At 40.1% G+C, this 71,442-nt stretch overlaps 4 protein-coding genes across 9 annotated transcripts in view; 1 reads left to right on the forward strand and 3 right to left on the reverse strand.

Moving 5' to 3' along the window:
• Window positions 1-8,452: 8,452 nt before the first annotated feature.
• LOC307035999 (uncharacterized protein) lies at window positions 8,453-13,690 on the reverse strand. Its single transcript, XM_079675926.1, has 2 exons — window positions 11,857-13,690; window positions 8,453-11,310 (listed from the first exon to the last, which is right to left on the reverse strand). The coding sequence occupies exons 1-2, from the start codon at window positions 12,028-12,030 to the stop codon at window positions 11,134-11,136; spliced, it is 351 nt and encodes a 116-aa protein (XP_079532052.1). The 5' UTR covers window positions 12,031-13,690; the 3' UTR covers window positions 8,453-11,133.
• A 2,426-nt stretch (window positions 13,691-16,116) lies between these two features.
• On the forward strand, window positions 16,117-47,853 carry LOC307031809 (uncharacterized protein). 3 transcript variants are annotated; one of them, XM_079669234.1, is made up of 4 exons: window positions 16,117-16,188; window positions 45,340-45,459; window positions 45,811-45,988; window positions 47,232-47,853. In XM_079669234.1, the coding sequence occupies exons 2-4, from the start codon at window positions 45,367-45,369 to the stop codon at window positions 47,453-47,455; spliced, it is 495 nt and encodes a 164-aa protein (XP_079525360.1). In that variant the 5' UTR covers window positions 16,117-16,188; window positions 45,340-45,366; the 3' UTR covers window positions 47,456-47,853. The 3 variants fall into 3 exon arrangements, with proteins under 3 accessions (XP_079525360.1, XP_079525359.1, XP_079525361.1); XM_079669233.1 differs by lacking the exon at window positions 16,117-16,188 and adding an exon at window positions 41,750-41,884 and having other exon boundaries at window positions 45,076-45,459; XM_079669235.1 differs by lacking the exon at window positions 16,117-16,188 and adding an exon at window positions 41,797-41,884.
• On the reverse strand, window positions 35,637-41,347 carry LOC307031796 (uncharacterized protein). 3 transcript variants are annotated; one of them, XM_079669205.1, is made up of 13 exons: window positions 41,296-41,347; window positions 41,121-41,181; window positions 39,336-39,541; window positions 38,664-39,251; window positions 38,334-38,502; window positions 37,758-38,241; window positions 37,568-37,686; window positions 37,374-37,484; window positions 37,235-37,300; window positions 37,061-37,149; window positions 36,731-36,836; window positions 36,543-36,648; window positions 35,637-36,449 (listed from the first exon to the last, which is right to left on the reverse strand). In XM_079669205.1, the coding sequence occupies exons 4-13, from the start codon at window positions 38,837-38,839 to the stop codon at window positions 36,298-36,300; spliced, it is 1,578 nt and encodes a 525-aa protein (XP_079525331.1). In that variant the 5' UTR covers window positions 38,840-39,251; window positions 39,336-39,541; window positions 41,121-41,181; window positions 41,296-41,347; the 3' UTR covers window positions 35,637-36,297. The 3 variants fall into 3 exon arrangements, with proteins under 3 accessions (XP_079525331.1, XP_079525332.1, XP_079525330.1); XM_079669206.1 differs by lacking the exons at window positions 41,121-41,181; window positions 41,296-41,347 and adding an exon at window positions 40,539-40,679 and having other exon boundaries at window positions 38,151-38,241; XM_079669204.1 differs by lacking the exons at window positions 41,121-41,181; window positions 41,296-41,347 and adding an exon at window positions 39,630-40,530.
• Window positions 47,854-51,014: 3,161 nt separating the features above from the next.
• The window catches only part of LOC307035283 (uncharacterized protein), a 21,580-nt gene continuing 1,152 nt past the window's right edge, over window positions 51,015-71,442 (reverse strand). Inside the window, exons 1-20 of one of the 2 annotated variants that reach the window (XM_079674405.1) lie at window positions 68,678-71,442; window positions 62,357-62,436; window positions 62,073-62,166; window positions 61,582-61,684; window positions 60,895-61,284; window positions 60,568-60,666; window positions 59,797-60,333; window positions 59,539-59,632; window positions 59,334-59,443; window positions 58,935-59,061; window positions 58,668-58,782; window positions 58,492-58,554; window positions 58,139-58,193; window positions 57,834-57,925; window positions 57,585-57,674; window positions 57,172-57,289; window positions 54,899-54,991; window positions 54,625-54,795; window positions 54,200-54,376; window positions 51,015-51,524 (exon numbers count right to left, since the gene is read on the reverse strand). The exon at window positions 68,678-71,442 is cut by the window's right edge and continues 1,152 nt beyond it. In XM_079674405.1, the coding sequence (XP_079530531.1) occupies window positions 51,313-51,524; window positions 54,200-54,376; window positions 54,625-54,795; window positions 54,899-54,991; window positions 57,172-57,289; window positions 57,585-57,674; window positions 57,834-57,925; window positions 58,139-58,193; window positions 58,492-58,554; window positions 58,668-58,782; window positions 58,935-59,002 (1,254 nt within the window). In that variant the 5' untranslated portion in view covers window positions 59,003-59,061; window positions 59,334-59,443; window positions 59,539-59,632; ... (5 more) ...; window positions 62,357-62,436; window positions 68,678-71,442 and the 3' untranslated portion in view covers window positions 51,015-51,312. Of the gene's footprint in view, window positions 51,536-54,199; window positions 54,377-54,624; window positions 54,796-54,898; window positions 54,992-57,171; window positions 57,290-57,584; window positions 57,675-57,833; window positions 57,926-58,138; window positions 58,194-58,491; window positions 58,555-58,667; window positions 58,783-58,934; window positions 59,062-59,333; window positions 59,444-59,538; window positions 59,633-59,796; window positions 60,334-60,567; window positions 60,667-60,894; window positions 61,285-61,581; window positions 61,685-62,072; window positions 62,167-62,356; window positions 63,243-68,677 lie in introns of those variants that run through there. The other variant, XM_079674406.1, reaches the window with a different exon arrangement.

Raw genomic sequence — 71,442 nt, forward strand, 5'->3', positions numbered from 1 at the left:
AACCAAGAGATCGTCAGCTTTGATTTTCACTGTATTAACCATTTCCTGACCACTTACCTCCGCTCCCGGCATCGCTTCATACAACAGATCTGAGCTGTCCAACTATGACAACACTCCTTGAACATGCGCGCGCTATGTGAGAATCTGCCTTGGTAACATGAAAAACATGCTACGGAGTTTCATTGATTTGGGTATTCTCTCAATAAGCAAGTGGAATGGATTTGATAGTGAAGCACTGACACAGCGCTCTACAAAGTGTGGCGAGTGGATAGACCGATTCACGGACTTTCCACATGGTAAAAGTGGGGGGGTCTAAACTAATCATTTCAAAAAGTGGGGGGGACTTGTCCCACCCTCATATAATGGCTGCGACGCCCATGGCGTCAGCGTCGCATGAATGAGTCTCTTGTAAAAAAGTGCAGTGGGCTTTTTGTCCCATACAAAATAAAAATACTGCTTTCCTCTTCACAATAGGCGGGTTCACACCGCAGTACTTTTCCCACTTTAGTTCCGATATAGTTCCGAAATGTTGCGTTCACACCAAAATAATCCGGAACTAAAATTAGTTCATGAGAACCATTTTTACCCCCTTTTCCGTCCCTGCTAGAGAGCAGGTGTCACTACCCGATCTGTGCCCCTGCCCGATCTGAACTGCGCATTGGCGAGATGGTCCGCCATATTGGAGAACTCCGGACGGCAACCCAAGTAGGACAGTTGACACAGTGGCTTTTGGCAAAGCTCAAAAATAAAACTCGAGAGAGATGAGTTATTATTATTACAACGTGACTTCACTAGCCATATGCCATCGATTTTTGCATACATTCACAGTAAATATTTATTCAGTATGATAGCTGTCTAACAGAAGTTAAATTCATAAGTTAAACTCATCTCTCTCAAGTTTTATTTTTCAGCTTTGCCAAAAGCCACTATGTCAAGTGTCCTACTTGGGTTGCCGTCCGGTGTTGTCCAATATGGCAGACCATCTCGCACATGCGAAGTACAGATCGGGCAGGGCGACGGATCGGGTAGTGACAGTGACCATCCATGGTAGTGACAGCAGGTACTTTCGTGGGAGAAAAAGGTTCCTATTTCTGATTGGCTGGGCGGATTGCAAACCACGCCCCGTAAAACTCCAAAGATGTTTTGTGAAGCCGCCATTTTATTATCCTCGCATTAACATTATTAGCATTAGCCCAGCGCAGAAACGCTGAGAGACTAACTTATGGCAACACAAAACAAAATACGGGAGTGGTGGAGATGAGGAGGTGTCGGCGTTCTGGCGATTTATTCGGAAGTCTTCAGTAGAAGCTGCTGAAGCACCGTCGTGTCTTTTCGGCCGTGTCCACACCTTCCGTGATCATGTGTAACGACATGCATCACATAGAATGATATTCATACAACAGATTCCTGTTGAGGTTTGCTTTAACAATCGAAAACACGACTGGGGAGATTGCACATCTCTGCAAAAGCACACAATTTGTAGGTAACTGTTTACCATGTAGTAGCCTAATGATGACAAGCCAAGCCCAACTCTGGATACAATTCCTCCAACAATACATTTTAAAACATGATCCCAATTACAACCATTTCAGCTTTATTCGACATGTTGAATCGGCAGCAGAGGCTGTCGGCAAAATAAATCACTTTGATTTACTGTTCAGCTTAGCGAAACACTATTTGCCTGAATGGGAGTGGAGCAGTACAGTACTTAAGTAAATGTACTTTGTTACTATTCACAATCTGCTTGAAGTATTTTAATGTTGTAGCTGTTCAAGATGGTTATTTTTAAAATGTTTAAAAATATACTGTTAGTAGGCTAGTTAAACCAATAATAATGCTAGGGCTGCAACTGACAGATGTAGGCACATTTACATTTTTTCTTAACTCTGTGTGATTAAAAGAATAAACTGAAATAGCAGGATAGGCACATACATTTGCTATATCTTGCCTCCCGTACTAGTGGATTGCCGGAGCTGTATTATATTAACATGCTTATTGTATGCTGGTCCTTGGACACCTCCGATTGTTTCTACACGGACCACTATTGCGGTAAGCATGTTGTAACTTCCGGTTGTTGTTGTTGTCATCTCCAGGTATCCCGTGTGCCTGTTCTGTTGCTGATAGCTTATTATCTTAACTTAATCGATAGTTTTAAAACTCTTGATCACGGCAACTGCCTGACGTTGTAATCGCACGTTACTACAGCTTAAGCACTCACAACTCTCCTTCTCTTAGCGACTGTAACTCCACAGTTGCCTACACTCTTTTCGGGTTTGCTAACGGTAGCTACTTTAGCTTGATCGCTAGCCATGGCTCTTTCCCCACCCTCGGGTGCTATTTCCTGCTCTAACTGTCTCATGTTTGGTTACTTTCCTACCTCCTTTACTGGTACCGATACATGTGTTAAATGTAGTATAGTTGTGAGGTTGGAGGCGGGAATCATAGCCATAGAAGCCCGGCTCCGCATCTTAGAAAGTAACTCAGCTACAGTAAAGCCCATGTTAGCCGGTGCGGACCGGCAAAAGGTAGCTCCTCTTAGCCGTCCCCCGGCAACTCCCGAGCAGCCGGGAGACTGGGTGACTGTTCAGAAGGGGCATAACGTGAAACCCGCAGGTCCCCACCAACCCGTTCACGTATCTAACAGATATTCCCCACTCAGCGAGACACCCGCTGAGAAGCCAACTCTGGTTATTGGTAGCTCTATTATGAGACATGTGAATTTAGAGACCGAAGCCTCCACAGTCACATGCATTCCGGGGGCCAGAGCGGAAGACGTTGAGGCGCATCTTAAACTGCTGGCTAAAAATAAACGTAAATACAGTAGGATTGTTATTCACGTCGGTGGTAATGATGTTCGTTTACGCCAATCAGAATGCACCAAACTTAATGTGGCGTCGGTGTGTAGTTATGCTAAAACAATGTCGGACACCGTCATCTTCTCTGGTCCCCTCCCCAACCTGATCAATGATGACATGTATAGCCGCATGTCATCATTTCAGCGCTGGTTGTCTTGGTGGTGCCCAGCAAACAATGTGGGCTTCGTAAATAATTGGACAGCCTTTTGGGGAAAAGCTGGCCTGATTAAGAGAGACGGCATTCATCCTACTTTGGAAGGTGCAAATCTCATTTCGGCAAACTGGAGTTGAGACCACGAGGCAGAGTCGCAGTCTTACACGCTTCTCTGCGCTCTCTCCTAGGCAGTCATCCATAGGAATCCCGAACCCAATAAAATACCCAATATTAACGGTGTGTGTGTCTGCCCAAGGACAATTTAAGGTAAAACCTAATAGAGGTGTCATACATAATAACCTAATAAAAGTAAATGTAGCAACTACTACAGTGCAACAAAACAGGAAGATTAAATGTGGACTCTTAAACATAAGATATCTAGCATCTAAAGCAATATTGGTAAATGATTTAATATCAGATTATAATATTGATATATGCTGTCTAACTGAAACTTGGTTGAGACATGAAGAATATGTCAGCATAAATGAGGCCACTCCACCCAGCCATATCAATACTCATATTGCCCGAGGCACGGGCCGAGGAGGTGGAGTTGCAGATATCTTTGAATCAAGTTTCCTTATCAATACTAAACAAAAATTAAATTATACCTCCTTTGAAAGCCTCGTTTTTAGTCTTACGCATCCGACCTGGAAAACTTTGCAGCCAATCTTATTTGTTACAGTGTACCGTGCACCAGGTCCTTATTCAGAATTCTTATCAGAATTCTCTGAGTTTTTATCAGCTTTGGTACTTAAAACAGATAAAGTAATTATGTTGACGATGATAAAAATAGCCTTACTGTTGCATTTAACTCTATATTAGATTCTATTGGTTTCCGTCAGAGTGTAAATAAACCAACCCACTGCTATAATCACACTCTCGACCTTGTGGTATTGAAATTGAGCAACTATTAGTCGAACCGCATAATCCTGCTTTATCCGACCATTTCTTAGTAACTTTTGAAGTACTGCTACTAGACTACAAAGCATTAGTCAAAAGCTCCTGCAGCAGAAACCTATCTGTTAGTGCTATAGCCACATTTAAGGAAGATATTCCACCAATACTTAACTCAATAGCATGTCTGCATGTAAGGGAGGAAACTTATACAAAATGTACACCACCCCAAATTGATCATGTTGTTGATAGTGCTACAGATGCGCTGTGAATAAAATTTGACTCTGTTGCTCCTTTGAAAAAGAACAAAAAAAACCAACATAGATTAGCTCCATGGCATAATGCCGAAACCCGCAAAATAAAGCAAAAGTCGAGACAACTTGAAAGGATATGGCGTTCCACTAAACTTGAAGAATCTCGTTTAATTTGGCATATTACTCTCAATGAATATAAGAAAGCACTGCGTAAAGCGAGAGCAGCCTACTACTCTTCATTAATAGATGAGAATAAGAATAATGCAAGATTTATTTTCAGCACTGTAGCCAGGCTGACAGAGAGCCACAGCTCGATTGTTCCTTCTATTCCCATAGCACTCAGTAGTAATGATTTTATGTGCTTTTTTAACGATACAATTGTTACTCTTAGAAACAAAATTAATGACCTCTTGCCTTTGACCAGTATAGTATTATCAACCGCTCCCGGAAACGTAAGTTCTAATATTACACTAGATAGTAAACTAGAATGCTTTTCAGCCATAAACTTTGAACAATTAAATTCAATGATTCTCTCTTCTAAACCACCAATGTGTATCTTAGACCTGATTCCAACTAAGCTGTTAAAATAAGTTTTTCCATTAATTAGCACTTCTTTATTAAATATTATGAATATGTCTTTATTATCAGGCTAAGTTCCACAATCATTCAAAGTAGCAGTGATAAAACCGCTTCTTAAAAAGCACAACCTCGATCCAGAGGTTTTAGCCAACTACAGATGTAGCACTTAATTTCAGACAGTTTGAAACGCGAGGGCCGTGATTAGTACGAGATCTGCCCTCGCTCAAGGGAAAACCTCCAGCTTGACTTGAGACCGCCCTCGTGATAAATAAATGTAATTTTAATGAAGCCAGCTGCAATGGATCATTGATCCACCAGGGGGTGCAATGGGGTTCCACACTGGTGCTCATGTGAAATAAAGTCAGATACTGTACAGTACGCTGGATGTACAGCGGAATTTAATGTTGTTTAGTCTAAAAAAACGAAAGGGAGGAAATGCAGCCCGGCTCTCGATTTTTAATCCTAATTTAATCATCATCTTCACCACGATCATTTATGTTTATGTTTGCCGAATTGACATGAAATCACTGACAAATATGAATATACTGTATTCAACTTCATTAAAACGTTATTAACGTGCCTAAACTCAGTAATTATACGATCATGTTCTGATAATGATGACGCAATAGCCCCACCTCTCCCCACCTCTGCTGCTCACCCCCGCGTCAAAGTAAACTGCACACTGAATTCAGATTATTTATCTTTCTCTCGATATGGACATAAACGCGGAGAGACAGCAAGCACATTTCGTGGCATCTGCGGGCAGTGGCAAGTACTTCCGGCATCTGCCACGGAGGCTGCTACTCCGTGGTATCTGTGGCAAGTATATGCCACAGATGTGGTATCTGTGGCAAGTATATGCCACAGATGCCACAACTTGCCGTGGCAAGTATATGCCACAACCATGCCACAACTTGCCGTGGCAAGTATATGCCACAACTTATATATGCCACAACTTGCCGTGGCAAGTATATGCCACAACTTGCCGTGGCAAGTAAATGCCACAAGTTAAGAGTTAAGAGAAGGTTTACGGTAGCTGCCACTCGCCTTCCGTGGCAAATGCTGATATTTAAACCCGTATTTATCGCGTAAAATGTCGCTGTTTTGGCATGACTTTATCGGACTGATCTGTACACAAGACTGATGATCTGTTACTGATGGTCCGATCATATTTTTCAAAAAGATTAAACATGATATGTTCTATAGATTTTACTTGGAGAACGTGGTTTGTTAAAATAAATAAACGTGCTATTTTTATGATAATACTCAAGATATATTATTAGTAAGTTGACATAAAGATCTAACATTGTTGTCCAGAGGTGGGAAATAGGCTAACTTGTATACTCAAGTACTGTACTTGTGATTTAGAAATAGCCTACTTCTACTTTAGTTGAGTATGTAAATGGTATGTTACGTAGTAGGCTACTTACCCCACTACAATTCAGAGGTAAATTGTGTAATTGTAGCCTACTCCCCTAAATGTATTTAATACGCTACCTTTAGTTACTTACTACAGATTCTGATTAATGATGATACATATAATCAAGTCTTAAATCAGACTTTATAGTTACTCCTGGAGTAAATTCACAAGATACCCTACTACAGTATACAAAGTCATTCAAACTAGCTGCACCTTTACCAGCTTTGAGAATACTTTCATGATCAATCATTATAATGAAAACATGTAATATGCACTTTAAGTATATTGTTATGCTAATCATTTTGCGCTTTTACTTGAGTAACATTTTAATGCATGACCTTTACTTGTAACAGAGTATTCCAACATTTAGGTTGGCTACTTCTACTTTTACTTCACACTAGAACCGCCAGGGGTCGCTGTATAGCCTACATAAAACCACCAACGTGTCAAATGAACGAATGCATTGATTTTCAAGGTACAATGTTATTTTATTTATCATACTAGAATACAATGAGTGTTGCCACTAATCGCCGTGGCCTGTGCCTTGGCATTTGTGGCATCTCCCACAGAGGCCACTACTCTGTGGCATCTGTGGCATCTGTGGCAAGTATATGCCACAGATGCCACAACTTGCCGTGGCAAGTATATGCCACAACTTGCCGTGGCAAGTAAATGCCACAGATGCCAGAACTTGCCGTGGCAAGCATATGCCACAACTTGCCGTGGCAAGTATATGCCACAACTTGCCGTGGCATTTGCGCATGCTGAACGGGAGTTGCCACAAGATGCCAGAGTTAAGAGAAGTTTTACAGTAGCTGCCACTCGCCTTCCGTGGCAAATGCTGATATTTAAACTCGTATTTATCGTGTAAAATGTCGCTGTTTAGGCATGACTTTATCGGACTGATCTGTACACAGGACTGATGTGCGATCTCTATTTTTCAAAAAGATAATAAATTATCATTTATATTCAATTTTACTTGGAATAGCCTACGTGGTTTGCTAAAATAAACAAACGTGCTATATCTATGATAGTAGGCTAAACATAGGCCTATTGTAATAAAAAAAGAAATATTGGCAAGTGAGCGTTGCAACGCAAGCCCTTGGCAATTGTCGCTTCTTGAGGGGAGTTTCCACTGCTTGCTACGATAACCAGGTGTATTCTTACTAGTAAAGACAAATAATTAAAAAATAAATATCTGTATTGACACAGCAACGTGTACAATGGTGTTATTAGACTTGGCTACAGACTTAGGGCAGCACCATGAGAATGATAAATACTTAAATAAACATGAAGAATGTTCTCTTAAGCATGATACTCAAAGCAATCCTCATTTAACCGTATAAAGTTGATTTAATATGTTGAGGAAAGAGGGTTACAATGTAATATAATTACACCCTTGTTAAAACTTTTTTTGTGCATCAGTAAAAAGGTTATATGTCATGCATGCAAATATCAAATCATTGTGTTGCTAATTAACATAAACAGATTTTGATATGATACGTTGTATTTACTTTATTTTTCTAAAATGTTGAAATCTTTGCGTTACAGCAGTGATAAGGGATAGGAAACATAAAATAATAATAATAAAAAGAAACAGGAAATAATTTTCACATTATTAGTAGATATTTATCTACAGAGTATCTAAAGAATAAGCAATATAGCCTACTGAATATGTAAGAATACACTATAATAAACCATCTTACTAAAACCAATAGAAACATATATTTGTCTTTCTTAACCCTTTCATGCATGAATTATGAAAGCCTCACTCAGGATTTTTTTACCAGTTGTTTTTATTGCTCTTGGGGCATGAAAAAAAAGATTTTAACTTTAGTTAATTTTTATCTAGTTTTTTCAAATTTAGAACATTTAAAAATACATTTAAAAAAAGAATTTTAAGGATGATGTTTTATAATACTATATCTTGAGTATTATCATAAAAATAGCACGTTTATTTATTTTAACAAACCACGTTCTCCAAGTAAAATCTATAGAACATATAATGTTTAATCTTTTTGAAAAATTGAGATCGGACCATCAGTAACAGATCATCAGTCTTGTGTACAGATCAGTCTGATAAAGTCATGCCAAAACAGCGACATTTTACGCGATAAATACGGGTTTAAATATCAGCATTTGCCACGGAAGGCGAGTGGCAGCTACCGTAAACCTTCTCTTAACTCTTAACTTGTGGCATTTACTTGCCACAGCAAGTTGTGGCATATACTTGCCACGGCAAGTTGTGGCATATATAAGTTGTGGCATATACTTGCCACGGCAAGTTGTGGCATGGTTGTGGCATATACTTGCCACGGCAAGTTGTGGCATATATAAGTTGTGGCATATACTTGCCACGGCAAGTTGTGGCATGGTTGTGGCATATACTTGCCACGGCAAGTTGTGGCATCTGTGGCATATACTTGCCACAGATACCACATCTGTGGCATATACTTGCCACAGATACCACGGAAGTACTTGCCACTGCCTGCAGATGCCACGAAATGAGCCAGGCCCTACTGCAAACGCGAGTGAAGTCTAATCTGACAGGACGGAGACACGCAGCTCTGCTCACCTACAGCTCCTCCCGCTGTGATGCAGCGGGGAACGGAGTAAAACACACTCTTCAGTCAGATCATCGCCCTTAGCTATTTTAATAACCTCTCGAACTACCTAAACTAGTTATAAATATGTTTATTTTTACTGTCGGCCAGGTCACTCATTACTGGATCAGCTGCTGCATGAGACAGACACTGACGCTGTCCGAAGAGAGGGAGGAAAAAGAGAGGCTCCGTGTATTTTATTATTATTTTCAGTCGTTATTCATTTGTTTTAAAGCTCAATAAATAACAAAGAAGACCTTTGACCGGCACTTTTTATAATTTTGTCCGGAAGATTTCAACTTTAATACACGTTGACCTCTGCCCCATGGATGTATAATAAGAACTGGATACAGCGTGGGAGGCGGGGCCTCATTCATTCCTATGAGAGTTGCTTGGCACATGATGATAAAATGGCCCAACTTTTGAGAGAGCGAAACGTCACAGATTACCCAGCATGCCTGAGAAGTACCCATATGTGCGCTCATAGTGCATGCGCAACTTTAACCAAAATGCAAAGAATTATTGCAATTATTATATATATACAGTGAAATAAGCTTCTTAGTGCAATAAGTAGCTACAGGGACGTTAATCTAACGTCGGTAATATTAACTTTATTTAATACAACATTTACGGTACAAGATTTAATCATACAGCTCATGTAGTATAATATTTTACAAATGAGGAATTACAGCAAACGTGCAATATATCCATTATTACAGCTCCGTGGGATGGCAGTGAGACGATATGGGTCCGTTGTTATTGTGCATCCATGGGTAAAGATAAACGCATGTAGTGCTGAACCTGCTGAACACGTAACATGAACGTGCCGGGCGGCGCGGTCCCGTGGGTTAGATGCGCGTTCATAATGCAGAGGGATATAACTCTCAGAATAACGTTATTAGCACATTTTTACAACTTGAGGAACGAATGTTTTTTATTAGGGCTATACAAGTGTTCATACTGGGTGGGTTATTTAGTTTAAAAACAATTATCCAACGATTTACAGAACATTCTTTCCCCATGGGAAAAATGGGAAAAAGTGTTTCCGGGCCCAGCAACCTAAAGGAAGTGTAGTACCGCCGTTTGGCCACGACAAATATTCTACTCAGCGTCCGGCGCACTTCCTGGGGGCTTGATCGGCCCCGACCGCGGAGAATAAACAGAAGGGTAACCATGACAACCATGCTTCTTTGCTAATTTTATGCTACTGGTCCGTGGTCAGGCCTGGGAACCGACGGGAGACACTGGACTCAAGTGTCTGCTCCCATTGAGGGGATGGGGCATTTCCCCTTTGCTCCCGCTCCAGTTTGTGATTCTGACCATGTTCTCATAGGTTTCAAATGGCAACATGGCCATGAACATATCCCGCTATTAGAATGCAATTTTTTAAAAACATAGGGTGCTACATAACACACTTTCAGGAAAAGTCACGGACTGGGAGACTTTAATATTTTATTGAAAAAAGTTACATTGCACACACACCACATCACACAAATTGACCCGATTGGCGGTTCTAGTGTTAAATAAACTCACTAATTAATTAAACCAGTTCAATACGCATTATTCTTATCATTCTTTATGAGCGCAGAAAGTCTTAAAATCAGACGGCAGACAGTTACAGGTGTGTGTGTGTGTGTGTGCGTGTGTGCCTTATGTGCCCATCCCCCCATGTGAATCACACGTAGCTCTGATCACCTATGATAAATGGGCCACACCTAATCGCTGGCTATTCAGCCACAGAGCTCCCTCTATGCAAATCAAACTGTAGACGGTGTGGAAGCAATGAGGCCTGTGAAGACACCATTGCAGTAGTCGAGTCTACTGAAGATACAAGTTTAAAATCAGACCTGTTTTTTAAATTAAATTAAATATTTTTATTTTTCAAGTATAAACATACATTATACAACAGATATACATGCATACAAATTATAACATCACATTTATGTTATTCATTTTACAAATAGGACCGAGGGTGCAGCACAAACAGTACGAAACAAATAGAGCTTTCTGAACATCAGCAGGAGAGGACTCTTTCAAGACGCTATTAAATACTGAAATGAACATTAAATGTCCTCTTAAAATGAAAGTTTCTTCATGACACTTCCAACATAAATGGAATCCTCACTAACCTAAAACATTTTTTTTTTTTAAAACATGTCACTGTAGAGACACAAAATACTTGAACATACAAATGAACAACACCAAATTGAGCTCACTTTCTACACTCTTTGATGATCTACCTCCTACCTAGTTTGTTTTTTAGTCCATGTATTTTTGGCAGAGGCTTGGTCTAGCTGTATCTTCATAACAACCCTCTAGATAAACTCAAATGAATATTTCATTTCCAGAGTATTCAGAAGATTGAAGCAATATATTAGTCCAAGAAGCATCGCAAAGCCACATCTTTCAGGTTGTGGAGCACAATTGTCTCCTCGACCACAACTGCCACATTGAAGATCTGCTGAGGAAAGGCATCCCATTCACCTTCGTAGCCTATGAGTAGACCAACTTGCATCACCTTCATGGCTTCCTCGAGAGTGTCTCCATGAGCCTTAAAAAAGGAGAAATAAAAGTGAGCTCAGTGTACTACAAGTACTTTTTCTCTACAAAGCTAATTAAGAGGCTTCTGCTATAAACATAGAAGCTAAAATCTACAGTTCACAGTGTAAAAGTGCAATGTGATGGAACATCATTTCAACTGCCTCTCTTTTCACAGTTTGAGCTTTATATTTATTTATATTATTTAATAGTTACGTTTTCTTGCGGTTTTTGTTTATATTAAATGTATCATTCTTTATTGCAATTATTTTAGTTAAATTAAGGTAATTGTAAACATTACTTTTGAAGGAAACTTTGGGCACAGGGTGATTCATGTTAAAATGTACAATTACATAAAGTAATTCAAGACAGTTATGATCTTACATCACACATCCTGATGACATTTTCCTGATTTTCATCAGACATGTAGTGTGATAGTCCCAAGACAGCAGTCCTCCTCCTCTCATTTGTGTCCTGCTGGACAACAAATGCAGTGGGATATAAACATTTGTAGCAAACAAATGGTGGCTAAATTATGGTCATCAGCATCTCCACTTACATCTTTCTCAAGGCAGTCCAAAAGGCCTTCTAGTGCCGGCTTCTTTCCAGTCCTGGATGCACCTTTGTAGACCTCCAGCAATGCCAGGCCATCAAGTCCATCCAGAAACGATGAAAGCAGGTCCGTAGTGACAATTCTCTGGAACTCTGCCTGAATCTGAGGAGACACAGACATATAGAAAATATTCTACCAACAGTCTGCAACTGTGCATGTTGCCTTCTCACTGTAACTGGAAAACCTCCACAACTTACAAGTCCACTTCATCCAGTTGCAGCAAAACGGAAATCTTTGAAAATCTGTCTGTAATAGAGAACACACATGTAGGTACATTATGAAGCAGGCCTTAATAAAGTAATAAGAACTGAGAACATGACAAAGAATAAGATGCACACAATTACAACAGTCACGTTGCCCATAAATTACAATATTATCCCTGAATTCATATGATAAAGACTTAAACAGTACTTCATTTAAATAAATAAACAACTTGAAATGTTCATCTTTGATTGATGAGGCATATTCAATCTAATAAATTCATGGGATGCATGTAATAATAACAGGGAAAGATTAGTGTGCATCCACATAGAGCATTTTTGTGTCTACGTGCATGCCAAATATATCAATGAAAAAACTATTTGTTTTAACCAAACTTAAAAGAAATTGTACAATGGTTGTAATTGTTAATTATTTGCTTGCAGTTCTTTTCCATAAACTATTCAGTAGATTATTATTGTTTTTTTAGTAATAACTTGACTACCTCTGAAAGCAGAAGTTTAGGAAAAATTATTGTTCATGTATAAATATTATTTATTTTATTATAAGATAAATATCTAACAATTACAACCATTGCACATCTTATTTATTATTGTGGGTGAACAGTAACCTTTCCCTGTGTTATAATTACATACATCCCATTAATTTATTAGATTAAATAACAATAATTTCATCAATCAAAGATCAACATTTTTAAGTGCCTTGAGCACCGACTGTTCCCGCTGCTAGAAACGGCTGATATTAAGACACTTCAGTGCGCAAGTCACAGAACGAAATGCATTGTGGGACATGTAGTTTATGGGCACCATAGTTCAATAAAATAAACTAAATATATTCCTTTCTTTTCTATAAAATATTTTCTAAAAAGCAGAAATACAAATGTGTCTCCATTTCAAGAGTGGAACATAGCATTTGTACACAATATAAATGCCATTTCTGAACACAGTTAGAATTTTACTCGTTCAATGGCGCGAGGCACCCCCTCTGTATCTGGGCAGGTTTAGCGTGAGCTGAACCAGAAAAACGTTGCAAGGATAGAATCACTTTAACACTTGCTCGGCCTTAACAAAAAACAATCTTCAAGTCTCCTATACTTATCCACAAATGACATCCATTTCAAAGCCATGGCGGGGGCTAACAAGCTACAATTCTTAGCCGAACGGAGAGCCGGGACACGGCTAATTACTGGCAGGAACACACACAACCTCACCGAAACACGTTAATTTAGCTTAAATATTTAGCCGAACAGAGCCGGTGTTGCAGTATAAGTTGAGTCATGACAACTGGCGACATTCTATTATTTTCGTCATAGGAATCCGGGGCGGGTACATTGAGGACCCATTGTTGACTTACCAGGAAAGAAACATTGTTTGTCGTTTACGTTCATCTTTTGCTATATCTGCCTTCCTAAGATCACTTTGCTGCACATTCAATACTCGTATGTGAGGTTGTGGGTGAGAGGCCGATATCGTGACGCTTACAGGGAGGTATCGAACATTACAAAGTAGGTGACTGTGTGGATGCCTGTTCAAAACATTGCAAACTTCAATAAATCATTTAAATTATATATTTGTGTCCGACTTTCATTTGTTCATCGTTCTTAATGTGATGTATAGTAGCTTTGATAGCTGTCCATACCTTCAGACAGCCTAAAAGTAAAACACAAGTTGTTTATTCAGAGCCCGAACGCTCATCGAGATGACTGGATCAGTCATGACAACTTGTGATCAGCTCCGATTAAATTGTGATATCAATTCTGTAGCTAACCTCCAGGGAGCACGTTTATTTTATGAAATACCTGTATCCCTCTCATCACAACAAGACTCTACACTGTGAAGGAAAAACAATTACATACATGAAAATAACCTTGATGTATGGGAATTAAATCTGAACAATAAACTGGACTGGACCGATAATTCTGCTGCTCTGTACAAGAAGGGACAGAGCGGACTCTTTCTGCTGAGGAGACTGAGGTCTTTCGGGGTGCAGGGGACACTCCTTCAGACCTTTTATGACTCTGTGGTGGTCTCACCCATCTTCTATGGTGTGGCCTGCTGGGGCAGCAGCATCTCGGCTGCTGACAGGAAGAGACTGAACAGACTGGTAAGAAAGGCCAGCTCTGTCCTGGGGAGTCCTCTGGAACCTGTGGAGGAGGTGGGAGACAGGAGTCCTCTGGACACTGTGGAGGTGGGGGGAGACAGGAGAATGGCAGCCAAGCTGTCCTCCCTGCTGGACAATATGTCCCACCGCCTCCAGGACACCCTGTCCTCACTGTGCAGCACCTTCAGCGACAGGCTGCTGCACCCCTGCTGTCTCACGGAGAGATACCGCAGGTCCTTCCTTCCTGCAGCGATCAGACTGTACAACCAGCACTGCCCCTAGTAGACCCCCCCCCCTCCCCTACACACACCACAACACAGACTATATCACCCCTTGCTGCTAAATACCAATCAACTATGTGCAATATGTACAATATATATATGCCGTTAATAACTGTGTAATTTATAACTGGCTGCTAATCCTTAGAATCGTTATAAGGTGTATTTTGTAAATTGTGTAACTTCCTGCTGTTAAATACCATCTAACTATGTGCAATATGTGCTATATGTGCAATATATACATTATTATATACATATGCCATTAATAACTGTGTAATATATACCTGGCTGCTAAATCCTAAGAACTGTCACAGGATTTGTATTTTGAAAAGTATTTTTCTTTTTTTACTTTTCTTTTTTTATTATATTTTTCATTATATCATAACTTAGTACTTTTTTTAACATATGTAACATTAAGCTGTCTGTGGCTCTTTCCTGCTGTAACGATGCAAATTTCCCCTGTGTGGGACTAATAAAGGTATTCTGATTCTGATTGTGGTAAGTGCACTACCTTGCGGCCTGTAGCAGAATCCTTGATGGAGCATATGTGTGGGCTGGACCTGTATTTTACAGGAGAGGAGTGAGCCAAGGGGGGAGTTGTTCATTCTTATTCTGTTTTCTGTGACTATCTTCCTCACCCTCTTAGACTTTCAGTTGTGCGTGCTACTAAAGAGACATGCTACCATGGAAACCAAACAATGGTGTAGCTGCAGGGCCGTCCCTGGCCAACTTGGGGCCCAAAGTGACACTCCAAAACCGATAGGAGTGAACATTTATTTTATGGAAACAAAGTACTTTGCAAATATAATTCCTGTTTATTATTATTATCAACACAGTTAATTTTTTATACAGTGAGGTAAATGGTAAATGTGCATGTATGTCGTTCAGTATGCGTTTACAGGTGAATACGCCTGCATTTCCTGCCAAATACTAGACTCAAAAAGATTAAAATATAATTAATGCAAATAAACTACTTCTAATAATAATAATAATCATAACCAATTCAATAATATAATAAATACTATATTATTTTATTATAATATAGTTGTAATATAGTCAAGACAAAACATGCTTATGACATGCTCAAAAACTGATACTTCTTAAATCTGTATTCAAATGTAGTTCCCTCTGTCAGCAATGTATCAACAACTACACACACATTTCTATCAGTATTTCTCTGTGTTGTGGTTGACATGATGATGACTGTTAGGAGTTAAGGGGAGAGGCTGAGCATCACCATGACATGTGCAAATTGACATAAAAATGAATAAAAGGGGGAAAAATATGGAAGCAAACAAGAGACAGAAGTATTTGAATTTTATTAGACACCGAATTTATAGCATTGAAAATAATTACTTTGAAAATCATGTATCTGAATGTTTTTGCTCCGAATTTACCTATGTGAAATAAAAATGTAAAAATTCAAGTGAAAAAAATTTGAATGTTCAAATTCAGATCCCAAAAATTCAAGGGAAAAATGTTGACGTCAAAAGATTCGGTGTATAAAATTCGATGTCCAAAATTGTGATGCAGCATCATCCGGGCTACTCGGACAGGATAAGCAATCGAGCCCTAATGCAATCAAACCAACTTCTGGCCTATCAGAGCACGGCTTTGTCAGTCATGTGATCACAACAACCCGGGAGAAAAATGACGGAGAACAGTGGGGCTCGCCGCTCGGGTAAGTAGTCAGTTTGTGCTCTTTATTTTACAAGCAGTGAGGGCTCGACAGCATTTGTATCTTACATTAGCTAGCTAAATGAGTGAAGTAGCCTTGTGCCTTGCTGTTAGCAAGCTCCGTAGGTATCATTAATTGAAGTGAATCACAACGTTACCGTGTTCTTTTGTCTGTGTGTGTGTGTGTGTGGGGGGGGGGGGGGGGGGTGACGGTTTGCAAAGCAACTTCAGTTAGATAAGTCAAGTAGACCATGCTACACTATATGAAATACTCTCTTACAAAAGCCCTGCATTTAAACATGTTAATGTTACTTTAGTAAAAGTATGCTAGTATAATTAGGAAAGTGTTGTTAAAGTATTTAAAAGTAGACACAAGTTATACTATTATATTATATCATTTGTTTTATTGTTATTACCGATGCACGAGTTGACTTAACTGTTGTAGTTGGAGCTCATTTTGAACAATGAGCTAACTAATGATTACTTTCATAATGGTTTAATGTGCTGATTATTTTTCTACATTAATAGATGCAGGTCTGGTTTGTTCACTCTCAAAATAGTAGGACATGCTGTCATAATTACCCAGAGTCCGAAGTGACACCTTTACAATGTTACAGCTGTTAGATAAATGTAGTGATGTAAAAACTAAAATATTCAAATAGTGTAGTGGAAAAGAGATAATGTTTTTAAAAAAATGTTACTAAAACAAAATATCTTGTTTTGGACTGACAGTAATGATTCAAGAAATAGTAGATAAATAAATACACACACACACTGTGTGCACTGTGTGCAGCGACATTTTACACGATAAATACGAGTTTAAATATCAGTATTTGCCACGGAAGGCGAGTGGCAGCTACCGTAAAACTTCTCTTAACTCTGGCATCTTGTGGCAACTCCCGTTCAGCATGCGCAAATGCCACGGCAAGTTGTGGCATATGCTTGCCACGGCAAGTTGTGGCATCTGTGGCATTTACTTGCCACGGCAAGTTATGGCATATACTTGCCACGGCAAGTTGTGGCATCTGTGGCATATACTTGCCACAGATGCCACAGAGTAGTGGCCTCTGTGGGAGATGCCACAAATGCTAAGGCACATGCCACGGCGAGTAGTGGCAACACTCATTTTGTTCTAGTATGATAAATAAAATAACATTGCACCTTGAAAATCAATGCATTCGTTCATTTGACACGTTGGTGGTTTTAGGTAGGCTATACAGCGACCCCTGGCGGTTCTAGTGTGAAGTAAAAGTAGAAGTAACAAACCTAAATGTTGGAATACTCTGTTACAAGCAAAAGTCATGCATTAAAATGTTACTCAAGTAAAAGCGCAAAATGATTAGCATAACAATGTACTTAAAGTGCATATTACATGTTTTCATTATAATGATTGATCATGAAAGTGTTCTCAAAGCTGGTAAAGGTGCAGCTAGTTTTAATGACTTTGTATACTGTAGTAGGGTATCTTGTGAATTTACTCCAGGAGTAACTATAAAGTCTGATTTAAGACTTGATTATATGTATCATCATTAATCAGAATCTGTAGTAAGTAACTAAAGGTAGCGTATTAAATAAATTTAGGGGAGTAGGCTACAATTACACAATTTACCTCTGAATTGTAGTGGGGTAAGTAGCCTACTACGTAACATACCATTTACATACTCAACTAAAGTACAAGTAGGCTATTTCTAAATCACAAGTACAGTACTTGAGTATACAAGTTAGCCTATTTCCCACCTCTGGACAACAATGTTAGATCTTTATGTCAACTTACTAATAATATATCTTGAGTATTATCATAAAAATAGCACGTTTATTTATTTTAACAAACCACGTTCAAGTAAAATCTATAGAACATATAATGTTTAATCTTTTTGAAAAATATGATCGGACCATCAGTAACAGATCATCAGTCTTGTGTACAGATCAGTCCGATAAAGTCATGCCAAAACAACGACATTTTACGCGATAAATACGGGTTTAAATATCAGCATTTGCCACGGAAGGCGAGTGGCAGCTACCGTAAACCTTCTCTTAACTCTTAACTTGTGGCATTGACTTGCCACAGCAAGTTGTGGCATATACTTGCCACGGCAAGTTGTGGCATATATAAGTTGTGGCATATACTTGCCACGGCAAGTTGTGGCATCAGTGGCATATACTTGCCACGGCAAGTTGTGGCATCTGTGGCATATACTTGCCACAGATACCACGGAGTTGCGGCCTCCGTGGCAGATGCCGGAAGTACTTGCCACTGCCCGCAGATGCCACGAAATGCGCTTGCTGTCTCTGAAGAATCCCTCGTCCGGTGCTCTTATATATCCTCTGCTGGCTCCTCCCCGCCAGCCGACTCGCCTCGTCTCTAATGTCCGTTGTTGCATTTAAACAGAGGATTGGTTCTTTTCACATTCAACATATGCTTAACACGCCTTTTCTCCTCATATTGTCTTTCATCACTTTTCATGTTACACATTCTAAACGCTGTAATCAATACTCTAAAAAATACAGAAAACACTTCTCGGCTCGTTTGGTTTCCGGTCATTCCGGATGTTGTCACATGCTACTCTCGTCTGTAAACAATAATGTATTCAAATAAACTGTACCTTCATTTAATATTCAGCATGGTAGTATCTTGACATCTATAGTTGTAGTGTTAAATCAGTAGGTTTCGGTTTTCACCACACCATGTCATTTCTCTACTCAATTCACCTCTTTAGGAAATCGTATATTAGCCACATGCTAAATGCTAACCGGAGATGAAGGATTTTCAGAATAAAAGCTTAACTGGTTGTGCACAAGAATTTCTGTTTTTTCAGTATAAAAGAGCATTTCAGTATTAGATACACACCTTTTAGGTGTGTAAGGAGGGACTGTTAGAAATTAAAATCAATGTTTTGATGGTATAATGTAGTTTAAACATACTGTCAAGTTAAATGCTAAAAGGTGTGTATCTAATACTGAAATCAATGAGTTCTTCATCTGAACTTTGCATAGCACATAACTCATGTTACAAACATACAATCAAAATGGAATGGTTCAATAGCCCTAACTTTACAAAAATACTTTGACTTGGTTCAAACATAAACGTTTTTTCTTGTGCATAACTTCTAGTGTTTACATTCAATATCATTCTTCAAAATAGCAGCAATGGCTTGGTATCAGAACATTTCTTCCTCCCTCCTTTCACAGAAACCGTTCTCATACCACGCTCAGTGTTAGGGCACTTGTTTTTACAAAGTGAAAAGAAACAAACCATTTTAGAATAGCAATGATTTATACAACATGAAATCTACCATATTAGAATAGTATAAAATAATAAAGTCAAATAAAATGGACTATCTTAGAATAGTGTAACATTAATTGGAATAATAAAAATATACTATCTTTGAATAGAATGAAATAAATTGAAATGGATTCACTCCATTTAAGCATTTTAATTTTGCTCACTTCTTCACATGATTTCATCATTTAAAGAATCACATCGGCTGGACATTCATTGATCAATCTCATCTCCGAACATCCATATCATTTAAACTAACTCATCATTGTCATCAACATCTGTATACGGGGGTTGGTCGTCTTGTTCTGCTAGCATTTGTAACTGTCTCCTCATGAGAAATGTACCCTCCCTCCTTTCATACCATTTAAGGTATAAAAGTAATATGTTCTCTAGAAGGGGCCGTTGTACGTTCTACTCTGGGGTACGGCATTCTAGACAGTCATTTCTGGGAGAAGATTTTGGTCAGTTACAACAGTTGTAGAATTTCATCACTTAAAAGTTCCTACTAAGTACCTTTGGGTGGTCTGTTCTAATGCAGTGATAAAGTCCCTGAAATGGTGTGAGAACCGTTGGAATATCAATAACGCATTATACTAATTTATTTTCAATTATGGTCTTCTTAAATAGCTATGCTAACCCCTTTTACAGTGTGTGGAACCTTGGGTGCCCGAGCATGTGATAATTACTTCCTTCTTTAACAAGGATTTTAAAAACAGAAGTCATTTCATTTAATGGTTTGTAGTTCAATTCCAAAATTTACACTTATGGCAGGTATGTTTCTCCTTTAAATAACATCTCTAAATGTCAGGTCATCTGGTGAATGGATGATTAGGAGCTGGTGGCGCTTGTCTTTTTAAAAAAAACTCATACTCTGGTGCCGTGCGCTCCCTCTGAAGCTGCAAGTAAGATTTAAAACATCTGCAGGGTGGGTCGAGCGACCCCTTCTCCCTGAACGATATTTGTTGTCAAATATGCACCATCACAATGAGTGATCCAATGAGCATGTCCCAATTATATTAGTTTTTTTAAATAAAATGTGCAATCTCTCTTTGCCCAGTGTCTTTTTAAAACTCTACATCTTGGACGAAAAACAAAATGTTATTTCCACCTTAATCTTCCCTCTTGAGGTAATAACCATGCTACAATGGAGAAATCAATACTCTAGATTGGAATACTATCTTTGGCTTGGTACTAGCTCTACCTTTAACATTTTCCATACAAATAAAGATTTGTCTGCTTTTATAGAGTGGTTACTAAAACCATCCCTTTAAACTGTAGGTCTATACTGTAACAAGTTAAATCTTCCCCAAATTCACACATGAATAAAAAACTCTTAAAGAATAATTTGTTCATATGATGAAAAGATTGAATAATATGTTCTACCCTCAGTGTGTTTTTAGGGTTATTTAATAGTTTCCTCTTTTTTTCTTTATAAATTCACCAATTGATTAATTCATGGCTAATAAATATTTTTCTTTACGTATTTCTCGTTTGTGAATAAGTGTGTTTATGTGTAAACTCACTCACTCCCGTTTTCCTTCTCTCCCCCTCTGGTTGTCAAGCCACGAACCCCTCACGTTCTGCCGGACCATGCCAACTCCTCCGTCCTTTCCTCTCCTCCGTCCACCTTCTCCGCAGTCCATCCGCTCTTGGATCCTTCCGCTGTAACTCTTTTCAGTGTCCCATCTGCTTTGCATTTCATCTCCTCCTTTACAGTCTCTACTGGTTGCATGGAGGGCCTATTCCGCTCTCATGTCCCACACTCTGCTCTTGTGCCCAAATCTTGTGGCTCAGCTTGGAACTTCATGTCCTGTGGGGGACCGATGAGAGTGTGCCTTTTTATGTCACCTGTAGTTCTGGATTCCTCAGGTGGAGATGGTTCAGCTCTGCTTCTCTGTCTGTTCGATGGAGGAGGAGGAGTCTTCCGTGGTGAGGTCTTTTGTCTGCTTGGACGATGGGGTCGTAGCGGTCTGACAGGCGGATAGATAGAGAGAGAGAGAGATCTCGGGAGACATTACGTATAGTTAAATTCTAACACACCGAGGTAAAATAAATCCAACCTTTTCCACTCTATTTTCCTAATCTTACTATCCATCTTAGTTGTTAAATGTCATCTAAAACACAATTCATGTCTACTAATAATTTTACCATATCCCTAAACATTGCTTTCACCCAATGTAACATGTTTACTCCAATTAACTCTTTCAGGAAACCATTTTCTTCTATACATTTAAATACCTACATGTTTCAAGCACCACATATTTCACACACTATAAAAGAACGTCTCCATATTTTCTCCATCACTTTAAATCTCACTGTTATTTAGAACCGTAGTAACTTTTGTGACTGGACATATCTGCAATGTCACCACTATCTGCTGGGGAATCTTGTTCATAGAGTTTGTACGTACAAAGCTGTACTTGTGGGTTAGTAGCCTGTGTTTAACAATCATTTTCAATAATTGTGCTCAGATAGGTCACCGGTCGGTTGTTCATAGCTTAACAGGGGGTGTTTCTGGTACAGACTAAAACATGGATCCAGTGTATTTAGAGATTCCCCTAATCCGTAAATCCCCATCACTTACATATCCCGATCACTTAAACCCATCTCATCATTTGATACAAGAACTGCATATAGGGGGGGTGAATCATCTTGATTATAACCGCCTCACCTTTGGGAACGAGTATTTCTAACTCCTCCTCTTGTTGCTCAGATGATCTTTTGGCTCTGGGGATAAGTGAAAGTCTCTGAAACACAGCTGGAGTCTTGTTAGTGATGTGGGCATTCTATGAGTGAACTAATGGTTCCATGTTTTACTTGATATTGTACTCCCCTTCCAACCAGAAAGGTGCCAAGTGTAATGAGCACAATCAACAATGCTATTCTGCCTCTTATCCCTAGGGGACCCCACAATTGGTTTGGCTTTGTTCTTGTCATCATCTCTATTTTATCCCTGGTTGTGTCAGTTACATAATTTAAATAATGAGTACAAAAATAACATATACAAAAAATTGGACTCTTTTTCAGATGTAAAACAAAAAATAGGTTTTCACATTAATGTACAATCTATAAAAATCTATAGACAATTTGTCTTTTGAGCTGTTTCTATCTTTATCTTATTTCTATTTATTGTTTTGTTCCAGCTCTGCCAAATCAGTCCTAACTCCCAATAATGTTCTGGAAGTTGCCAGTGAAGGGTGACAATGTGTGAGGTGGTGTCAATTTGCTCCTTTTTCTTTACCTTTAAACCGGAGCGCGTGTGAAGTTCGTTACAACTTTTCATGCTTCCGTTCACCGGGGATCAGCCCACTGTCTTTTGTGAACTTTCACCCTCACCCAATCACCTGGCCGAACAGGAGTCTCTTCTGGTGTCTCGTCTGGTATCTCTGTAGTTTTCCTAGCCTGCTGTGTAGACAAAACTTGCATAATATTACTCAGAGTTCTGACATATTCATCCACTTCTATTTGTCTAATATCTAAAACTGGACCACTCCCTCCTTGGAGAAGGCCCAAGCTTCGGCATACCTCTTGTTGTTATGAGACCTATTGTTAACTACATGTTATTATTTATTAACTACAACGTCACCGAATCAACATATCTGTATAATCATGACACTCCCTCCTTTGAGCATAAAACGCTCAATTAATATTGCAATGATTACCCTATTATGAACAGGACATGTAAAACCCATAACGTTGCATTAAATAAATATAACTTCTCCGTGTACCCACAAGGCGTACAAAAATATCGTATGATGTATGGTTTTCTGATGGTATAAATGCATATTCACTAAAAAATCTGCCATTAGCACTTCTAATAGTTTACTTGTTTCAATACTGGCTTTTTTTATGGTATTATGCATCATTGTTGCTGCGAAAAACAATACCCCTGGTGTCGCTAATGCGTCTCAATAATTCTAGGATTAGAGGATTGGTTGACACTGCTGAACTAACATATGATAAAATAATCTTTCTCCAAACTGGAGGGAAAATATGAACTATTCTCACAGAGGGTGACCTGCATGAAGGGCTGGTGCCCCTCACTCAAATTGAGATATTGCCTTACGCACTACACTATAAATCAGTAAAGTTACTCAAGAATAAATAAATAAAGACTGATTCTTGAAACTATTGTAAAAACCCTAGAACTTCTTCATCCAAGCTCTCAATCAGTGTCATGTTATTTAATCTGCAGCTCATGCCTTAAAACAGATACTTCAGACCGATTATAAAACTGTGTTTATGAGAAAAATGTAATCTGACTCCATAAATCACATTGATTAAAAACTATACTTCCACAAACAGGAAATGAAGTTCCCCTGTAAACACAGCCCCGGTCTTCTGACGGGGCCTATCTATGTACTGGCTGGAAAATGTTGGGCCAGTCTCTGTCGCTCCGTCACAGTTCTCCCACTAACAGTCACTCTCTAGTTCAGCTGGGTTCTTGTTGACTTCTTCACTGGTTTGAGACAAGCGACCCTATTGGAACACCTCCCTTTGTAGCCAGACTTCACCACAGCAGAATCGAGTTTCTGTTTTCAGGTCTGGAGAGCTCCACGTCAGGTGTATCGCCGCCCCTTGCATATTTTGGGTGGAAGCCCATCGTCTTGACCTCACTAGCTGTGTCGACACAATAGTTTTCTGTGTGGGGGAACAACATCCATCGTAATGTCTTTTCCTTCTCATAATTACAAAAATAGTCTGCTAAATGCTCTACTCTGCTACTTCTAATCTGTGGATGCTCTATGTGTAAATGCAATATTCTACTCACTATCTTTTAAATAACATTCAACCTCTCCCTCCTTTGGTAACATATGTGGCTCTATGTAGCTGGATTTCAAAATACCCTTGTGCTGAAGATGCATCACCTGATGGTCTGGTCCTCTAAGCTTCCTCATTGTTGTGGTTGATACCGGGCTGTCAGTGGCATTTGGTTCATGTTTGGAAATCCTGTACGTCTTTGACATCTCTGGGACCCCCTGCCTCCGTCGGCATCATGGAAACTGCATGGTGGGCCGTTGTTTGGTGCATGTGGTGGGTATTTCATTTGTTGTTGTGGACAATCTCTAGCCCAATAGAGAACCGCTGTAACGCGTCGTAAAACCCGGAAGTAAGTTAGCATTTTTAGCACTTCCGGTTCCTTCCTCAATAAGCAATATATTTTTTCCATAGGGTTTTGGAAAATAGCTCGAAATAAGGTCTGTGGTTGACACAAATTTAAGAGATAAATCACGTTTTGTTCTACGACATTAAATACATCAGCAGTGACCCCACTGGGGATTTTTGAAGAGTTTACGTGTCTGAAAAACGATGGTTGTTACCGAGTGGCTGAATAGGACTTCAGAAATTGTCGAGGCCGTTGTACGTCATTACGCCGAACACGTAAAAACTCCCGCTAAGTTTGTTTTCCCCTGTGTTCTGCTTGAAAGCAAGTACCTGCCTATCTTTAGTATCTGTATATCTATATCTGACCATTAGAATCTGTATTTTTGAAATTGTCGTTTTTAACACCGTAGTTTTACAAATTATAGAATAATTAATTACCAGTGTTTTCCAATTTTACTCGGCAGTTTGTTTCGTTAGCTAAAGCTAGCGCTACTAGTTAGCTACGCAATGGTGTGTTGCTTTGCTCCGGATTGCAGCCACAGCTCTTCGTATGAAACGTGCTTGTTCTATCGTTTCCCTGCCAATGTTTTCCAAAGGAGAGTCTGGATTCGTGCCATGAGGTAAGCTGACGTTACATTTTTGTCCATGTCACGGTGAAATGTAAATGATGGGTAGTGACTGTTTCGCCGTTTTAGAGATGGCGCTGCTGAAAAGACCGCAACATAAGTAAAGATAATGAATACATCCTATTAAAACCTGTGTGGCTTATATGATAAGTCTAATTAGTACAAGCAGCATAACGTTTCACCATGTAACTAAAGATTGTAGTCAGGGAAATCAGTTTGACATATTGAACTAATAACAAATCACCTCTGGCTGGCAGAGAACTCTCTGCTCCATAGCTTCTCTTGGACGTAAAATCACATGTACATTTTACATTTATATTCAATTTAATATTCCATCCCTCACATACTTTTGTATATATAATAACTTATATTTTGTTTTTCTTGTTATGCTGCTGCAACACAAACATTTCCCAAATTGGGATCAATACAGTAATATCTTATCTTAATTAATTAAGAAATATAACTATTATAATTAGTGTAGCAGCTGACACCTATTTTCAATATGGATTAATCTACCATTTATTTCTTTAGTTCAATTTTCATCTATAAAAATGTCAAAATAGTGAAAATGTTCACGAGACTTATCAAAGTGCAAGGTTATATCTTTAGATGTTTTGTTTTAGCCTATGTACTGTATGTCTTAATGCTCTTACAGTATATGTGACGGTGTGACTTCCATGAAACTAATATTTTATATCTTCCCAACAGACGAGCTGACAGGAAACCTAACACTCTAACAACCACAACATTGCAAAGGAGAGTAAATATAAATTAAAAATAATTCACATTTTTTTTATTTCTTCTTCCTTGCAGTGAGGTAAAGCTGACCTTGCACTTGGTGCCAGTAAGGATGTTCCTCACGCAGGCTGAATGTTTCTCCTTCCTTACTGACACAGAAGCCCTTGATTTGCAATGCTTCACTAATTGTCATTTCCCTTCCTCCGTAGGGACACTTTACCTCAAGCACAGCGGAAGAGCCTACCAGACCATCTGGAGATGCCCCCAACAATCCTGATAGGGAGAGCCACAAATCTGACTCATGGACCTGCATCTGGGTTGCTGTGGTGAATGCCCTGACGCCCTCACATTCATTCATAGTCCCCCACTGTACAGACAAAACACCATCAAGGGCCTGTTGTTGCCTAGCACCCTGGCAATAAAGGAAGCAGTCACACGCTTTGACCTCAGGACAGCTCCAAAGTTGCTGGCAGTCAACCTTCCTTTCCTGAACAAATGCCAGTTTGGGTTGGTTTGCTGACCAGTGGTAGCCACCTGAATTGCCCTCTGTTGCTCTTCAGACATTGCCATGCTTGTCACAATTGCCTCAGGTCCCTGATGCCCAACAGATTTGATAATTTCAGGAACAGTAAGTATATCCAAGCTGTAGTGTTCCTCTTCTGGCTCGGGGGAGAAAAGCCAAGAAATTCCTGAAAACTTGCCCCCGAGTCTGTCCCTCAGCCAGTCACGATCTTCGGAGGTGGGCTCTCTTGTCAGCGGGTTAAATTAGTTATTGGTTTCAACAGTCACATTAAAACAGTTACTAAATCAGCTTACTATCACCTAAAGAACATCTCTCGGATTAAAAGATTAATGTCACAGCAGGATTTGGAAAAACGTGTCCATGCTTTTATCTTCAGTAGACTGGACTACTGCAATGGTGTCTTCACAGGTCTCACTAAAAAATCTATTCGAAAGCTGCAGCTGATTCAGAACACCGCTGCTCGAGTCCTTACCAACACTAAGAAAGTGGATCACATCACTCCAGTTCTGAAGTCTTTACACTGGTTCCTCTCTAACACTAAGAAAGTGGATCACATCACTCCAGTTCTGAAGTGTTTACACTGGCTTCCTGTGTGTCAAAGAAAGATTTCAAAAATGCTGCTGCTGTTTATAAAGCACTGAATGGTTTAGGACCAAAATGCATTTCTGACCTCCTGCTAAATGATGAACCATCCAGATCTCTCAGGTCTTCAGGGACGGGTCAGCTTTCTGTCTCCAGAGTCAGAACTAAACATGGAGAAGCAGCGTTCATTTATTATGCTCCAAATATCTGGAACAAACTCCCAGAAACCTGCAGGTCCGCTGCAACTCTTACTACTTTTAAATCCAGGCTGAAGACTTTTCTTTTTGTCGCTGCTTTTAATTGAACTATTCATATCTTAGACTGCACTGTAACTTTTATCCATGTATTTTTTCTTTTAATGTTTATTTTATTAGCTTTTCTTTTTAATGACTGATTTTAAATGCCATTTTCTTAATGTCTTTCATTTTTTGTAAAGCACTTTGAATTGCCTTGTGTTGAAAAGTGCTATATAAATAAACTTGCCTTGCCTTGCCTAATAAAGATTTCATGTGACACATACAATTGATTTGTTGATGGGAATTAATGTGAATAAATTAACTAGGTTAACGGTACTCTTGCTATCACTACTCACCGACACTATAAACCTTGTCCCTCATGCTAGCCCTGACAACACCGGTAAGCACACCTTCATCTAGGCTGCACTGTTACGTGTCCTGACTTGTAGTGGTTCTCTCCTCTGTCTACACTCTTCTTGTCATCTTTGTAAAACGATATCAGACTGGTAATTGACACAGCCATGACTTCTAGTTAAATTCAGTGTGGCTAAAATGAAAAGCTTTGTTAAAATATGCAAGCACACGAAAGTCAAATTCAGCTTTATTGTAAAAAATTCTACATGTGTTATACATCCAGAAATATCGTTTCCCACAGTGTGACATGTATACATAAAACAAAAAGGGCCTAGATAACCGGGGTATACAGTTTAAAATGTTAATATACTTAAAGTGTTCAAAGTGCAGTTTCAGTGCAAGTCAGTTGAAACGATCTTAAGTTGGCGTGACGTTGAAGTCGTGCGACCCTGCTGCTGTACTGGCTTGTAGTTCGTCTATAGCATAACGTTAGCATTTCACTTTTGGCGACTAGATTTATGATTCAAAAATTATAAAAGTAGGGTTGACATGTGGAGATTATCCGGCTGAACAAAACGTGATCCCTTTCTTAAATGTGTGTCAACCACAGACCTTATTTCGAGCTATTTTCCAAAAATCCTATGGAGAATTTGCATTGGTTTTTCACGAAGGAACCGGAAGAAGTTTACTTCCGGGTTTTACGACGCGTCACTGCGGTTCTCTATGGCCCAGCTGATTGCATATGTAGCATCCCTCAAACCAGAGAACTTTTCCTCTGCCTCTGCCTCCTCGGAAACCTCCTGGTTGTTGGTCCTCCATTTGATTCTCTGGCACTATCTGAGATTCAACTGTTTGAGATGTCTGCCCTGCATTCTCTGGTTCTTCCTGAGCTTGAATTGTTGGAGGAATCTGCCCTGCCTTCTCTGATGTAGCTGCCATTTGCCTTGCCGCTTTCTTGTTCTTATTAGCTTCGGTATCTTTCTCAGCTATTTGTATCTTCAAGAGTCTTAGTTGTAATGTTTTAATTTCTTCGTCTTTTTCCCTCTGGGTTGCTTGGTATTTCATATCGTGGTAAATGAGATGTTGTCTCCATTCTTCAATGGGTATAGCGTCTAATGCCACCACATCTCCCAGGCTTGCCTGCACTGATTGGGGAAGGGCGTTAATGACCGCGTTATTCCACAGCATTACAACAGACGGTGAAACGTCATGTCGTTCTCCAGTGCAGTCCTCCCACACTCCTTCACATCTCTTCAGGAAGGCATACATGTCTTCCCCCGGTTCTTTTCTCAGGCTGTTGTGGGCATGTAAACTCTGTGTTGTTGGGTAGATTTGAGGAATGGCAGCCCAATAACTCGACCTGACTTTGTTGAAGGAAATGTAATCTGGAGAGTTGGTGCATTTGGCCTTGGAATCCACTGCTCTTGCCTCTAGTCTTCCTTCTATCCGTCCAAGCAGTGCCCTCATGTTTCCCAAGCACAGGTGGTCTTGGACTATGTATTTCTCCAGATCATTCACCCACTTCTGACCTCCTTGTGTGAGTGGAGGTAGTTTTGCCACTAATGCTTCCATGTCTCTGTGAGTCCATGATTGGCATTTCAATCCTCCTTCTCCAGCCGCTATCTGTCATGTAGGGAGGAGGCGCATCTGTCAGGCTTGGAAGGAGCTTTGAAGGTTGGATTACTGGAGCTTCTTCTGTGTTTTCTTTCTTATCTTCCTTTGCTGTGAGCTCTGCTCCTTGAACCACATACATGCTGTTCGTTGATTCTTGGCTGACATATTTTAGATGGAGTACCAGACTTGTAACTCTCGATTTCTTTTTTCAGCTCTGTTCATAGCGCTTTTAGCAGGTCCATACCAAGGGGGTTGTCCGGCTTTGATCCATGCGTGTTGCTGCTGCAAGTATTCTCCATTCTCATAGTCAACTACAGCTTTTCTATGGGCTTTCGTTGGTCCAGGCTGATCATCTGCTTGAAACAGTCCTCTCGTTTGCAAAATTAAAATATGACATGTTAAAATAAAAATTGTACCATGTATGTTTTTGACTTTGAAATATGAATATGGTTCAAATCCAAATCTCCTGTGTACAGTGCATACCGAAATGTATGAAATTATGCTAATGTCACTACTTTTGTTAGCTTCAATAAATTGGTGTTTGAAAAAATATTATGTAAAGTTTCTTCTCTTATAATTAGAATTTACTTGCAATTCTATCTTGGCGGTCAAGCATGTGTTTATTTATAACACTTAAAATTATACTTCACAATGTTATGGTGTTTCTTCTATTTGTGTAATAATTCTGTACTACCACCAGAGTGCGCTATTTTAATTTCCAGCTTAATCCACTAGGGAATAGCTGTTGCAAAACTGACTTGTTTTTAACAAGGAGAAACTTATTTTCTTTAAAAATATCTTTAAAATAGGAAGAACATTACACTATGGTTAAACAACACAGCACATAACCGCCAAAACACATTTGCAAACAAGAATATTCACAAAACCGCCAATACACACTTGCAAACAAGAATATCCCAAAACCAGCCAATACACTTTTACCAGCAGAAGTATTTCCAATAGTTCTAACTCTAACAAGAAGTATGATGTTCTTTACAAGATGGAATGCCTAGCCTCAGTGTGTTAAAGCAAACAGAGTACTTCAATTAGCATTTCATGAAATGGCGACTGCCGTGTGGTTCACTGTGAACATGAGGTCAAGACAAGATGACAACTGGTTTTCCAACCTTTGACCTGAAGAACAAAGGGATTTGAAAAAAAACACCTCGTGTGGTTCTCACAGCGGAGTTGAAATAATGGCGGGGTGATATTTTCTCTAGTAAATTCAACACACAACACTGTAGTTTAAAATAACATTTCTATTTAGTTTACAATGATAAATGGGCCTCATACCCTTACGTCATGGCCCTCTACCAATGTACGTAAATGTTTTGACTTTAAGAGCCAGTATGGTCATCTCTTCTGTTTAAACACGCTATTATGGGACAAAATGGGTTGTATCCAAACACTATCAGAAGAATATCGTCTATCTAACGCACGAATGTCGCTTTTTCTCGTCGTAATCCACCACGCAATGTCTTTTTGAAAAACAGAAAAAAGTAACCACTGAAAGCTTCAAACTCCTCAGGCCTTTTCCTTGAAAAAGGACTTTTTTAAAACAGCCTCACACTGTTGTGAACACAAAACACTCACTCCAATAACCTTAGCTTCCAACTTTGGCTGTGTCTTTGCCTCAAGCAGTCCCGACTGCTTAATGGCCTAAAACCATTCACGTTAACTTAAAACGCAACAAAAGTCACCTATTGAAGTGATTGGCCTCTAGCCGCGAGTAATAACAGACAAACGAATAGCATGCAGGGTTAAATAGAACAAAATAAATTGAACTCACCCTGCATGTAACAAAGCAACGCCACGTGGTAGGATACCAATGTTTATCAATTTAGGCTTGTTTTAACTTAAATTGCACAGCTATTTTCAAGATCCGCTGGCCGCCGTCAAACACACAGAACTAACATTGTCCTACATAAACTATTGAAGAACTCGATATAACAGGTTTCTCCTTACCTAGTTGATTTGAGCTTTCTGTGTGTTGAACGGATGCCAGCGGGTCCAGCGAGCAGCCTGCTGTAGTCTCTCCCGGTTGTGCGAGGATCACGTCGGCCGGGTCGCCAATTGTTAAATATGTTCGTTATTCCAGGAGAGAAGCTTTAAAATGAGACTAAATGGAGTCTCTGAGAAGATTCAAATGGGATATTTTAATTAAAAAAGGCGCGGTAGTGTTACAGACAGAATATTGTTCAGGCAGAAACAGCTGTGATCTGGCTCTCATGAGCAAGAGAAGAGAAAGAATCCCTCGTCCGGTGCTGTTATATATCCTCTGCTGGCTCCTCCCCGCCAGCCGACTCGCCTCGTCTCTAATGTCCGTTGTTGCATTTAAACAGAGGATTGGTACTTTTCACATTCAACATATGCTTAACACGCCTTTTCTCCTCATATTCTCTGTCATCACTTTTCATGTAACACATTCTAAACGCTGTAATCAATACTCTAAAAAATACAGAAAATACTTCACGGCTGGTTTGGTTTCCGGTCATTTCGGATGTTGTCACATGCTACTCTCGTCTGTAAACAATTATGTATTCAAATAAACTGTACCTTCATTTAATATTCAGCATGGTAGTATCTCGACATCTATAGTAGTGTTAAATCAGTAGGTTTCGGTTTTCACCACACCACGTCATTTCGCTACTCAATTCACCTCTTTAGGAAATCGTATATTAGCCACATGCTAAATGCTAACCGGAGATGAAGGATTTTCAGAATAAAAGTGGTTGTGCACAAGAATTTCTGTTTTTTCAGTATAAAAGAGCATTTAACTTGACAGTATGTTTAAACTACATTATACCATCAAAACATTGATTTTAATTTCTAACAAACACAACAAATGGTGCTCTTACCTGTGATGCCTCGTCCAAACATTAAAACCAGCCTGTATCATTCAAACTATAAGTAACAGTTCTAGCTCAGGGTTCCTGCAGGTTTCGCCAACTCAAATTTAAGACTTTTTAAGACCTTTTTAAGACCACTTTGAATCGAATTTAAGACCTATTTCACGGCAAGAAAGTATGAAGGAAAATTGCTATGAAAGAAGAAATACGTCCCATAATTACTTACAAAGTAAATGTATTCATGTTCAACATAAGAACAATGACTGAACATAACAGCATAACAGTACAGAACTGTGTTAGCCAAAAAGTGTGTATGTGTGTGTGTCTCTGTGTGCTTGTGTGTGTTAGGGCTGTGCAATTAATCGTATTTTAATCGCAACTACGATTTTGGCCTGCCACAATTACAAAAACAACATAATCGAAAAAAACAATTATTTAGCTTTGCTAGGTTGTGACAGTGACAACATATTTAATCTAATTAATTTGAGTCTAATTTATATTTATTTATCATATTTATATATATTTAGTAGCTTGTGGAAGTGCGCTCCAAAATATTTGTTGATCTTGTTTATTGGTATTTATTATTTTTATATTATTTACTTAAATATATCATTTATTTAATTAATTTTTGTATTGCTTTTTCAGTTGAATTATACGTTCAGGGTAATCAACAGTTAAAAAAGTTCAATAAATGGATGTTTTCAAAGTCAATGAATAATCGTATTTAATAATCGTGAAATCAATTATTGACCAAAAATAATCGTAATTATGATTTTTGCCATAATCGAGCAGCCCTAGTGTGTGTGTGTGTGTGTGTGTGTGTGTGTGTGTGTGTGTGTGTGTGTGTGTGTGTGTGTGTGTGTGTGTGTGTGTGTGTGTGTGTGTGTGTGTGTGTGTGTGTGTGTGTGTGTGTGTGTGTGTGTGTGTGTGTGTGTGTGTGTGTGTGTGTGTGTGTGTGTGTGTGGCTGCAACCCAGTCTCATGGCATTTCGTGTTCACCAACACGATTTTTTATCTATTGTGAAGAGTTTATCGTCGGCCACTAGAGGGCAGTGTCACTGCTGTCGCTGCCCGGTTATGCCGTGCTCTGACCCGGTAGTGCCGAGCGGCCATTTTAGTTCAAACATTGTTCATTCACTTCGCCTCGAGTTGAGACGTTCGTCCACTCATTCATGTAAGACTGTTTCCACTATTATATTATAGTATATATATATTGTACTATTATACTACTATACTCTGTTTCGTGGTATATATTTGTGTTGATTAAATTGCATGGATGTAATACTTTGTCAGCTTATCTTGCTGCATTACTCTGTTTCAGGGTGTCGTCATCCTTGTCAATAAATTACCGAAACTGACATTGAGGAGTGTGTTTCTTCATATTGATTCGTGTTCACCAACACGATTTTCCCCTTTTTTTCATGTTGCACAGCACGATTTTAAAAGCAATGTATTTCTTTTGGTAGTCTCACGGCATTACGTGTTATAGGAAGACCGGTGTTACAGTACAAGTTGAGTCATGACAACTGGCGACATTCTATTATTTTCGTCATAGGAATCCGGGGCGTGTACATTGAGGACCCATTGTTGACTTACCAGGAAAGAAACATCGTTTGTCGTTTACGTTCATCTTTTGCTATATCTGCCTCCATAGGATCACTTTGATGCACATTCAGTACTCGTATGTGAGGTTGTGGGGCAGAGGTCGATATCGTGACGCTTACAGGGAGGTATCGAACATTACAAAGTAGGTGACTGTGTAGATGCCTGTTCAAAATATTGCAAACTTGAATAAATCATTTAAATTATATTATTTGTTTCCGACTTTCATTTGTTCATCGTTCTTAATGTGATGTATATTAGCTTTGATAGCTGTCCATACCTTCAGACAGCCTAAAAGTAAAACACAAGTTGTTTATTCACAAACGCTCATCGACATGACTGGATCACTCATGACAAGTTGTGATCAGCTCCGATTAAATTGTGATATCAATTCTGTAGCTATTCTCCAGGGAGCACGTTTTTTTGATGAAATACCTGTATCCCTCTCATCACAACAAGACTCTACACTGTGCAGGAAAAACAATTACATACATGAAAATAACCTTGATGCATGGGAATGAAACACACAAACTATCTTCCGTGGCTATGCTGATATGTCACAGTAACAGTCAACCACATAAAAGTAAGTCCAGCGGGGCAAACGTTGAATACATATAATACAGTAGTTCTATTATGCCTTTAAGCCTATACGTTTAACCCATAAGAACCCGGACCCATTTCTACTTTTGGGGAAATTAAGGGGAACGTCATTTAGACTAAATAGACACATTTCTGACAAGTAACCCCCCTAGTGTCAAATATCTGAAATGTGACATATATGTCACATTGGGCTTTAATCGTAAAGTAACTCTTATTTATAACTTCATTAATGAGGATGATGTTTTGGTTTACATTTGTTTGAACATACTTTCAATTGAATAATAAGGAATATGTTAACTAAATATAATTGAATCAGCTAAATTAACTGAGCAGATCATAATCATATTTGTAATTGTACATATATGTCACTCTGGGTTTACTGTGAATGTTTAGGGTTAATGTCCCGATGTGACACCAGTGTCACAGCAATATTTATGGCATTTGTTTCATATCAATTTCATCAAGAAATGTTTCTACAACATATGTATATGTAATCAGAATCAGAAAAGAGCCAAAGACAGCTTAATGTTTAACAAATGACATGTCATGTAAGCATTTTTATTCTTAAATGGCTTGAATGTTAGCTTTAGCAACAAAAAACATTTCCAAATGTAGCTAGTTCTGTCACATGTGTTAGCCTGGCACATGGACATCTTGGACATGTTGTTATGGGAACACAAAAGCAAATGACAAGGACCATGACCCACCAGACTGTTCAGTGTGTGTCACTTAGGGACTTCATGAGACAAAAAAGGCTAAAGTTGTATAAGGAACTTTCCAGAGCATTTAAAGTTCATGTGACACCTGTGTCTAAGCAATTATGTCTGTCTTCTGTGTTGCACCATGAGGACCCACTGATATAAAATGCTTAACCGTCTAAGTTGCAACCATGCAATTTTTGGAGGGCTAAGTGCCAGCTTGACATCTTTTTGGCTTCATTTATAGAAGGAAAGACAACAGTGATAGTTATGTTTCAGAATAACATTTATTGGAAATTGTTAGAACAATCTCCCTGGTCACCGGCTTGAGCTTGAGCCTCAGGATCCATGTATCTGTGATCCTCTCCAGAATGGAAGGAGTCATCACATACAGAGCATCAACTAGTTCCTGAACAGTGTCCTTCACATGCTGATATCCAAGAGAGGGAGTTCCACAGTCACAAGATGGAGGAATAGAAAGCAGTATTCAATGTTTACTTCAGATTAGCTCCACGTCAGAAATGAGCATGCTTGTCATATGTCTCTCTCCATAGAGGCTGAATCATCATGTTAATCACATAGCTATCATATGCCTCAAACAGTCCTGATGCTCTTCTAGGTAATCACACATCCTGTGTCATGTTCACAGCTACAGTTGATACCTTTGTTATCATGTTACCCTCATGTTGGAAGAGGACATTCAGGATTTTGCCAACAGAAATAATAAACTGTGTGTGTGTGTGTGTGTGTGTGTGTGTGTGTGTGTGTGTGTGTGTGTGTGTGTGTGTGTGTGTGTGTGTGTGTGTGTGTGTGTGTGTGTGTGTGTGTGTGTGTGTGTGTGTGTGTGTGTGTGTGTGTGTGTGTGTGTGTGTGTGTGTGTGTGTGTGTGTGTGTGTGTGTGTGTGTGTGTGTGTGTGTGTGTGTGTGTGTGTGTGTGTGTGTGTGTGTGTGTCTAAGAAGTGCAGCCTTTACAAAAGAAATCTGCATTGAGAGAGGGCTCCCCAACACAGTACGTGTGGTACCACATAGTGCACCCAGTGCACTCGATCTTAAAAATAAACAGAAAAACGACTTGTTAGAATATTGACAAACATTTTAACATCCCTCATCCAGAGTAAGCAGTAATCAAGTTGTTTACATTTCATTAAGCAAGCAATGTATAGTTTTAGATCTTAGCTGTTTTCCTTTCTGTTTAGAGTCCATGCTCTGAAGTTTCTTCAACTGCTCCAGTGTCCTCCCATAGTGCAAAGGCATGCAAGTTTGGTGAATTAAAGTAAACATTTATAATATCTGTTATAGAGAGTGTTCACCCAGTGCTGTAGAGGTAACCAATCCAGGGTGTATCCCAGTCCTCCAGCCAAATGTTGGTCAGGAAATAAATACAACTTCTTACCCATTGGTCAACCTTAGGCCCTATGCTATGTTCCCCACAGGCCCGACACAGCTCGGATAGGTCATCTGTAAAAAAATTATTAAGAAATACAGGCATTAAGGTATTGAAATGCCAAATAAGACACAATATTTATGTTTCCCCTGTCTAGTCCTGTATACCTGAGTTGTTCACCAGAGCCATTGCCATCTTTAACCTCATTGAGGCCACTCCTTCCTGGTCCACTGGGTACTGGACCTGTTGTTTTTGCAGTATTTGCTCTGCAAGCTTAAAAGGTCTGTCATAAGTATCTTCATAATTTTTGTTAATTACAGATGGTTATATATACACACACATTACTAAATGTTACCTTCAGAACCAACACACCGCAGGACGTAGAATCCATCTGTTTGGGATGATCGATTGTTGTGCAGGCCCATCTCCCAACTGAAGGTCTGTGTTTCCGGACCAGCGATCTACATAGGAAACAGATAGATTGGGTTTTGTATATAAGCCCAATTCAGATCCTTTTTTAAGTCAAGAAGAGCTGCATGTGTTCACACAGGACAATCTAATGGTATTCAAGTAAAACAGTAGTAATCAGGAACATGATTTATGTGGCTTTGTGTTGCTCCCTCTTAATATAATCAAAAATCCTGAATATGTCTAGTAAACACATTAGAGCTTATATTTTATTCACCTTGTTACATCTTTGCATCTGATTAATTGCTCTTCCGTGGCCCCCAATGGGTTCAAGAACAGGGACCTGTTCTCATTCAGATACATGATCTATGGAAGTGCAAAGAAATTATTAAAGTGTTGAGTGTTGAATAAATAAAAATGTCTTGACCCATTAACATTTTAGATTACTTACAATGAGGGTCCAGTGTGCCCCGTCACAGACAGCTCCGGCCGACACCTCATGTTTTGACAAATCCAACTGAAAAATATTTGTACATACATCAGTACATACATATGTTCATATATACACTTATTTCTAGTACTCTACTCACCTTTCTTAAGCCTCCCTTGTGGGTTCCCTGCCAGAGGGAAGTCATTAGGTAGGAGTCCACAATGAAGACCCCAGCTTTGGCCCCAACCCATGCCAGATAGGCATTCACAATCTATGAATACACCAGTATCTTTTGAACCCATTTTCAGAATGATCAGTTTGCCTACTTACATTTTTCATATACAGTAGGCTTACCTCTCCCTCCAACTCCTCTCCCGGGGCCAAGACCAACAGATTTTGACTGTATATTTTGTATGGGCCATACTTGGCCCACAGTGTCTCTTGTGTCCTCCCTGCCCATATGTCTCGGATTACTATAAAAAAAGGCATGTTAGTTATTAATGAAATGCATACTTTAAGGTGTACTTTTTTTCAGTTTACTTACAAGTCTCTACATCAGAGGATGCTCCTCGTGCCTGGCACTCTGTTGTGGAGGTGGAGGTGGGTGTGGGTGTGGAGGGCAGTGGAGCAGCCAGAGGAGAAGGATCCAACACTTTTTGTAATTTAGCAGGGATCCTCTCCTCTGGCTGGACATAGTATTTCAAATGATCAATGTTCACTCTCATTGTCTTTTTTCCTTTTTTTGTAGCAAGGTCCGCTACCTTCCCCTCAATTTTTAGGATCCTGAATGGTCCCAACATGTCTGCCTCTAGCTTTCCTCCTTTCCTCTGTTCCGACCTTTTGTTGCGTTTTAAAACGAAATCCCCCACTTGAAAATTGTCCACTTGCCCACCTTCTTTCCTCTTGCGGATCTTATCTTGGCTTTTTTCTATGTTACCTTTCACCCTCGCGAAAACTGCCTCCTGTTTTTTGAGTCCCTCGAAGACTTCCTCCATTTGCAACAAGTTGCTCACTTTCTCTTCCGTTATCTGCCACAGAAAAGCGTCAGAATGTTGAGAAAACATTGATGTTTGAAATAGTATGAATAATTAAAAAGGATGAGGACATTATCAGATCTTACCTCATACTCCTTGGGCACCTCTGACGGGTACCTCGCTTCCCTCCCAAACATCAGAAAATAAGGACTGAACTTGGTGGTCAGCTGGGTTTTCGTTCTCAGACCAAACATCGTCCCTTGGAGGAGTTGGTCCCACCGTTTGGGCTCACCCTCCACCAGTTTGTTCAGGGACCTAAATTCAGGTCAAGTACAAACACAAGAAGGTAGAACAGAAATTGGTTTCTAATATATGATAAAGCAGCTGATTTATTTACTTTTGTTGTATTTTTAGCTATCAATTCTGATTAGTTCATATAGGAACAGTAATGTTTGTTATTCTATGAACAAATATACCTTTGTATTGTGCCATTTAGTTTTTCCACCAAACCATTTGTTTGTGGGTGGTACGGCGAGCACAGGCTTCTTTTGATGACCAGCTTCTCACAAAGGTTATAGTTGACCTTGAAGTGAACATTGGGACAAACAGGAAATAAATAAGTTAGCACAGCAGTTACATAATGGGGAGTCATAATTCTTCACAGTAGTACCTTATTGCAAAATTCCCTGCCTTGATCTGTTAGCAGTCTTTTAGGTGCACCAAATTTGTAAAAGAAATCAAGAATACACTTGGTCACCTCATCTGCTGTTTTATTTTTAAGTGGGTATGCCTCTGCCCATTTGGTGAAATAATCAACCATTACACAAATGTACTGATTGCCACCATCGGTTACTGTGAGTTTACCCACTAGGTCCATGCCGACAAGTTCCAGAGGCTCTGTTACCTGAGATGAAAAAAATACACATGAGCATTGCAGTACATTACTGTTGGCATGTTTGAAAGCTGAAACTGTCTGCAAATGTGTCCTGTACTTCAATAGGAGTGTACTCTTTCTTCTCCTTGATAGTGGCCCTCTTGGATTGGCACTGGGGACACGCAGCAATCTGAACAAAAAAACACACTATAAACCTTTATGTGTTGCACTTTTGTACCATAATGTGTAATTTACCTCATTATTTTGAACTCACCCACTTGCGGATGTCCTCCGTCATGCCAGGCCAATAGAACCGCTGAATGATGGCCAGATGAGTTTTCTCCATTCCAGCGTGTCCACCAATTAGGCTGCAGTGGAACTCTATGAAGAGCTCGTTGGCTTCTTCACTTGATAAGACCACTTTTGCAAGGTGCTCAGTCCTGTTTTTTTTCCTCCTGCATATGTAGTGCAGGTCTCCGTCTGGTATTGAAATGTCATAATTATACATGTATCAACAGTGTTATCAAAGCAGATGATGTTCTGAAGACCACATGTCTGAAATGGTTACCTTTAATCCTGAAGGACTCAGCTCTTCTTTTGATAGCAAACCTCTGTTTGTTAGTCAAGCCTTCAGGATATATATGGCGGATATGGAAATCCAACAGTTCTTTCACCATGTTTGCATCCATGGTTTGCTGGCCCTCTCTAATATTAAGCCCTACACAAATGCTGTCCCTCCAACACACACACAGGCAAACAACTACTCACTAAATTAACACACAACACACAAGGACAAACAAACAATCACATTCAGTACTCACGCACAATCGATCTTTCTCTGTCAAATCTCACTATTCTATCGCTATGTATCTGTCTCTCGCTCTAAATGTCTCTCTCGCTCTAACTCTAAATGTCTCTCTCGCTCTAACTCTAAATGTCTCTCTCGCTCTAAATGTCTCTCTCTAAATGTCTCTCTCGCTCTAAATGTCTCTCTCTAAATGTCTCTCTTGCTCTAACTCTAAATGTCTCTCTCGCTCTAAATGTCTCTCTCTCTAAATGTCTCTCTCGCTCTAAATGTCTCTCTCGCTATGTCTCTCGCTATATCTCTCTCGCTATCCTCATACATTTGTGTCATTTCCACCAGTTTATATAGCACTAGAGACAATCAAGGAGCAGATCACAGCTTGTCCCAGATGGTCAGCTGTGGCCAGCTGTGATCGATCCTGTGATGAACACGTGCTTCAGTTACAGTGTTGGGTGTAATGCGTTACAAAAGTAACGGAGTTACAGTAATGTATAACTGTTAGCTGTAACAAAGTAATGTAATGCATTACTAATAAAATGTGGGTAATATATTGCCCGTTACAATTCTCAGTAACGCAGTAACAACACATTTTAACCCGAAATTAAATGGTTTTATGTTTTTGAACCATTTACCAACATTGCAAGACATTCTGACACCAGAGAAATTGTTTACCCTTCAGGCTCATCAAGATCCAGGCTGTCGGATGTTCTTTTCCCCATGACTGCCTCACTGCACAAATATCCCGCTTATTACATACTAAACACACTACAGAGCCCATTCCGTGTTCCTGCTAGTATTTACTTCCTCTCTGCCTTCTTCTGGTGATTTATCTGACGTTCAGCGCTCCGTCTTTTAACCTCTTTTGCTTTCTCTTTCTTGATCCTCCTTAGCAACCTTCATTGTAGTCATCAACAGTGGTCTGTACTACTGTATTAACAACGTGTCACAGGTTCAATGAATCAGAATCGAGTATTCAACTAAGCCGTGTAATAAAAGTTGTGAGTAGCCTTAATGGCCTACACAGTTGTTATGCTATACCACATTGTCCTTCACTGGATGTATAATGAGCTGCACTTAACTACATTTTAGCATTTAAAATATTTAGCCATTCTTTTAAGGTTATTTTGGTAGAGTAACTCAAAAATAGGCTAATATAAAAGTAGTGTTAGTCATTACATTTCAGAGACAGTAATATTGTAATGTAACGTAGCCTATTACTTAAAAAAGACATTAGTAAGTAATGTACTGTCTTACATTTTGGAAGTAACTTGCCCAACACTGCAGATGATCCAGTCATCTCGATGTTGCTTTCGGGCTGTGAATAAACAACTTGTGTTTTACTTTTAGGCTATCAAAGCTACTATACATCACATTAAGAATGATGTACAAATGTTTTATATGTATTCAACGTGTGCCCCGCTGGACTTACTTTTATGTGGTTGACTGTTACTGTGACATATCAGCATAGCCACGGAAGATAGTTTGTGTGTTTCATTCCCATGCATCAAGGTTATTTTCATGTATGTAATTGTTTTTCCTGCACAGTGTAGAGTCTTGTTGTGATGAGAGGGATACAGGTATTTCATCAAAAAAACGTGCTCCCTGGAGAATAGCTACAGAATTGATATCACAATTTAATCGGAGCTGATCACAACTTGTCATGAGTGATCCAGTCATGTCGATGAGCGTTTGTGAATAAACAACTTGTGTTTTACTTTTAGGCTGTCTGAAGGTATGGACAGCTATCAAAGCTAATATACATCACATTAAGAACGATGAACAAATGAAAGTCGGAAACAAATAATATAATTTAAATGATTTATTCAAGTTTGCAATATTTTGAACAGGCATCTACACAGTCACCTACTTTGTAATGTTCGATACCTCCCTGTAAGCGTCACGATATCGACCTCTCCCCCACAACCTCACATACGAGTACTGAATGTGCATCAAAGTGATCCTATGGAGGCAGATATAGCAAAAGATGAACGTAAACGACAAACGATGTTTCTTTCCTGGTAAGTCAACAATGGGTCCTCAATGTACACGCCCCGGATTCCTATGACGAAAATAATAGAATGTCGCCAGTTGTCATGACTCAACTTGTACTGTAACACCGGAAGCTGTGTGGTTCATTAAAACATGTTCTTACTCAATAGCAAGCCACAATTATAGCTTTTATTTGATCTCACCAGAATGCGTGATTCCACCACGACTCCTTAACACCGCATTGCGTGGTGGAGTCACGACATTTGTTACATTTACGTGTCGGCACCACGCAAACAACGCCAATGTAAAGTGAATGAGGCTCCTTTGTCGTGGTGCACACACACATTTCTACAACGTCTTGCAGTGAGCTTTTTATTCTATAAAACGTTTTTAAAATCTACTTTATAGCTTGTAGTAACTCACGGGAGGCTTGTTTTATTTTATTTGTATTCATAATCATTTTTATTTTTCGTCAGAATGTATTATGGTGCATTATTTACCAAATGTGTGTTCTCAAAAAACAGTGCATTGTGTGTAATACAACTGTGATTTTTATTAAATTAGTTATTTTTTAAGGAAGGCCAGAGCTTCAGCTGTGTCAAATAGATTGTTCCCTTTAGTTTACCTTATTTAAAAGACAATTATATTCCTATTTGATCAATAAATTGGTATTTTAGGTCAATATTAGTCATTTAAAAAATATAATAATGATAATGATGGTGAAAACCACTCCCCCCACATCGGAATGACGATGGCTACTGACTGTATTTTAAATGCTTTTTGTTTAATAGTAATAATAATCATTTTGATTATAACAACAATAAACCAGAAGAAGATTCCGTCGTTACCACGGCAACGTTACGTCGCGCTTGACGGCAACGTGACGTAGCCACGTTAAGTTACCCACAATCACTTCACTTTCATTAATTTCATCTGACAACGGACTACATTAAGTATCTAAAATCAAGGGGAGTTTATTTCTTTAAAACACAAAATAATATTGCTTTTATTTATTCCACTGTAGCACAGTCTCTATAGCGTTTAATTCCTGGATATTAGGTTGAGTTTTGTAGTGTGTTTAGCTTTTACAATAGGCTACGCGCAACCTACTGTAGCGGCCACGTCCAGCTACCAGCTACTAGCGGCATCCGGCCTTCCGGTCAAAGTTTTTAGCTGGGTAGCATTTATAGACAAGTTTACGCGCCAAAACACGGGTAGCGCCATAACCCTACACAAATGCACTTCATTTCCGCCGGAAGTCTTTTGCACAGCGTCTGTCGGTGTAAACCGATGTAAACAGTCAGACGGGCACTGGTGTAAACACAGCGATTTCGATGCTAACAGTGATGCTAGCTTGGGAACACGATTCTACTTCTTTGACTGGAGATGGCGTTACTCTCCCCCACCCGAATTCAGTGCAAAACTGGGAGGATAACATGACGACGTGGCCCAGCATAAAACCAAAATAAACTGCCTTATTTAGGTCATGCCCACAGGAGCCAACAGTTGTCTGTTGTTTACATAATGCACAATTTACATGATCTCTTTATGCTGTGCAATATATCATATGTGCCTGTACTGTTTGAGTGAAAATAAAGTTTGATGTAATTTCATTTCATTATTGCACTGTTATTGCATTATTGCATTTCATATGTTCCTTAGAGTGCTACAATTTCTTTTAACACAGTTCATCATTCATATTAAGCTCATACTGTACATAAATAACACTGAATTAATTAATTGTTGAGAGGAAACTAAAGAAATGGCTTCAACAAGAAAGATCACATGTTTAATCCTAACAGGTATTACAAATTAAAATATAAAAGCAGCCCACACAATTACATCACTATGAAAATATTCATATATAATATTAAAAAATACAATGCATGCAGTATTTGTTGTGTTTATCTGTATTTAATGAACAACATGGCTGGGTGCTGGGTGCTGGTTTGTGGTCGTAGCACTCTCTATCTAACCACTCGTTCAGGTGCTTTCTCGAGTGATTGCAACCAACTACCACACACGTAGTTCCCGAACCACTTTTCTTCATGTTGTAATTGTTATATCCTCTTTGTCTCTGCGATATCAGTGCTTTGTCGGCACAACGGAGCTAGCTAGCAAAACAAACCCAGTCCGCCAAAACGGAAGTGCATTGCATCGAAGGGAGGAGTTCAGGATGTAGAGCGGAAACGGCTCAATAACTTGTGTATAGTTTATACAGCTACATAACATTAGCTGTCCCCGGCACAGTTGGATAGTGGAGGTGCCTGCTAGAAAGATATGTTTAAATGCATGTATTTGCACATGTGTTTTAAAGACAGTGTTCAACACAGAGTTTTAATAGTGGCTAAAGGGCATCGGCGATGGAGTGGAACAAAATGTGGAACTGGATTTTTTCCAGAGGATTTGACTGGCCAGTGGGGACCACCCAATGTCCCACTCTGAATCAGAAATACTTAATTGATCTCCGGGGGAAATTGGGATTGTTACATTGTAGAATTAAAATATATAGTAGAAGATATAAGAAAAACAAGTATGTAAAAATATGTGCATAATATAACAATATGCAGTGTTTCCCATAGGTTTACTGCTTTGGGGGGGGTGCTGGCTGAGGGGAGAGAGGAGCTGTGGATTATTGTTATTGATTAATGCATCAGTGTTTCTTAGGGTCAAAAACACTAAACTCACAACTTAAAATGAAAGCATTTAATTTATTTAATAAAAGAACACATTTTCAATGTGAAAAGTGACAGTAGATATAGATTAGTTGCAATTTGGTGCTATATATATATATATATATATATATATATATATATATTGATATATATATATTGATATATATATATATATATTGATATATATATATATATATATATTGATATATATATATATATATATATATATTGATATATATATATATATATATATTGATATATATATATATATATAAATTAAAAAAGTTTTATAAAAAAGTGTTTTTAAACACCTTGAATTTCAGGGGGAAAGCGGGGCTCCGTTGTCGGGGCGCAGCGCCCCTCCAAGACAATGGTAGGGGAAACACTGATATGCACAGTATAAATACATCATGTGTGCCAGAGTAATGCTCAGATTAATTATTATTGCATATAGAGTAATGCACAGATTAATTATTATTACATAGATTATTGCACAGATGTTACTGTTATTCTAAATAATCCTATTTATTTTTCCTGTTTTACAGCTTCATTACAATGCTTACTATCACCAACACACACACACACACACACATATAAAACCAACAGCACTTTTAAGAGCCACTCTCTCTCTCACTGTCTCTCTTTCTATCACTCTCTCTCACTTTCTCTTTCAATCACTCTCACTTTCTCTTTTAATCACTCTCTCACTCCTACAAATGGCTGGAGGGTCACAAAAAAAGATCTGCCCAAACTGTAGAGAAAATATTTACTGTGGAAATAAAATCTGCCCACTATGTGAACATCCACAGCCAAACAATGTGAGACTCAAAAAGAAAATGGACAAATTCCAAAGCCAGCAGAAGCAATGGTTGTCATCCATGACTAAAAACAGAATCAAGTCCCACGTTCTTGATGACGCCGCCCTTCTGGTATGTAGTTTACAGAATTATCTCATTCACCAAAAGTGTGAAAAGTAGTTTTATTACTTTGACAGAGGATTATAATTGAACTGGTATTGCTTCACATCCACAGTATTAATTGTATCATTAATGAGAATATAATCCATGATTAATGATTTTCAAACAGAATTAACTATTTATGTGTAGGAAGTTTAGGAAGTGTCTCATAAGTTAAAAATCCCAAATGTATCCAACAAAACATTATGAACAAATCATTGTTTTTATTATGATGCCAGGATATTAGGATCAATTCAAATGTAAACAACAGTTTTGTGTATTTATCTAATTGATCTCTCTACCTCTCAACAATTATTTTCCCAGCTGGAGAAGTTGCATGCCCTTGGCTTGAAGCCCCTGCTTCTGCTGGCGTATCCCCCTACCAAGAGGGTGCCACGGACATCTAAAATGAAGGTTTTGATGCCCATGCATGCCCAGCTTAGCCCATCAGCCAAGACATGCCTCGACAATGTGGAGGCCATTTTCAAGCTGATGGTTGCAGGTGAGATTGCATTTATTTAATAACCGTCTGCACGAGTCACTCATGCATATATTGACTATCTGTTATAAAATGTGTGGTGTTGATTTGTCCTGTTTATTTCAAAGCAACAAAGAGAGTAATTTTAAAGAGCTGGGGTCTCATTTATAACTGTTATGTATGCACAAAACAGGGCTTGAAAGAGGTGTATGCCACTTCCCATGCAAAAGTTGTAATCTATATATTTTTTTTAATTGACAGAAGATTATGATGACAGGGGAAATTGTCTATGCAGATGGTGAGGTGGTGAATTGAAGCCAGATTGTAGAAATACATGTTATAAGCATCATTATACATATAATAAAGCCTATGAGTCCTAATTATATTGCAGGCCAAAACTTAAATAAATACATTTTGTTCACTTATCAAACTTCCATTTTCCAATAATAACCCAGTGTGGGGGATACCATTGACTGAAGCCATCAGTTTGATTGCTGTAAACATTTAATTACTGTATGATACTCGTAGTGCTGCATGGTGGACCACTGGCACTGCTAGGACCCCCTGAAAGTAAGAATTAAGAGGGGACAAGTGTTCTGGGACATCATCCACCACAATCAGAGTCACAGTCACACAATCAGAAAAAAAATGTGTTTCTTCTTCAAATAAATTGCACTGAGCAGTGGCTCTGTGGACAACCCTCAGCTTCTCATGCTCCTCTGCCCTGATGCCAAGCAGATACCTGTGGGTGACATCATACTCAATCAATCTTTTTTTTTACAGTTTAGCTTGATTAGGGTTGCCTTTGTTTGCATGTTTTGCACATTGGCCTAATTTCATATTTTATAATGTATGTGTGTGTATTCCATGTTCCTGTTTTCAAACATTCAATGTTCAAAGGTGTTATTGTCATATGCACCGCTAAAGCGTGGACAATCTTAACTCCCAGGCTCCTCCAACCATGCAGCATACAAATAGTACAAGAATAAATAAAATAGTGCAAGAAGAAACTAGTCCAACAACGTAGGTGCAAAACTAACATGCAGGAATAAGTCAAATATATACTTATAAAATAGAATAAGATAAGACAGAAAGTAAAATGAAATACTAATATGGGGAGGCATGGATGAAAAGGTTGTATAAACAGATGTGGATATGTATAAATATATTATATATGGAAAGATAACTAACCAATGCAACATTATGGTATTATACATAAATAAATATGTGGGCTTTTAAACAGATTTGTACTACAAACCCTTTGTAGGTTGGACAAGACTCAACCCAGACCAAGATCAGAACCCTGACACACCAACACCACCCCAAGACCCACCCAACCAACTGCCCGATGAAAGCTACATCTTAAATTTGGTGCCATGTGATCCATCACCCATGACCCATAGACAGCAACCACAGGAAACAGCAGATCCACCACCACACCAGGCTCCAAGCACCCACCCACCACCAAACAAGCAAAAACACTCAGTGTAGCTGAACTGTTCAAAGTGACATTGGTTAATCGCTGCATCCATACTGTTACGATTCTCATGTTATGTCACGTTTATAGTTTTGTAGGTTTGGGTGTTTTTGCTGTTTTCCCTGTCATGTTTTCCTCTGGGTTATTGTCTGGTCCTTTTCCCTGTGTTTTCCTCTTGTCATTAGTTTCCCTGGTGTGTCTAATTGTCTGATTATGTTCACCTGGGCCCCTCTGTTTTCTTCTCCCTCCTCACCTGTGTCTTGTTGTGTGATTAGTCTTGTGTGTATTTAAGTTCTGGGTTTTCTGTCTGTTTTTGTCGGTTCGTCTTGTGCCATGACTAGTTCTGCGGTGAGTGTTCTGTTTTGTCATTGTTTATATCATAGCCTTGAAATAAAGGAGTTTTTTCAGTTTATATCTGCATTTGGGTCCTGCTTCCTTCACAAACCATGACACATACAGTGGAATACCAAATACTTCATACAACACTGCACTTGTCTTCAAACGTTTCTAAAACAGTATAAACATTTTAAAATAGCCTAATGAAAATCAATTGAATGTGTATTACTGCTCACTAATTCTTCTTCGCCCTCCCTTTATTTTATTTTTTTCTCAGTGTCCTGGCCTCCATCCTGGCAAGCAGCCTGATTCCCACCCCATGCAAATCCCATTGCCAAACAAAACAATAAATGTTTTGGTGTTTGTGTGGAATTAATAAAGTGCAACAGTTTAACAACTGCAACAGACTTAACATTTTTTTGACTTGAAGGATTGTTGCATTGTTTTATTGCCACTGGCAATTAATTTCACAGGTGAATTGCATATTGATGTAAAATGAAGCTCAGCGCAAGTTCTTTCAGGAAGATTGGGTATATATATATATATATATATATATATATATATATATATATACATTCACTCCGCAGCTGCATATAATCAGCTCATCAAAGGCGTTTTCTTTAACATATTACATTTCATCTCATTCTCCAGCAGCCAATCACCGTGCTGCAGCCAAACTTTAAAATGGCAGTCAGCTGTTATTTCAGGTTGTCATGCTGCCGCCCGCCTCCACCCCATCCACCTCCTCTCATCACATCCACTGCCAGGAGAGCTAATCCAAAGACCTCATCGCATCCCCTCTTCATCCCATCTCTTCATCAAATCCAGATCTTCAGCATCATCCCCAGTGTCTAGACCCCGGGGGGGGGGGGGGGGGTTTCCCTATACGCTCACGGCTCCCTTTCCTCCTTTAGATATACCATTTCAGGATCGGGGTCTAATCGCCAAAGACTTAACATTTATCGTATGGCATGTGTCAATAAATGTTCATTAAACAAAATGAAGTCTCTCCTGATTGAAATACATAGAAGCAGCACACAAGGGGTCCTTGAGATGATAGTACATTATTGAAAACATTAATAACAGAATGCTTAATGCACAAAACATCAAGAAATAAGTAGCCAATGCTTCAATCCTTTGAGAATACAATGTTTGTAGGCTATTTTAATGTAATAATACATTACATTTATAAAGCGCTTCTCCTGGTCCTCAAAGCGCTTACAAGCAAGTAAAACAAAAATTACAAAAGTAGAAAGTGCTAAGCTAGATGGAATAAGGGGAAGGGGTTAGTTGATTAGGAGTTGAAGGCAAGAGTGAAAAGGTGAGTTTTGAGAGATTGTTTGAATGATGTGAGAGTGTTGGCGGATCTGACGTGGCTGGAGAGGGAGTGGGGGCTGCTGCGAAGGCCCTGTCACCCCAGGTCCGGAGCTTTGTCCTGATGGGCTGCAGTAGGTTAGCTTCAGCTAACATCTGAGGCGACGGGTGGGGGCAAGGTTGTTGAGGGCTTTGAAAGTGAAAAGTAATATTTTAAAGTCAATGCGGTGTTTGATGGGGAGCTCTTGATGGGAGGAATTTAGTGTTATTATTCTTTCCCCAGTTAACTAAGCTATGCTGAAGTGCCAGTAGATAACTTCTAAATACCATCACAGGGGCTTCAAAGGTTTTTTACTCGTTTTTTTTGTGGTCTTTTTGGACAGCGGAAGGCTAGATTACCCATGATCCTCAGCCACCGTTGCCGTGGAAACGGAGCCGGTCCACTCTCAGCTACCTGCATAACCCTAATTTATTTCAGATACCAAACACACTTTTTCCGAAGATTGTCACAAATAAAACAATATATGTGTCGATAACAAAATACATACATCAGTACATCAGAAACAGTAGTATAATTTGTCTTGTTAACACTTTAAAGTTGAGTTTTTTTTAACCCGTACTGCCTAGTAGTTAAAGCACGTTATTGAATTTTTTTGTTGAATTATGTTATATTTGATGAAACATAAAAATATTAAGAGTACATACATAGGGGGAAAGTAGAAGGTCAATCATAGAAATATAGATGAAAATATTAAGGAGATACTGTTGTGATCTCCACAATAAAAGTTTAGTGCAGGACGTCCAAAAATATTAATAGGAGGATGTGCAAAACAGACAAACTAAATGGCTTCATTTAAACATTAAAGAATACTTTAAGTTAAGTTTTTCTTTTAAATAAGAAAAAAGCTTTGGGGGTATCTATCTACAGACAAATATTAAGTCTGACAAAGTACTTGACGTCTAATATATTGTATAGTTTGTTTTGGAACTTGACAATCAACTTTCCTGCAATGTTAACTAAGTTGAAGCACTTATTTTAACTGATATTATACATATGTATTATACTCTTATAATATGTATCAAGATAGTATAAGAAATGTGCAGAATATGAGTTTAATGGTGGAGGTACATATCGATAGATGTCTTGTAATGCACTGTTGAGGAACCTGCGACCCAAGTTTTTAATCTCTGACCTTTTTCATCTCTGACCTTGTCAGTTATTGAACATCCAATAAATGAGGAACAGAGAATTATTCAATATAAAACATAGAATTTGTGTGATTATACTAAATGATTTCCCAGTAGAGACGTGCCATAGAACATGGAAACCTATGTGCGAAACACACAATAGCCAGCATGTGTAGTTCTGGTGACGGGGTGGGGGAGGGGGTGGACCTGTCCGACTCCAGTTTTGGACCATGTGCCGTGGTTCCATTCCATTTCAAGGTGATGTTGGACGCTCGGCGCACTGCCACTCCAACATCCAATCACAGAGCTTGAGGACTATCACGGGGTTTGTCCATGGATGGGTTTGTGAAGCAAAGAAGAGAGAATACTTACTTCCGGGTGTAAAATTCTCTAAAGCAACTACTATGAGCTGCTCCGACCCTCGGTCCTGACGGACTCCAAAAGTCCGACATTATACAATCAAACAAATAAATAAACACAAGGATAATTGTGTGTTATTGTTGAGGAAATAACACTGTGTGGTTTAGAAAATAATACAAAATTAGAGGTACGAGTTGGGAGTGAGAATGTATTGGTATTTACCCTGCATTATGCACGTTACTAATAAAGAATTATGTTAATGTATGAACTCTATTTACAATGCATTCACATTAATAGTTCATAATCAACGAATGACAAAATGCAGTGACAAGAAAACAACCATTGTATAGCACTTGTTTGAGTAATAAGAGGCAGTTTAATATAAAGGCAAGGCAATTTATTTTCATACACATCAGCAAGTCAAAGCGCTTTAAATAAACGGAAGTACAAAATATAAACACATTTTCACATTACTATGAACTCAGTCGGGCGAAACAAGTGCATAGTTTCATATTGTTCTCATATATAGAGTTTTATAATGTCTTTATTTTGTATGGCTTTTAGTGTGTTTTAAATGTGTTTTGTCATTATTATGGCGTGCGCCAGCGTGTGGACGTGACACGTCGCTTTTGAAAGAGCTCTCCAGTGCCTCTGTGTTGCTTGGCAGAAACCTTTACAGGTCTTCTTCCTCAGACTCAGGGGTAGTGTAGCCATTGTCATCCGACTCCTCAATGTCCTGCTGTAATTGAAGATCATGGCATTCCAAAGCGGCTACACCGCTGTACGTATGTACAGCCTGTTTGTGTTGGCTTTTGAGGAAGTGCCACCTCCGACTGAGGACACTCTTGAGCCCATGTGCAGCATCCTCTGTCAGGTCACCGAAATCTGTAGACAGACTTTTGCATCACACAGCAAAAGGGCTCAATGTAAACAAACCATGACAATTGCAAATCTCTTTGCATTGTACAATGCTGCATATGTAAAAACACTACAAAATAGGTAAATCCATCTTAAACTGAAGGATGTTACTATATATTGGGTGCCAAATGGGACATGTTGATTAATGTTTATATAGTGCTTAACAATTAGTCAATAGACAGAAAATAATCGATTATGATCTTGATAAAGAATAGTTTCAGTAATTTACTATTTCACTTCGGCCTGACACAGTGACAGATGTGTTCTACTCAGGGGCGGATCTAGACAAATATTCATGGGGTGGCAAGAGGGTGGCAGGAGAATTTCAGGGGTGGCATCCCCTGGCAGAAGTATATGCTGATTTAATCGCAGTCATATTAATCAATGTTAACTTCGAAAGCCACAATATTGATATTTTAACTCAATAACATTAGGTGACATTATTGTGGCACATCAGTAAAGCCTTAAATATAAATATATAAGGTGGCACACGTAATTTAATTAATTTTAACTGAATGAGTTGGTTTAACTCTTAGACCAGCAGGGGTACCAAATATGCAGACTGCTGCAATAAGTACATTAATTAACTGTCTCATCGATGTGTGTCTGTATCAATATGATAATATTAATAATCATATTATTCATATCAGCTGTCAATCACTGTTATGATTCACATATTCAGTGTTATTATTAAATAAACTATATTTTTTGGAGAGTTAATGATGAATGTTCCTCAAGATGCTTGCTCACCCTCCTTCAAATTTTAAAGACCAGTAATTACTATCATAATTCAAAAGGATCAAAGGAACAGTTCAGCACCCCACAACTTCATTGCAAACAGTTACAACCTTGACTTTACATCAGAAAGAACAAACATTAAAGAAGTGACTAACTGCATCAGTTAGGGTTAAAAAAAAACGTGTATTCAGCTAAAACATACATCGCTGCAGTTATGATCCAGTGGAAAGCCCTTACCTTACCTGGCCTAGTTAAATCAAAGTGGTTACTTTTGTTTGGCTGGGCAGTGAAGTTTTACACACCGTCTTATTTGACTTTCTCAGGACTTTAGACTGTTTTTTGGGACCCCCACAAAGAAAAAACATATATTTACACATGTAAGGTCATCTTCTTAAATAGTTTATTATTCTCATCGACTCATCCGTGAGCAGAGCATCAAGTTGGCATGTCTATAACAGCTGAATGTGGCGATTACCATCTTGATTAGCAACAAAACGCCACATAAACTTATTAAGATTTAAAGCTATGGTGCGTTTTGATTCAATGCTGAGTACCGTCAAACTTGACAGGCTCTTCTCTGTCATAGTAGATCGCAAACAGTTGCGGCGCCAAAGTCTTTGTGTTGGGTAATCTATGGTAGGGCTAACCCATACAGTGGTGGGGCTCAAGTCAGTATTTGCAATGTAATTACATACACGCTCCCCTTGACAGTGAAACGCCACGCGTGAGGTTTAGATTATTTCCCTGTCTCAATCCAAATTGAACTGTATGAAATAAAAAGGCACATTTCTCTTGTAGTAAATAAAAAGGGTGACCTGGAGCCAATCCTGCAATTTCCCCACAGGTGAAAGAGTTGAAAACCCAACCCCTGTAGGGGGGTCTGGGGGGATTCTTCCCCAGGAGATTTTTTGAAATACTAACATCAAATACACATTCTGGTGCTCTGTTGAGAAGAAAAATAAATAAATATATATTACTACACAACGTATTTAAAAAAATGAATGCCATTTTAGTTTTTTGTTACTTTGTTCTGAAAGCTGAACCTGCTGCTCCTCACAGAGAGGAGAGGGAAGAGGCTGTGTGAATTACTTTACATTGTGGATAAGGGTGGATAGCCCCCATTGTTCTGTGTGTCAAAATGAAAGACAGCCCACACACCTATCAATCATCAAACCTTGGGGTCTTATAGTTGTACCGATGTATATAGAGATGTACTACAGCAAAAGTATTCTCCGTCGGGACTTCCTGCAACAACACCACGCCGTTATCGTGATTCTGATTGGCCAGAAGATATTATCAAAGATGTTCTATTGAGAAGACGATCACTACTTGACAAAAGTGTTCAAAACCGTTTCTAGTCTTCGGTATTTCCAGACAAGTGGCTACTGAAATCAATCTTACTAACTGCTGTCTGTGCATATTACTCCGCGAGTTGGCAGACTTTATTTTGCTTACTTTAATATCATTGTTCATGGTGGGGCTAAGCCATTTATTGGTATGGCTGTAGCCTACCCCAGCCATACCCCGACCGCAAATACCTCATTCCTTCTGTCTACTTGTATCCGAAATGCTTCTCGTTTTGCGCTGTCCTCCCGTTCAAATGAAATCGCCGCCAATCAGATTTCCAAGCTCGCGCCAGGGGGGGGGAGGTGTTACAAGGTTCGCGTCTTGTGCTGCATTCACTTGCACTCGGACATTAAAGATTTTCTCTCATAAATGTCCGATGAGCCACAACTTTTCTTTCAAAACAAAGCTGCCAAATGGGGTGGCAGCTGGAGTGGCAAGGCATTTTTCTGAGGTGGCAGCTGCCACCCCGTAGAACCGCCACTGGTTCTACTTATGTAAGACATGTAATGTGTTGAAGAGTGGATGAAAATATTCAAATTTTAAGATCTCAGACATACTGCTGGTTTTGATGCCCTCCAAAGTCTGTCCTCTGAGTGCTTCCACTTCTTGCACTTCCTTCAGAAGGAACATGATGTGCTGCGACATCTCTTTCACCAGGATGCTCTGCTCCTCCTCCAAACGTCTGACCAGCATTACCTGGTCAAAGACAGACCTCTTCAACCTGAAGGTGTTGCCTTTAGGTTGAGGAAAGGAATGGAGTAGTGGACAAGGAATATTTATTCATAAATGATATTATTACAGAATGATTTTCATTTCTGAGACACGAATCTTTGTAGCGATAGCATTGGTTCTCTATAATGTAAAACTAATAACAAATATTATATATTTGCAGGTATCACCATTGCTTTTTCTGCCCCACGATAAACTGTCATATTTTGGTATAGACTAAAAAAACAACAAGCCAAACTAGCAATTATCCTACCATTTGCATGCCTCTCCCATGGTAGGATGTAGCCCTCTGTCAGTCTGCAAGCCAACTCCTCGTCAATATGTTCTTCCTGCACTCCTGAGTTGTATTGCACAACCTTTTTGCGAAGCTTCTTCTTCAGCTCTCTCATTCTCTTCCTCTTTCTTTGCCTTGCCTGGTTGCTGTCTACAAATGAAACGGAAACAAAACTGTGTCATGGTGCCAGAATGTTTTTGTTGTTTTTGAAGTGTAATTTCAATAACTACGTTTGACAACAAGCCATGCTGACGATACAGATCTTGCTTCCTGCGCAAAAGACTGACGGTGATGTTCTCAATATCCACCCTCAGTCCTTCAGTACACCCTGGGGCGTAGACTCTCTCTAAATAGTTGCAAAAAAACAATTGGAGAAGAGATACAATCAGTGACAGTCTCAGTTTCAACATATAGCCAACTTATATTGTGTGTCTAAACTTACAGTAATTAACAGATGTATATTCAAGATAAGATCCAATCTTCCTATTTCAATCCCCAAAAACTATTTTCTATCTTCTCCACCCTCTTGGACCCCCCCAAAGCCCCTCCCCCCTCCTCCCTTCTGTCAAGCGACTTTGTTAACCACTTTGAAAAAAAGGTTGATGATATTCGCTCTTCTTTTTCTGACTCACCTTTACTCACCGCTGGGTCACCAGACCCACCGTTCACCCACACACTGACCTCCTTCTCCCCTCTCTCTCCAAGTGAGGTTCTTACCCTCATTACCTCTGCCCGTCCTACCACCTGTCCTCTGGACCCTATCCCCTCAAACCTCCTTCAGACTATCGCTCCTGATATTCTACCGTTTCTCACCCATTTCAACATATATATATTGACGAGGAGTTGGCTTCAACACTTCTCTAACTTCTGGTCACTTTCCAAACACTCTCAAGGAGGCAAGAGTAAACCCTCTCCTAAAGAAAACCACTCTCAACCCGTCTGATGTTATAAACTACAGGCCTGTCTCTCTCCTCCCGTTCCTGTCTAAAACACTTGAACGTGCTGTCTTTAAACAACTCTCCTGTTATCTCCATCAGAACAACCTTCTGGATCCGCACCAGTCTGGTTTCAAGGCAGGTCACTCAACAGAAACTGCTCTCCTTGCTGTCTCTGAGGAACTGCACACTGCTAAAGCAGCCTCCCTCTCCTCTGTCATCATCCTTCTGGACGTGTCTGCTGCATTCGACACGGTGAACCATCAGATCCTCCTTCGCACTCTCCAAGAACTTGGAGTTTCAGGCACTGCACTTTCCCTCCTCACCTCATACCTCAAAGACCGCACCTACAGGGTTACTTGGAGAGGGTCCGAGTATGACCCTTGTCAATTAACTACAGGGGTCCCTCAGGGCTCTGTTCTTGGTCCCCTCCTCTTCTCCTTGTACACAAACTCACTCGGGTCTGTCATTAGCCCGCATGGTTTTTCATACCACTGCTACGCTGACGACACCCAACTAATTCTGTCCTTTCCCCGCTCAGAGACCCAGGTCGTCGCACGCATCTCTGCTTGCCTAGCAGACATCTCTCAGTGGATTTCTGCTCATCACCTCAAGCTCAACCATGACAAGACTGAACTGCTTTTCCTTCCGGGAAAAGATTGTCCCACTCTTGACCTAACAATCAACATCGGCACCTCTGTTGTTTCCCCGACTCAGACTGCAAGGAATCTGGGTGTGATCCTAGATAACAAACTGTCCTTCACTGCAAACATTGCTGCTACAACCCGCTGCTGCAGATACACGCTTTACAACGTCAGGAGGATACGTCCCCAGCTGACCCAGAAAACAGCGCAGGTTCTGGTCCAGGCTCTCGTCATCTCACGCCTAGACTACTGCAACTCCCTCCTGGCTGGTCTACCTGCATGTGCCATCCGACCTCTGCAGCTCATCCAGAATGCAGCGGCTCGTCTGGTCTTCAACCTTCCAAAATTCTCCCACACCACACCGCTCCTCCGCTCCCTTCACTGGCTTCCAGTAACTGCTAGAATCCACTTCAAGACACTGGTACTTGCGTACCATGCTGCGAATGGATCTGGCCCTTCCTACATCCAGGACATGGTTAAACCGTACACCCCAGCACGTGCACTCCGCTCTGCATCAGCCAAACAGCTCGCTGCACCCGCACTGCGAGGGGGACCCAAGTTCCCATCAGCAAAAACTTGTGGGTTTGCTATCCTGGCTCCAAAATGGTGGAATGAGCCCCCCATTGAAATCAGGACAGCAGAAAGCTTACACATCTTCCGGCGCAGACTGAAAACTAATCTCTTTAGACTTCACTTCGAGCGATTGAATTATTAACAAAGCACTTATATACTAATAAAGGGCTGGCTTATCTAAAGCCAGTTGAGTAGCACTTGAAATGTTTGGCTCTATGAAACCTGATGTACTTATATGATTCTGTTTTCTTCAATGTTGTATCTTCCTGGTCGAAGGCACTTATTGTAAGTCGCTTTGGATAAAAGCGTCAGCTAAATGCAATGTAATGTTATGTAATGTAATGTATATATGGAAAACCTTTGGTATGTCTTACCTGTGACCGCCCATTGCTTGACATCATACACCCAATGCTGTATGGTCTCCTGATCAAGGTTGTTCTCCTTTTTGAAGTCGCTGAAGCTGGCAGCTTCCACCTTTGCCCTCTCTGTGATCTTTACCAAAAAAAGAAAATGTCAGAGCAAAAGTGCCATGCAACACCATAATGCAAAGGACACCAGTTTTCAGTACAAGACTGTGAGCCTCTCCGCTCACACAGGGTTCAAATAGGGACGGAAAGAGCAGGTTGGTTGAACACAGGCGTTTATTAACTCCAAAAATATACGCGGGTCTCAAACGTTGCCCGGGTGGGAACCTTCACAGGTCCTTTGGCGACCTTCCAGGATCCCGCCTACTGCGAAAACAGACCAGAACCAGGTTACAACATGCTTTTATTCCGGCACTGATTACCTGATTCCGATCAGCTGTCCGGCCTCCGGCCGAGCCACTCCCTTCACTCCAGCAGCCAGCGCCCACACCACACCCCGCTGCCACAAAGACCTTCAGAAGAACAGTTGAAACATTCCATGACACCATCTGACTTGCAAGAGGAAGTGTGGATAAGGGAGAACATAATGTATATAGCCATGAGGTTACATTGCAGACATCCTTCATAAATATGTAATGTCAGATGAGAAGACAATTGTAATTTGCCCTTACTTTGACATATCTGTGGGCTAAAACTTGATGAAGGTTGTCCCTCTTCCTTCTGTTCCAACCCATGGCCTGTTGAGTGAGCATGTTCACTCTTCCTAAAAAAGACAAAAATATATCCACAAACAAAAAAGTAATTATTCACATCAAAAAGGCAATACTGAGTGAGAAATCTGATAGACATGACTAAACCGAATCGTTGAACTGGTCATTACAGTAAAGTAATACACCAATAATGTTTTTAAGGAGGAAACTCTCTGTAAAATACTTATCAGGGCTGCCTTATCACAGTGTGTAGTGTTAATGCCAACCTGCTTTTGTCATGTATTTTGTGACCAGAGCTGCCCTAGAGAGAAAGCTGTTTACCTATAATGAATGTTACAATTAATGTTCAGTCACCATCACATAACAATATTACCTACACATCATAGATCTTGAACTGGATGGTTCAAGAGAAAACTTGTGTACTGACTTCCTACAATATGCATGCATTTAGTGTTGCTGAACATATGAGCTGCCTATCTTTCATTTGAACTCAGACATAAAGGATATGCTTTAAACTAATTAACAGGCTTGTCACTGAGATGACACATACATATTTGTACTGCTTTCTGTTAAGACTTCTTGTATCCATACAGTTACAATGATGCCATTAATAACATACCTGCTCTACTTCCTCTCCCACTGTGTTTCCTGCTCCGTCCTGACTTCTGCCACCCCATCTCACCTGCAACACAGTGCAAGTAGTGTTATGTAGCATTTCTTTAGAAGTTTTTGATACCCAATAAGGCATGCCATGCACAACATTTAAAAGGCCTTTGCATTAAAGACGTTATGTACCTCGCATTTTGCTGTATGGACTTTAGCATGCATCACGCTAAGAAATGGCCTCATTTCTGTCAACGGCAGAAGCTCTGGTATTCCCTCGGCTATTTTGTTAAGGTATAGCCAGTACCTAAGAAGCAGGAGCAGCATTTTGTGATTGAGTGTTACAAAGATAAACTTTTAATTGACATGACAACAATATCAATATCATCTAAAATGACTGCTGAGGCATAGGCCATTTTAAACATGGTTGTGGATGTGCAATATGACAGTGAGGATTACCTGCATGTTACATCCATACAGAAGAAGTCAACATTTGCCTTCTTGGACATCTCTTTTTGGAGAAACATTGGGTACGCAATATATTTCTCCACGGAATTGGTTCAGTCCTCGTAAGAGAAACCCATGTCTGATTAATCAGAAGAAAATCTAGTTGTTAATAATAAACTGACACAGCAAGGCCTGGCTTAAGCACTCATCTCTGTCATCTAGGTGGCTATAACAACAAATATCACTTGGATGCTACAAATGATGGATCAATTCCGCTCCACAATCAAAAGTGTTTAATGCTTCCAATTCTTACAAAGGCTTAGACTTGGATTGCTATTAAAACTGAAATAATGAGACCAGACTCAAGAACCAAACACATATACACACACAGACACACTTACAAATACATACCTGTAAACTGCCACTTGAATGCCCTCCTCGTCTAACTGGGCACCAGACTTTTTTGACATCTCTCTGCCAGCGGTGAATTTGGCAGTACCACAGACGGCACTGTCATTTCCCTATAAAGTCAGTTTATTACACACAAGTTTTGACATATATAAAAAAGAACACCACAGCTGTAACTGCAACTATCATAATGAGAAAAAAAACGTACACTTTTCATGTTAGCTCTGACAAGGTCAACAAAAGTTGCGACTTCCTCGTCCTTGGCCAGGAACAAGCCCTCATAGATTGGCGACTCCTCAGTCCTATCCATGATAAGTTAACATACAATTCAATAATAAAAATCACAAAGCACTACATTACTATGATTTGTTTTAATGTCTGTTATTGCTACTCAAACACAACCCCAAGGGCTACTATTTGTATTAGCGGTGTGTTCTTTATCATTTTCATTAATACCTATACCTACCCTTTTGACTTGGAAAACCGGTAATGCTTGCAGTTTCCATCACAGCAGACAGCCAACATGTCTGGAGAACATGCTGGACAAACAAAGTGATGGACCTGGCACATATCCTCTTGTTTCTACTGACAGAAGCAAAACTCGAAGAAGCTTCGCTGAAATGTATCAGCACAGATACTACCTGTCTGTATATTGATTTTAAAAAAGTGGATTAGAAATTGTTTTGAAAGCAATGCCAACAATTTATGATGTGGTATACAATAATATGATATTGTTTTTGTATGTTTCCGTGTGATTCAGGCAGATTTACCCATCCAGCTTGAACAGATCTGTGCTCCAACATTTTCAGAAAGGCCTGTCTGGACATGGCTGGTGCTGTCACCTTCATGTGCTCGAATGAGGTGAACACATCATATTTGTAAAGCGTCTGGCAGCTGGTGCTAGCTGGCCAGTACCGATACAAAAGCAGGTCTTTAACCTCAGGAGTCCATTCTGCAGAGCAGGATGGACAGGATTTCCGAGGCAAGCAGACATTTTATCGTCCTGTGAACAAATGGACAAAGTAAAGGTATTTCGGTAATTAAACTGTGAGTTTTGCCTTAAAATATTGGATTTTATACATAGATGTGCATATATGATGTATTAGCTATTTGACATGGCATTTGGGTGTTGTCTGAAAATGACCAGGTGATAAAAATCTTTGCATTGCACAAAGTGGTAAAACTCTGCTGTACAATACTACTTGTACAAAAAAGAAGGGCTTTCAGAACAACTTACCGTTGATGGTGACCACAGAAATATGCTTCCAAGGAGTATCTGTGACTTCATCAGAGCATTCACAGATTGACCTTGGAGTAGGAACAGGCAGTTGACATACTGCAATATAGAAAATAAGTTAGGAAGGGGGTATTTACAGTTTTTCCTTAATTCTCCAGATTATCAAGATATTCAATCAAATGTTGCATAATTTCCACATATCTTGCAGCCCTAGTCAAAACCATAATCATACTTTTTTCAATCAGCTATGTACACTTCCCATTCGCACTTAATTATGGGAACTACACTATAATGGGACATTGTAATGTAATGTTGATCTTTACATACTTTGTTCACAAAACTGAGGCTGGCCATTTTCCTCCACCACCACAGCAGTAGTAGGGGGAATGGGCTCCAGAAATCCATTGAACACAGCCTCTCTGTCATGGAAGATATTCCTCTCGTGGGCCTCAATGTCACAGGTTGCACAGAGGAACTCCATGTCCAGTGGAACACAGTCCAGGCACCTAATAGCCGCTTCTTCTGCACAGCATCTGTGGCACTTCTGAATGGCTATTCTCTCAGCTGAGAGATTTGCATTAAAAAGCATTGGCCTAGCCGTTTTCATTCTCACATCTGTGAGAAGCTGCCTTTGGGCCCAGGCAGAAACCGTTCCGTCTGTTGCCTCCGGAACCTGGACTGCAGTTAGGGTGTCCCTTAACTCTTGGAGATATTTTTCTAAAAAATAAAACAGCTGTTAAGCCACCACCCTAAAACTGGTATGATGGATATTAAGGTAGTATACTGAACCACTTTTGAGTTGGAAAAATATATACCGATTAATAATAGCAACATGCTATGAATCATGCATCCAAAGCAATATTAGCAAGTGATACTTATGCCAAATATGCATTCACTTGCCATGAAACAGTCAATATTCAATACTTTATTATGATTAACTAGATGAGTATAAAAATGGAAACATTGGGAAAAACTGTAGTGCCAGTCAACTGCTGTTATAATCAATATACTCACCAAGACTACCAAACTCTTGATGTTCTAGCTGAAGGCCTTCCTCCTGCACAGGATCGTCTCTTCTGGCTTGTGAAGCTGCAGAGATCGTCATTTTTGCTTAACCCTTCAATATATCAAAAATTACCCCAATTAATTGTAATATGAAAATGCTCTGTAAAGACTGCAGGTAATGAAACTAAGAACATATTACCACAACATCACAATGACAATTTACATTTGGCATACCTTTATCCAAATCGAGGTACACATTTAAAAAAATACAACACAAGCAAGGATTATCAGTCACAGGCTCTTAAAATATCTTGATTTAATTTGAAAATGTTTTAAACATTGCAACAGATTTGTCCAGAGGTATCTTCAAATTACATAATTTCATACTGTGTACACCAAAATAAATTTGTTATGAATTATCTTTATTCTTAGTCTTAGAAATCATGATATAGTAAAAAACAAATCTGATGCGGAGCGTTGTGTTTCCCGTTGTCTCTCACGTCTGCGTGTGACCACTGGATTAGAAAGAGGTCTCTTCCTGCTTTTTCTTTTCTTTTTCGGAGGGATGGCAGGAGTTTCAGTGGCCATGGCAGCCTATATTTTTTCAGAGGTTGAGATCAACAACAAAGTTGTAATACAACGTAAGACAACAGCACTTATATTTGAGCAATTATTTAACGGTTGCATAAAAAGGTCTAACTGACCCTTTACATTACATCAATAAAAAGCAATAGCAATGATTATATTACAGACTTGGGTATTTGCTTATCATGAAAAGCCTCACCCTGGCCTCATGGAGATGAGCCTCGCTAATCAATGCAGCCATGTGCATCGTGGCCTCCTTGGGATCCTCAAAGACCCTCACTTCAGGGTTGAGGGACACGGCATACAAATAATACAAACAATACACAAAATGAAGAGTGAGAGAAAGACAGGAGAGCGATTAAAAGACAGAGTGATAGAAAGAGAGACAGTGAGAGAGAGAGTGGATATGTGTGTGTTGGAGATTTTAAGTGTAAAACAGGAAAAATAAAAACATGATTAGGATTATTTAGAATAACAGTAACATCTGTGCAATACTCTATATGCAATAATAATTAATCTGAGCAATACTCTGGCATACATTATGCATTTATACTGTGCATATTGTTATATTATGCACATATTTTTACATACTTGTTATTCTTATATCTTCTACTATATATTTAAATTCTAAAATGTAACTGTTAGGCTCCTCGTAAAGAGACACAAAACTAGAACCCGCTATGCAAGAACACTGGGCTTAGGTGAAGTGTCAAAAAGACTGGATATAATAAGTCCACAAAAACCAGGCAGGGGACAAAGCAAACTCTGAACAGAGTGGGGAGAACGTGGAGCAGGGCTGAGACGGAGTATGGGCTGGGCGTGGCAGGCAGGACGGAATGGAATGTGGAGTTTCACTGTGAGTATACGAAAAACTAGCAAAGTCTGATGATCGAACCGGGGTTTTAAGCAGCAGCAGGTGAGTGGTGGCAATCAGTGATGATGAGAAACAGTAGCGGAGGTGAGTTGGTGGAAAACGGAAAGTAGGTCAACCACGCCCAGCCAGGAAGACAGACAAACAGATAGACAAATAAACAGAAAAAAGGAGAAGGGGGTATCGCAATTCCTCACAGTACCCCCCCCTCAATGGGAGCCACCTGGCGACCACTAGGCTTGTTTGGATGAGCCCTGTGAAAGGCCCTCAAAATGATTGGGTCCAGGACACGGGAACGAGGAACCCAGCATCGCTCCTCGAGGCCATAACCCTCCCAGTCCACCAGATACTGGAAACCCCTGCCCGACGTCTGACGTCCAAAAGACGGTGCACCGTATAGGCAGGGTGATTGTCGATAATACGGGCGGGAGGGGGGGGTAAGGCCGGAGGGCTCAATTCACTGGTGTGAACCGACTTAATCTGAGACACGTGGAAAGTGGGGTGAATTCTCAGAGCTCTGGGAAGCTTCAACCGGACTGCGGAAGGGTTAATGATCCTTAGGACGGGAAAAGGACCAATGAAGCGTGGGGAAAGCTTCTTGGACTCAGAGATGAGAGGAATGTTGCAGGAGGACAACCAGACTGACTGGCCTGGGACGTATGGAGGAGCTGCCTTTCTGTGACGGTTGGCTGATCGCTGGTTCCGTGCAGAAGTCTGGAGAAGAGCAGATCGTGTATCTCTCCAGATCTTCTGACAGCGACGCACATGCTGCTGGACTGAGGGAACTGCTAAGTCTAGCTCCTCTTCGGGGAACCGGGGCGGCTGGTACCCTAATGAAGCCTCAAAGGGGGAGAGACCAGTAGCGGAGCAGGTGAGTGCGTTGTGGGAGTACTCAACCCATGAGAGATGAGAGCTCCAAGTAGAGGGGTTTTGGTCGGTGATGCAGCGGAGAGCTGACTCCAGGTCCTGATTTGTTCGTTCTGTTTGATTGGGTGTGATATCCAGAGGTCAGGCTGACTGAGGCTCACAGGGATTGACAAAACTCCTTCCAAACTCGAGAGGTGAACTGGGGACCACGGTCTGAGACAATGTCGGAAGGGATACCATGTAACCGGAAAACATGTTCTGTGAGGAGTTGGGAGGTCTCCAGGGCTGAAGGGAGTTTTGGAAGAGCAACGAAGTGAGCCGACTTGGAAAACCGGTCTACTAGAGTGAGGATTGTGGTGTTGCCCTGGGAAGGGGGCAGGCCGCTAACAAAATCCAGTGCGATGTGTGACCAGGGATGACTAGGGATAGGTAGGGGCTGGAGCAACCCTGCAGGAGACTGGTGGGAGGACTTACTCCTAGCACACGTGGGACAGGCAGAAACGTACTCCAGAGTGTCCCTGTTGATCGTTGGCCACCAGAAATGTCTCTTCAGGAAAGAAAGAGTGCGGTTTACTCCGGGATGGATTGAGAACCGGGAATTCTGGACCCACTGTAGAACCTTGAAGCGGGCAGCATAAGGAACAAACCGACGGTTCGGAGGACCATTGCCTGGGTCTGGTTGCTCTGTCAATGTCTCGAGGATGGTGTTATTAATCTCCCAAGAGAGGGCGCCTACTACACAACTCTTGGGAAGGATTGAAGCATCTGGAGGCTCGGGAGAGTCAGGAGAGCATAGCCTAGACAGAGCATCTGGCATTCCTGGAGCCAGGGCGGAAGGTGAGGCAAAAGTCGAAGCGACAGAAGAACAGAGCCCACCTGGCCTGTCGGGAGTTCAGTCGCTTCGCAGACTGGATGTAGGAGAGATTTTTGTGGTCCGTCCAGACCAGGAAAGGCTGCTTGCTGCCTTCGAGCCAGTGTTTCCCCTCCTCTAGTGCCAACTTAACAGCCAGAAGCTCCCTGTTACCAACATCATAATTGCGCTCCGCAGGAGAGAGGTGACGTGAAAAAAAAGCACAGGGATGGAGGATGTTATCAGGACCAGCCGTCTGAGACAAAACTGCTCCTACTCCAGTGTCAGACGCGTCCACCTCCACAATAAACTGCTTCTCTGTGTCTGGCTGAAAAATGATGGGAGCTGAGGTGAACAAGGACTTGAGTTTGATGAAAGCCCTGCTAGCCTCTGGAGTCCAACAGAACGTGATCTTGATGGAGGTGAATATGGAGAGAGGTGCAGCTACCTTACTGAAGTTCCGGATGAAGCGACGGTAAAAGTTGGCAAATCCCAGAAACCTCTGGAGCTCCCTCCTTGTAGTTGGGACTGGCCACTCCACCACTGCCTTGATCTTTCCAGGGTCTGCCTCCACCTTGCCCTGGCTGATGATATAGCCCAGGAAGCTGATACGGTTCTGGTGGAACTCACACTTCTCCGCCTTAACATAGAGCTTGTTCTCCAGCAGTCTCTGTAGGACCATGCGGACATGGTTCTCGTGTTCCTCCTGATTCCTGGAGAAAATCAGGATGTCGTCTATGTAGACAAAGACAAAGCGGTTAAGGGAGTCGCGCAAGACATCATTGACCATAGCCTGGAAAACTGCTGGGGCGTTAGTGAGACCAAAAGACATGACCAGATATTCAAAATGGCCCAATGGAGTGTTAAACGCTGTCTTCCATTCATTCCCCTGGCGGATGTGGATCAGATGATAGGCGTTTCGAAGGTCAAGCTTGGTGAACAGGGTTGCCTCTTGGAGAGGTTCAAAAGCTGAGGTGAGAAGGGGTAATGGGTACTTGTTCTTGACCGTGATATTGTTTAACCCCCGAAAGTCTATGCAAGGTCGTAGTGACTTATCCTTCTTGCCTACAAAGAAGAACCCGGCACCCACAGGAAAGGAGGAGGGACGAATAATACCAGCAGCCACAGAGTCCGTGATATAAAGCTCCGTAGCCTCCTTCTCAGGACGGGACAGATTGTAGAGGCGGTTGGAGGGTAGAGGAGCTCCAGGGAGCAGATCAATTGGGCAGTCGTAGGGTTTGTGGGGAGGAAGAGAGAGAGCCCTCTCTTTGCTGAAGACCCGACGCAGGTCGTGGTAAGTAGCAGGAACACCAGTCAAATCTACAGATGCATCAGAGCAGACAACAGGATTTGGGGAAACAGAAGTTGAAGGTCTGGCAGAACACAGGCAGTTAGCGAGACAGTGCTGATCCCATTCAATAATCCTTCCGTACCACTGGTGGTACGCCAGCTCCTGCTAGTGGTACGTGGAGGAATCTGACATATATAAAATAAAATAAAAAGATGAATTTATTTATTTAATTTTTTTGGTTTTTCAAAGGTGGGGTAGGTAATTTTGGAGAAACCAGCTCGAGTGAGCTAGAATTTGAAAATACACAACCGGAAAAAATATGCCACTTCCTTACAGAGCCTTCCACAGATGAAATTTTTTTAAGGATTTTTTGTCAAAGCACTTCAGATATTCATTGCTATCGGGATGTTAAGAGCATTCCATGGAATATAATAAAAGTGTATCTCGAGCCGGTTTCTCAAAAGTACCTACCCCATCTTTAACCTTTACACATAAGACAGACATATAAAATACAGGAAACACAACTAAGTAAACAAAAAGCAGTCACTACATTGTGCACATTTGGGACATTAAGGTGCACTATTATTACTGCAAGAGCAGCTGATGGTAAGGACCTCAGACAACTTCAATTTAAAACAGGCTATAGGGACAAGTGACATCAGTTTGAGACTTGATTGAATAAAACTAATAAAAAAATAAATCATACTATCAAAATACTACAACGAATGAAAATAAGCTTGAGATAATTGAAACTGTGGTTTAAATTTGTTCTAATAGGCTATTGCTGTTTGTAGATTTAGAAACTAAAACATTTTATAATTTTATTTCTGGCATTGTTAATTACGACCTTACTACCCACTAACGTTGCAAGCAAGCTAAAGAAAGAAGAAAGCTGAATGATGTTAAAAACGTGGCTCAAAACGGGAGGTATTCGGAAGAGAGGTACAGAGGAGAATATTACCAGCAAAAGTGAACAAGTGAATGAGGAGGAGGACAGTCATCAACCGAGCACAAGTGCAGGCTCCGCAAGCAACGCAAAAGTGATATGAACAGCCGCTGTGATGGAGGACAGAAGTGACTCAGGAAGAAGGCATTTGCTCAAATAATGGAGAGAAGGCTGTGACCGAGGTCAAACGCTGAAAAAGCACACACTTGTCCTTAATTGTTGTCTTTTTTCTTATCTCTTTTCTTTTTTACTTTGCCACCACAGAAATGGCAATAGCAAACATCAGCAGACTGAAGATGAGCTATTAGCCCTTAGGCTCATCTGCTCCTGGAGGCTTTGGACTCACGGTCCAAAAGGCTATCCTCCGCACCAGAATCAATGAGAGCCTGGAGAGGCAATGTCATAGAACTAACACAGAGCTTGGCGGGAATTAGAAAACGACTCAAGGATGGGGGTAGAGATGATTGCTGTGGACTCGTCAGGAACCCCAATCTCACTGACGAGCCTCCCAGTTTGGACGTACTGGGCAGTTGGGAATGATATGCCCAGTCTTTCCACAATACAGGCATTGGCCCTGCACCTATCCGGCGCTGACGCTCCTCCGGAGAAAGTCTAGCACGACCCAGTTGCATGGGCTCCTCCTTTAAGAGTTTAAAGCCTCTGCCCAGGTTAAAGCTCTCCCGCGGAGCAAACCCAAAACAAAATTGATCCTCGTTGCTTCTGCAGCAAATGCAACAGGACGCTGACGAAAAACCTTGTTACATGACATACATTACAATCTGCAAGAACACTGGGACGGAGACTTAGGTGAAGTGTCAAAAAGACTAGATTTAATAAGTCCACAAAAACCAGGCAGGGGACAAACAAACTCTGAACAGAGTGGGGAGAACGTGGATCAGGGCTGAGACGGAGGTTGGGCTGGACGTGGCAGGCAGGACGGAATGGAATGTTGAGTTTCACTGTGAGTATATGAAGAACTGGCGAAGTCTGATGATCGAACCGGGGTTTTAAGCAGCAGCAGGTGAGTGGTGGTAATCAGTGATGATGAGAAACAGGAGCGGAGGTGAGTTGGTGGAAAACGGAAAGTAGGTCAACCACACCCAGCTAGGAAGACAGACAAACAGATAGACAAACAAACAGAAAAAAGGAGAAGGAGGTACCGCAAATCTTCACAGTAACAAATCCCAATTTCCCCCGGAGATCAATTAAGTATTTCTGATTCAGAGTGGGACATTGGGTGGTCCCCACTGGCCAGTCAAATCCTCTGAAAAAACTCCAGTTCCACATTTTTGTTCCACTCCATCGCCGATGCCCTTTAGCCACTATTAAAACTCTGTGTTGAACACTGTCTTTACAACACATGTGCAAATACATGCATTTAAACATATTTTTCGAGCACGCACCTCCACTATCCAACCGTGCCGGTGACAGCTAATGTCATTTAGCTGTATAAACTATAAATGCTATCCAGCTAAAAACTTTGACCGGAAGGCCGGATGCCGCTAGTTGCTGGTAGCTGGACGTGGCCGCTACAGTAGGTTGCGCGTAGCCTATTGTAAAAGCTAAACACACTACAAAACTCAACCTAATATCCAGGAATGAAACGCTATAGAGACTGTGCTACAGTGGAATAAATCAAAGCAATATTATTTCGTGTTTTAAAGAAATAAACTCCCCTTGATTTTAGATACTTACTGTAGTCCGTTGTCAGATGAAATTAATGAAAGTGAGGTGATGTGGGGGGAGTGGTTTTCACCATCATTATCATCATTATATATTTTTTAAATGACTAATATTGGCCTACAATACCCCTTTATTGATCAAATAGGAATATAATTGTCTTTTAAATAACGTAAACTAAAAGGAACAATCTATTTGACACAGCTGAAGCTCTGGCCTTCCTTAAAAAATAACTAATTTAATAAAAATCACAGTTGTATTACACAGAATGCACTGTTTTTTGAGAACACAAACTTGGTAAATAATGCACCATAATACATTCTGACGAAAAATAAAAATTATTATGAATACAAATAAAATAAAACAAGCCTCCCGTGAGTTACTACAAGCTATAAAGTAGATTTTAAAAACGTTTTATAGAATAAAAAGCTCACTGCAGGACGTTGTAGAAATGCGTGTGTGCACCACGACAAAGAAGCCTCATTCACTTTACATTGGCGTTGTTTGCGTGGTGCCGACACGTAAATGTAACAAATGTCGTGACTCCACCACGCAATGCGGTGTTAAGGAGTCGTGGTGGAGTCACGCATTCTGGTGAGATCAAATAAAAGCAATAATTGTGGCTTGCTATTGAGTAAGAACATGTTTTCATGAACCACACAGCTTCCGGTCTTCCTATAACACGTAATGCCGTGAGACTACCAATAGAAATACATTGCTTTTAAAATCGTGCTGTGCAACACGAAAAAAAGGGGGAAATAGTGTTGGTGAACACGAATCAATAGATTAAAAATCGTGTTGGTGAACACGAAATGCCATGAGACTGGGTTGGTGTTTGTGTGTGAGTGAGAGTAACAAGAGCTATATTCAGAGCTCTGCTGCCTTGGCTACAATCTTTCATCATTGCTGTTGTATGATTGGTGTTTAACTACGGTATTTAGCGTCTACAGCACCTCCGCTTTTATGGTTGACGTAGACCCAAACGTCGCACGGAGGTCCCCCGGTGTTGTTGCGGGAGCTGCTGCACTAGCTAACGCTGCACTAGCTAACGCTACATTAGCAAAACAAACGCTGATTTCTTTTGCAAAAGGTGCAGCGGGCTTCAAACATGTTCCCCTCTACTGGTTTCAACCAAGCACTAAATTTGATGTTTTCCAACCAAATACGGTTGAACTTGTACTTCCCCATATTTATTTGTAAGTAGATTAGAAGAGACATGAGTTTCTGACTGCCGCTAGCTGAAGCTTGGTTGCTAGGTTACTAGCTGGGTGTTCTCCGATAAGGGGCCGGGGGAAACAAAGTTAGTGATTACTGGTTCCATGTTGATTTATTTCAATACAAATTGTTGGGGGGGAATTGAAAGGCTCTTACTGTACTGGTTACTTTGCAGCCCGGACATTTTCCAAAACACATTTTAGACGCGATCGCAACACAGAAGTACCTTTCAAATCCGATCATTTTTAAGACCTTCTAAGACCTTTCTTATTTTTTTGGTCATATTTAAGACCTTTTTAAGGCCTTAAATTCAGATTATCAAATTTAAGACTTTTTAAGACTTTTTAATACCCCGAGGGAACCCTGCTAGCTACTTGACTTTAGACAAACAATTCAAAAGACAAAATCAACACAATTTATTGAAAGACCAATCTCTATTTTACGGTGCCTCTCCTTTTGTTTGTATTATTAAACCCTTTCAATCTAAAAAACTGAACAACTCAACAGTTAACTTTATATTTCTTATTGTCCAAAGCATCTATTACACTATTTGATCCCCTCTCATATTCACAGGAAGGATGATTAGTAGGGCTGCCCCCGACCAAAGATGTTCCTGGTCGACCACTGGTCGTCAGGTAAGGCCACTGGTCGACCACTGATCGACCAGTGGCGCGAATGAAAGCGCACGCAGAGACAAACCGCCTTTTTCGCGCAACCGGCAAATAATTAAATTATGATTCTGAATGTGTTGGAAAAATTAACAAGGAGACTGTCTTAACATTTTGTTAATTTATTTCAACACAACACACCATATAAAAACATCACACAACTTATGAACTTTTAAAACCAACACAATAACTTTATAAAACAAACAAAAAACAGTCTTCTTTTAAAAAACTAAATTTAAACTATATTTTTCGTTTCTTTTAAACATGTAAAATAAATATAAATTATATAAACAAACGAATAAATAAATATAGGCTCAAGCCAACTTAAATATTTAAATATCACTGCAAAAGTAAACAGGCCTACAGAGAAGTATTCTCAACATGAAAATAAAACTTTCTGTTTTTTCCTGAGGTCGGAATGCAAACAAAAATTATAAATATACCGCAAAACTTAACTTAAACACTTCAGTTGAACGAATGAAGAACGAAAACTATAAACTACAAAACTATGGTGTTATATTAGGCTAGGCCACTACCTGACTTTCAGGGTTTCCCTCCGATCTTAGTCTTCTCATATTATGAGACAAGAACACGAGTTTGTCTGTGTTGTCCGGGAGAAGTGAGCTCCGTGTCTTGCTCACAATGAAGCCGGCTTTGGAAAATATGCGCTCCGATGGCGTGGATTTGGAAGGGATGGAGCGGATGCGCTTAGCTGCTCTGGCAAGCTTGGGATAGCATTCCTCATTCATTTTCCACCAAATCAGTGGTCCCTTGTCAACCTTGGTTCGGTCTAGGCATGGGCGGTATCATTTTTTTCATACCGTCATACCTTGCTGACATCATACCGTGGTATAAGGTATATGACGGTATCAGTCCCAATTTAAGGGGTAATTTCTC

This window comes from Notothenia rossii, assembly GCF_949606895.1.
Source record: "Notothenia rossii genome assembly, chromosome: 1".
Lineage (NCBI taxonomy): Eukaryota > Metazoa > Chordata > Actinopteri > Perciformes > Nototheniidae > Notothenia > Notothenia rossii.

What these genes read in the sequence shown, in the direction of transcription:
- LOC307035999 (XM_079675926.1), bottom strand. Translation starts at nt 12,030, where the DNA reads ATGTCTGTGTCTCCTCAGATTCAGGCAGAGTTCCAGAGAATTGTCACT. An exon ending in TGGACTGCCTTGAGAAAGAT is followed by an intron (nt 11,311 to 11,856) that starts GTAAGTGGAGAT and finishes TCCTTTTTTAAG; the next exon opens with GCTCATGGAGACACTCTCGA.
- LOC307031796 (XM_079669205.1), bottom strand. Translation starts at nt 38,839, where the DNA reads ATGACTCCCCATTATGTAACTGCTGTGCTAACTTATTTATTTCCTGTT. An exon ending in GAGAGGAGTTGGAGGGAGAG is followed by an intron (nt 37,485 to 37,567) that starts GTAAGCCTACTG and finishes GTGTATTCATAG; the next exon opens with ATTGTGAATGCCTATCTGGC. An exon ending in GCGGTGTGTTGGTTCTGAAG is followed by an intron (nt 36,649 to 36,730) that starts GTAACATTTAGT and finishes AGACCTTTTAAG; the next exon opens with CTTGCAGAGCAAATACTGCA.
- LOC307031809 (XM_079669233.1), top strand. Translation starts at nt 45,247, where the DNA reads ATGGCTGGAGGGTCACAAAAAAAGATCTGCCCAAACTGTAGAGAAAAT. An exon ending in TTGATGACGCCGCCCTTCTG is followed by an intron (nt 45,460 to 45,810) that starts GTATGTAGTTTA and finishes TTATTTTCCCAG; the next exon opens with CTGGAGAAGTTGCATGCCCT. An exon ending in TTTCAAGCTGATGGTTGCAG is followed by an intron (nt 45,989 to 47,231) that starts GTGAGATTGCAT and finishes AACCCTTTGTAG; the next exon opens with GTTGGACAAGACTCAACCCA.